Source organism: Gymnodraco acuticeps, unplaced genomic scaffold (genome assembly GCF_902827175.1).
Source record: "Gymnodraco acuticeps unplaced genomic scaffold, fGymAcu1.1, whole genome shotgun sequence".
In the NCBI taxonomy this organism is placed as follows: Eukaryota; Metazoa; Chordata; class Actinopteri; order Perciformes; family Bathydraconidae; genus Gymnodraco; species Gymnodraco acuticeps.
This window is the reverse complement of record NW_022990699.1, coordinates 1,763,192-1,835,280: the sequence shown is the minus strand read 5'-3', so window position 1 is coordinate 1,835,280 and position 72,089 is coordinate 1,763,192. Positions and strand designations below refer to the sequence as shown.

Genomic DNA, 72,089 nt, shown 5'->3' with positions numbered 1-72,089 from the left:
GCAAGGAGACGTATTGTGTGAAAAGAAATGTAAGATGTTGTTTAATGGCTGATATATTTATGATCCACGTCACGTTTTCAGTTCCTCATGTTTGTCTAGAAGTCTTCTCATCAGGGCTCTATAAATACAGAACTACGGCAGATATGTAATATTTAATGCAGCCGAACCGTGTATTACAATGCCGGTATGTGATGACTTTCAAAGAGAAAAGCAAGCACACTCGGAATAAAGTATTATTATTATTTTTTTAAATGTTTTCGGTCTGTTTCCGGTATTTGTTAATGACGATGTGCTGTGAGATGTGAGACTGGAATTGCACAGGGGAAAATAACGTAGGCTATCTTTAGATGCGGATTTTTTTTCGCTGTGGACCAACACTATACATTGACGGGGAAGGGGGTAGCAATAAAGATAACACCATTAAACAGTTACACAACATAACATAAATAATATCGATAGCAGCGTCCCTAGCAACCACCTTGGTAACAATGAAAACGTTATGGACGCAATTTCCTGAAGTAATCTTCGTAATAACTAGCAAACTAAAGATCATGTACATCCACTGCACACATAATCTGAAATAACAACTCATATTTCTCGCATCAAATGACATCAAAACGCATTTTAATGGCCAAACTAACTTTAAAATAGGCATTTTCCATCGAGAATAAAACGAAGTTCGGCCATGTTTTTTTTTTTTTGCAGGGAGAAATTTGAAGATCACGTGACGTCAAACAGAGCACATGGTGTAGTCCAAACGATAGCTGGGGATTCTGGGTAGTGTAGTGTCTTCTGCCATCCTTTACTCCGAAAAAATATTTGTTTCTCCGAATCGAAGGGGAAAAATACAAAAGCATTGCACACAATTTAAACCAATCAATGTTGTGTAATTAACAAGGATAATCTGGTGTTTTTTAGTCGATGAGTAGTGCAGATATCACTGTAAAATCAATCGACAGTAAGGGGAATACTTACTTCCGGGTGTACAATTCTCCGTTATCCAATAAGAATGGACGCTCACATTGCCTTTAAGGGCAGCCGACACAAACGAATGCCGTGCTTCCATGAGCGTCCATAGAAGCATATGGACATCCCGGAAAGCTGAAAATGGACGCTAAGGGCCCCCTCCTTGCGTTGGAAAAAGCCGACAGGGGACTTGACATAACGTCAACATAGGCCGACCTGGGAGTGAGGATGTGTTGCTGAACGCGGTGGACCCGTTCAAATCCAGTTTTGGACAGTCTGCCGTGGTTCCATCCCATTTCAAGTGCTGTTCGAGGCTCGGCGTAACCCTCGGACCCTCCAATCACAGAGCTTGAGGACTATCACGGGGTTTGTCAAACAGAGCACATGGTGTAGTCCAAACGATAGCTGGGGATTCTGGGTAGTGTAGTGTCTTTTGCCATCATTTACTCAGAAAAAATATTTGTTTCTCCGAATCGAAGGGGAAAAATACAAAAGCATTGCACACAATTTAAACCAATCAATGTTGTGTAATTAACAAGGATAATCTGGTGTTTTTTAGTCGATGAGTAGCGCAGATATTACTGTAAAATCAATCGACAGTAAGGGGAATACTTACTTCCGGGTGTACAATTCTCCGTTATCCAATGAGAATGGACGCTCACATTGCCTTTAAGGGCAGCCGACACAAACGAATGCCGTGCTTCCATGAGCGTCAAATCCCGCCGCAGATGGGAATACATTGCAATCAGTTGAAAGCTATTTGCGTCCCTTTATGAAGCTGAAGGAGCCTAGGAGCGTCACAACTGCACGCCACGGACACTGACCAAACGTCGCTCCTGGACGATTATGGAGTGAGAGTGTGTTGTCGCTTCACGTGACGCTCCGGAGAAAAGGACGTCCCATTGCTCTTAAAACTCATTTCCCTGCTTCTCGTGGTTTCCTTGCATCTCTCCATACTTCCCTGGTGGGAGGGACTAGTCGCAGGGAAACGACTCAAGTGAGGGATGCAAGGAATCCATTTAACCGAAGTGAGAAGGGCCCATGGAGGTTTACAGACAACAGACAACAAACAATATGGCGCACCGAGTACAGGTAATTAACGTATTGTGATTTAAGATATAATTACATACTATTTAGTAGTGATGGTGAGATGAAGCCTTATGAAGCTTTCCAGCCAATTGGTTCGCAAAAGGGTTCATCTCATGAGGCTTCATCATGGGCTTCATTTTAACACAAAGTGTGTAAAACAGGCAGATTGGACATCTCAACAGTGTGCTCTATCTCATACCGAGTTCCCAATTAGTAAAGCCTTAGAATAACTCTAAACAACGAACATAAAATCATATTTTCATGTTAACAATATTGTTTTTATTCCAGTTGAATGATTGTGATTGAAAAGCCTAAGGAGGCTGGTAAACATTGCAAAGAGGGATTTGTATTCCTTAATAATATTCGTAAACTTAACCATGTTGTAGCCTGAGAAAGGCTAAACCATATCAAAGAATACATTTATTAACTACATTATCTCATTTAGCTGTAACTTTGATAAACAACAAAAAAGACGTATTGTTCAGTCGTTGAACCAGGGACCCTGCGGTCATGAGTCAACTGCTTTCCAGCTGAGCCACAGCACACACTGAATCTCCCTGACAACACTGGACCATATTTATTCCTGTATTTATTCATTTATTTATTCATGTTTTTATTCCTACATGTATTTATGCGTGTATCTATTTATACTTATGACATGTTCCGACCACTATATAAGTGAGGGTCTGAGCTCTCTTGATTCCATCGTGTCACCGGGCCCGGGTACAGGAGGGGTAATATGGTTTTTATTATACATCCATGGGTAATATGAGCGTTGTTGTTCAACGGTTCAACTGATCTGAATTGCTTCCTGAAGCAGTCACGTGGTATCGACAGGCAGCGAGGCTTCGTTTGTCATCGATGACGTCACTGGCCCAAAACCAGGGTCGGCTCCAGAACAAATCGAATGGGGGGGCAAGCATTTACCAAGGGGGGGCACACACTGCCGTCAACAACCAACACACAAACACCAACGCAACTTCAATTAAAAAAAACATGCTGTAAAGTGTCTTTCACACACATTGCAGGGGTGTAGTGCTATTGTATAGCGCACCTATGACTTGTGCATACATGCACGGTTGTGGCACGACCACCAAAACAGAAACATATAAGGACATAGGCCACCATATAAAAAGTGTACAAATGTATTTAGTATCCTATCTATGTGACCATGTTTTAGGTGGGGGTGGACCTAACCTCCTCTAGGAGGGTCTGGGGGCATGCTCCCCCGGGAAGATTATTTTTAAAATATTGAAGTTAAATGCATCAATCTGGTGCACTTTGAGAGCAACATGAAGAGATCTATGGATAGCCTACATCTCTCAGCATCCATATGAAACAGAACTGTACACAAATGTACTTTTTCTTTATGGATATTTTACTAATCACTCCCCTTTTAAACTGTATTCTTGTGTTACTGTCCTATAGTATTTCATACCCGTTTTTCATGTATTCTCTTATTCTTTAATAACTATAATGATCATATAAAGGTATTCCTCGCAAATACTTGGTTACATAAATGGTGACCAAACCGTTTGAGACCCACTGAGATAACCTACACTAAAGTTAACTATCTAAACACTGAGAGAGTCCTTACCTCACTGAGCTGAGTTTATACGATCCTCTCAGTCTGACAGGAGAGGACTCTCCTCCACCTTGGTGTAGAAACAGCTCTTTATATCTGTTAGCATAGCTAGCTAACCAGATGCTAACAACAACATTCCACGTTACCACTCGCGCACTCACAAAATGCGCTCGTGCCACACACACACAGAGCCGAGCTTGAATGAAACACAGAGACCCAGAAGTAGGCTACTTGTACTGTAGGCCTACTATATCATATTATTTTCGATGGCTTACTGTATAATCAGTGTAACAGATGAACAGATCGCCACTGGGCTTTCATCTAAACACACAGCCACGTAATGATAACAAAACAAAGGTCGGGGGTCATTGGTCAAGCAACACACCAATCAGAGAGCAGCAGTGAGCACACCTCAGGCTGTGTTTTATATTTGTATTCTTTATTTATGATGTATTTCACACAAAAAACCTTTAGTGGAAACGTTTTCACTGATATGATTAAAAAAAAAAAAAAACGGCAAAGTGGCAAGGCTTGCCCACCCTGCTTTGGGGGGGCACAGTGACTCATTTGGGGGGGCATGGCCCACGAATGACCCCCCATGACGCCGACCCTGCCCAAAATGATACAAGCCTCGATACATGCCATTGCTTCACAAAAAGCTTCGGGGATTACTCGACACACGCTCCGAAGCCTCGGCGCAATACGTAACATCACTACTATTTAGGTTCTCGTTTGTTTGTCGATGTGGCTGTTTAGCGCAGTGTAATTGTGTTTATTTTGCTGATTTGTATTTTAAATATTAAATGTAAAGGAATGGAATACATATATATATATATATATATATATATATAAAATATATATCTTAGCTTGACATGCTCGACGTTCAGTTAGCATATATGCTAACTGAACATGCTCGTTCAGTTAAGATATAGATATAAGATATATGTATATCGTTCAGTTAAGATATATGTATATCTTAGCTTGACAGATTACAAATATTAATTGAAGGTATCTTTCACATTTGAATGTTTTTTTATTTAAAACATGTATTAGCTGCTATACTATAGACATGTAAATAATGTATAATTATATTATTATTTTAAGTGTGGTTTAAAGTTAAATGATAGTTATTGGGTAGAGCCAAGTAACCCAGGTGGATGCAATCAGGTAATTAGGACAGAGCCTCTGTTTTTAGATGGGGTTTGAGGCCATGCTGTAGGCCTGACATTTAAACTAGCTGAAGGGCTTTCTGTTCGAACCACAGTGAAATCTAGAGGTTGTTTTGTGCATAACATATCAACCAAAGAGTAGAGCTGGCTGAATCAGATGGAGTTAAACTTTTTTTTTTTTTTTTCAACAAGATATCAAGACACAAAATGTGCTCTACCAAATGGTGGCGCTGGCAGTTAAAGGGTTACCTTCTGAAATTGAGGAAGTATGACCAGCTTTGTCCCATAGGATTATACAGGCCAGTCCATTGCTGCTAAGGAGTTAACTATTTCCAATATTAAAGTCACTTAAATTGTATTCTATTTTATTCACCTATAGACAAACAACACAACACTCCGTGATGGAGCACGCCCAGAGCTCAACAAATTGGACTCGGACACCTTCCAGTGTCCATTTTGTGAAAGGACCGGGTCACACCCTGGTCTGATGGCTCATTTGCAGAGCCACCAGAGGTCATTTGTGAAATATGGAGGTAAGTAAATCTATAATTCTATATGATCATTGTATACTTCATCACATTACATGTTACTTGTTAGATGTGTTTAATGCCTCACTCATTATGGATACATGTTATTTCTGTGCCCCAAGACATCCTTGGTGTAAATTAATTTTGAATTAGAAATTGAACATTACAAATTTGATTTATATTCAGGTTATGAATTGTTAATAATGCTCGAATAGTATCCTTATTTGGGGTAGGCACAATATGAGCATAATCACACATTCAATCTGCAACAATTCAGTTTATAGGCAAAAATATTATTGTTGGTGACATGATTATTTATTGCTCTCGCACAAACACCTTGTTTCAAATAGCATATTTACAAGAAATTCATTTTGGTTTATTTCTAGAATCCTCTAAACCACTTTCTGTCTCTTTTTTAGATTATAATGTTTATAAATGCCATCTCAAATGTGTGGCCGGCAGCCATTATCACTGTGGCTTTTGCCCAACAATCATTGGGAGAAAGAAGATGTTCTTTAGTCACTTTAAAAACTGCTGCACCGAACATCCAACTACGTTGGCGGCGGCCCCAGCAACCACAACGACTCCTCCAGTGATGGCCCTGATGGCCGCTCCAGTGATGGCCCCGACGGCCGCTCCAGTGATGGCCCCGACGGCCGCTCCAGTGATAGCTCAGACGGCTGCTCCAGTGATAGCTCCGGCTGCTGCAGCAACATGGCACAATATTTCCACAGCCCCCAAAATTGATGTCAAAGCGCTAAACCACAACATGTTGTTTTTGTAGCCTACAACTAAAAAGGAAAAACCTACAAAGGCACCACTCATCCAAAACATCGGACATCACAGCAAATCGCCACCTAAAATCACAGTGCATAGATTAAAAAAAGGGGACTTTTTGCAGTTTCCAGGACCTTTTTAAGGGTCCTGTGCCGTGTATTCATGTCCAAAAATCTAACTTGGGTATAACCTGTCAGTTGGAAACGTGCAACAGGGCATATGACTATGCACGGAGAAGTGGGCTAGTCGGGTTTGACTGCGTCCATGTCCAGTCCTTGACGTACAGCCCTCTGGCCACCAATTCACCTATTGTTCACAATGAAGGGATTCTCACAGACATGGTAGTGGGTTACTACTCCTAAAACACATACTACATAAAACTTATGGTACATGCAACATTTGTTTTGTGTGGTACTGTGTCATTCTGAATCGAGCCTGGATCATTTTTGGAGGAGTTAAACCGTGCATGTCAAAATAATGGTTGACTGTCTGATGCCCCTGGACACTGACGAGGACCACTCCTATAACAGGAGGCCTTACAGCTTCCTTCCTAAAGAGTCGGTTAGTGAATGGACACATTAAAGTGTACAACTCCTGATGCATGTGATTTTATAATATTACATATATGACTTCTTTATACCATCTTGTCTTATCAGTGAGATGGAACTTTGTTCTCATGACCTCACCAAGAACATGAGTGAGGAAGCGCACCAAAGGCTGAAGGACTTGTGAAAGATTCCGAGGAGTTTTTAAATAGGCTTTAAACTCCTGCAGGTCAATATTTTTTTAAGTTGACCAGCTCTGATTTTCCACATGATGTTCTGTTCAATAAATGTTCATTGAGGAAAACGGTATCAGTGTCTTATTTTATATACATCACAGTGAATGCTGAACTTGCCGGACCATATACTGTAGTTGAAAGTACACAATGAAACATTGGCTTGCTTGTATCAAATCAATACAATTCCCACATGCCCTACCCCGGAACCTGCGGTCTTCAGACTCTGGCCCCCCGCACCAACCTGCGATCCTTCGGGGACAGAGCCTTCAGTATGGCAGCCCCCACTCTCTGGAACGCTCTCCCTGCGGAGATCTGCAACATCCCCACGCTTGACGCCTTCAAAAGGGTCCTCAAGTCCCATCTATCTGCCAAGGCCTTTGGCCCCAAATCTATTTGTTGTTTTGTCTGACTGCCTTTTGTTATGTTTGTTTCTACTCCTGTTCTTCTTTTCAAAGGGACCTTGGGTCTCATGAAAGGCTCTATATGTATCCAATTATTATTAATACATCCCATACATCATTGGAACGGTAAGAATCTCAGCTACAACACTGACTAAAGCCTTTCCATCTCCAGAATGCCTGACAAGCATTTTTATAATATACAGTAATCTTTGACTTATTGCACGCAATATTGTAACAGTCGTCATCATCATGTCAACCACAACACAGAGAAATACTGATAGAAATGTGTGTGTAGTTGTTGATACATTGCTGACAGAGGGAACTACATTTGAATTTAAGAAATATCAGTTTTTGAGCATGTCATAAGCATGTTTTGTCTTGACTATGTTACAACTATATTATAATAAAAATAATATAGTATTTATATTATTGAATTGATTATGATGATTATTATTAGTAGAAGTAGTTTATTTGCATTAATTATATTTTAATCTTTTTGAGGCTAGTATTTGGCAGGAAATGCAGACGTATTCACCTGTAAACTCATACTGAACGACATACATGCACATTTACCATTTACCTCACTGTATACAAAAGTAATTGTGTTGATAATAAACAGGAATTATATTTGCAAAGTAGCCTACTTTGTTTCCCAAAAAAAATGTGGGGAGGGGGGCCTCATCTCACAAGGGCCCCGGGCTTAATGTACTCCCACTACTGCTGGATAACATTTATTTTCCCACCCCTAATACTTTATTAAAGGCAAAACTGTCACACAGATGCAATGTTATTAGTTGGTCACAAGGTGGCGCCAACAGAATGAACAGCACATGTGGAAGATATTTTCACATGGTGACTTCAATAAGTTTAGCATAAATTCTATATTACTTTAATTGTTTTGCTTTTACATTTATACTGCTTATCAAACTGTAAAGTTGTAAAACAAAGCATCAGAATATTAATCAATTTAGATTTACTAGACTCAATTTCCGGCCCCCTATCAAATTGATTAAATCTAGTTATATGTATCCTAATTTACAACCTTTATTCATTACGACTGTTTCCAAGGGCAGTTGGGATGAAGGGTCATTTTGACCAGGAGGGGTTTTTCAGAAAGGAGAGATGGGAGCAGCGGTGCAGATATAGGCTCTCTGTTCCCCACCCAGCATGTCAGCAGCTCCTCCTGCAGGGTCTTTACATGTTATGGTATGAATATTATGTGGATGGTATGGACAATGGGATCACTGTAGGAGAGCATAACATCATGTAAGTTTACATCCTGCCACGAAAAGACATCAGACAGCTCAAGACTGAAAATAAATCCAAACCTCTCTTCTGTGTGAGCCCATGCACGACTCTTACATCTTATTAAAGGGCTGTTCATGTGGGAGTTCAGAGTGAGCAGAAACGGACCACATCCTGACCACTGGGCTGTGCAGAAACTGTAGCGAAGACCTGCTGCATGAAGTATGCAAAAAGTGTGGGATTTTGTATTGATTTTACTCAGCCAGGTCTTAATGAAACACTTGTAATCAATTGTATTGTAGTCTCACCAGTAGGCCTTTACAACACGCGGGGCTTGGTCACGAACTGCAGCTGAATGGTGTGTTGTCTCTCAGATTGAATGTCTATCGTGAGCAGCTGGATTTATTTCCTCTTCTGAGATCAAATGTTGGAACATGTTTTCGAGGAAGTATCACATATTCCTAAAACCAATGATTGGGTGTGTATTAAGTAATGTTGAGTCCTCTTTTATATTTACATTTTTGTTTACCAAATGTCAACACCCTCTAACAGATGGACAGCTGAAAATCATCAGTTGAACATTAGCCAGTGTCTCAGGCCCCAGGGAACTGGAGTACAGAACATCTTTCTGTGCCTATGCTATTCATGGTTCACACACACATGGTTCCATGCAGGAAACATTACTTTATATTTCACGGATAGACTGAATGTGTCATAGTAGCTTATGTGTACTGGCCAATTTTGAGACAAAAAACATGATAATCACACAGAGTTGGAAAGAGAGTTACTACTTAAAAAATGTCAGGCAAAAATACAGATACAAAGCACTTAGGCAAACAAATCCAAAGAGATATTGGCAGGATAGCCATGGTCCAAACAACAGGCAGGCAGGTTCAGAACAGCTAAAAACAGAACAGTAAATGCTGGAGCATGTAGTGGCAATTTCTTATGTTACCTTATATAGTAAAACCAAAAGCTTCTAAAAGCATTGTCTAACACTACTGTACCATTTCCTGATATATGCTGTTTTCTCTGCATACTCTAATGAGGGTTATTATTCTTAAGGCCCTGACACACCAGGCCGATTTCGGCTGTTTTCGTAAGTCGGGAGACGAAGCGTGTCCTGTCGCCCAAACTCAATTTGGTGTGTCCCGCACCGTCGACCGTGACACGCCTTATTTGGACTGCCTGTCCCGATCATGGATGTATAATAAGAACTGGATACAGCGTGGGAGGCGGGGCCTCATTCATTCCTATGAGAGCTGCTCATTAGCGCATGATGATAAAATGGCCCAACTTTTGAGAGAGTGAAACGTCACAGATTACCCAGCATGCCTGAGAAGTACCCGTATGTGCACTCATAGAGCATGCGTAACTTTAACCAAAATGCTCGTTCACATCAAGCACGTCAATTTGCGTACACGTAACAGCACCGCGCGTTCATGACAGCATGGTAATGGATTGTTGTTATCATGGATTTGATATGAACGAGGCGGCAGTTAGCAGCTAGCGGCTAGCTAGTAATGATGCTAATGTACACATCAATCGTTATGTACTTATATTACGCTGTAACAGGATCTAGTGATATCCAACAGAGCTTCATTTAGCATGAAATAATTATTGCACTGTATATATATATATATTGTAGTGCCGTGAAAAGAGAGTCGGAGGCGGTGTATTAAGAATGGAGTTCCAATCTTTATTATCCATTACTTTCAGAGAGGTTAACACATGCACTGCTCTGCCTGATGAGCTAGCAGGAATGGCAGCTAAAGCTACAGGTGTTCCCCACTAAAGGGTCCGTGTGGCAACACAATAAGCAAGGTGAATTATGTCCAATAACGTGTCACCACACACCCCCCAGAATTCACACATAAACAAAATCAGCATGGCGGGGAGGAACGACACGCCGACCCCCACGACTCCTGAGCACGGGAGTCGGAAAAGTGACTCCCGCCTGTGCGGCCCCCGGAAGGGGAGGGACCGGAACAACAGGTCTTAAATCCGTGACAGGGGACGAGGCCGGGGGGCGGCCCCGTCGCGGAGGTCGAGCCAGCACCACAGGCTGGTCCAAGTCCAGGTGAGCAGCCTTCACCCGGTCCACCGAGACGTGCTCGGCCTTGCCACCCAGGTTGACCACCAGGTGCTTGTCCCCGTGCTCCAAGACCCGGAAAGGCCCATCATAAGGGGGCTGCAGGGGGCCTCTGTGCGCATCGTGCCGGATGAACACGTGCTCCGCAGAGCTCCGCTCTGCGGGAACCTGGGACACCTGAGTACCGTGCTGAGTAGTAGGGATCGGAGCAAAGGCCTCAGCGGCGTCACGCAGGAAAGCCCGCTGGGCCGACGCCGACCAGGGAGCCGATGCATTTGGGAGGAAATCCCCCGGAACTCTCAGCGGCTGACCGTAGACCATCTCCGCTGTAGAACACTGCAGATCTTCCTTAGGTGCGGTCCTCAGGCCCAGCATCACCCAGGGCAGCTTGTCGACCCAGTTACCTTGAGGGCCGCCTTCATGGAGCGATGAAAGCGCTCGCAGAGGCCGTTAGCCTGAGGGTGGTAAGCGGTAGTCCTGTGCAGCTTAACCCCCAAACCGCCTGCCACAGCGTTCCAGAGCTCGGACGTGAACTGAGAGCCCCTGTCTGAGGAAATGTCTGATGGGGTGCCAAAACGACACACCCACGTTGCAATGAAGGCCCGGGCAACGTCTGCGGCTGATGTCGAAACGAGCGGAACCGCCTCCGGCCAACGGACCAACCAGGTCAATGTTGACGTGATCAAACCTCCTCTCAGGCACCAGGAAACGCTCCAACGGGGCCTTCGTGTGGCGGTGCACCTTAGCGCGTTGACAAGCCACGCACTCCCTGGCCCAAGTCCTCACGTCCCTTTTCAGTCCTTGCCAAACGAACTTCGCCACTACCAAACGCACCGAAGGTTTAACGCCGGGGTGTGACAGGCCGTGCACAGCCTCGAACACAGGACGCCTCCAGCTGGTAGGGACGACAGGCCGCGCCAGGCCCGTAGAGACGTCACACAGTAGAGTAATGCCCGCGTCGCCAAACACCACGTCCTCCAAGCGCAGCCCCGCGCTCTCCACCTTCAGGGCCTGGACGCCGGGATCTGTGACCTGGTCTGCCGCCATGCGAGTATAGTCCAGGCCCAACTGGACGGCACCGATGACGACCCTGGAGAGGCAATCAGCAACCAGGTTCGACTTGCCAGCCACGTGCTTAATGTCCGTAGTGAACTCCGATATGTAGGACAGCTGCCGCTGCTGACGTGCCGACCAAGGCTCCGCCACTTTTGACATGGCGAAGGTGAGCGGCTTGTGGTCGACAAACGCCGTAAATTCACGGCCTTCCAGCATGAAACGGAAGTGCCGCACGGCCAAATAAAGTCAGAGGAGCTCCCGGTCAAAGGCGCTGTATTTGCGTTCGCTAGGCGTCAGCTGGCGGCTGAAAAAGGCGAGTGGCTGCCAAGCGCCCTCCACCCACTGCTCGTGCACTGCGCCGACCGCGTAGTCTGACGCGTCCGTGGTGATGGAGATGGGAGCCGTAGATTATGGGTGTGCCAGCAAAGCCGCTTGAGCCAACGCGGTCTTAACCTCAGCAAAAGCGCCATCCGCCTCTGCTGTCCAGTCGATCTCCTGGACGGGGGTCTTGCCTTTCAACGCTTCATACAGCGGCCGCATGATGTGTGCGGCCCGGGCGAAACGGTGGTAGAAAGTCACCATCCCCAGAAACTCACGGAGCGACCGGGCTGTGAGCGGGCGAGGAAACGCCGCAACAGCCTCCACCTTCGCTGGCAGAGGTGTCGCACCGCCCTTGGTGACGCGGTGCCCCAGGAAATCGATGTCCAACACCCCGAACTGGCACTTTGCAGGATTGATGATTAATCCGTGTTCGTTGAGCCGTGTGAAAAGGGCTCGGAGGTGGGACAGGTGCTCCTGCACTGAAGCGCTGGCGACGAGTATGTCGTCGAGGTAAACAAACACAAACGGCAGGTCCCGCAGCACCGAATCCATCAGGCGCTGGAACGTCTGAGCGGCATTCTTGAGTCCAAAAGGCATCCGCAGGAACTCAAAAAGTCCAAAAGGCGTTATCACTGCTGTCTTGGGAATGTCCAGGGGGTGCATGGGCACCTGGTGGTATCCACGCACCAGGTCCACCTTGGAAAACACCCCCGTACCGGCCAGATGCGCCGAAAAGTCCTGAATGTGCGGCACCGGATAGCGGTCAGGCGTAGTGGCGTCGTTGAGTCGGCAGTAATCCCCGCACGGGCGGAACCCGCCGTTTGATTTGGGAACGACGTGCAGGGGGGAAGCCCAAGGACTGTCGGAGCGGCGGACAATGCCCAGGCGCTCCATGGTTGCGAACTCCGCCCTCGCTACAGCCAGCTTAGAAGGGTTCAACCGCCGGGCCCTGGCGTAGACAGGAGGCCCCCCGGTATGCTTAGTGGTAAGCGCAGAGAAGGTGGGTAGCGACAGGTCTGGAAACTCGGCCAACAGTCTGAGAAACGTGTCTGCACCTGACAGCGAGCCTGACAGCCCGTCGTACGCTGCGCTGCCAAGTGTGCACACGAGGGAAGAAAACGTTAAGGCATCAACCAAACGCCTATTCTTAACGTCCACTAAGAGTCCATGAGCACACACAAAATCCGCTCCGAGGAGGGGAAAAGAAATGTCCGCTGTCACAAAATCCCAGCTGAAACGCTGTCCTCCGATGCACAAACACATAGGCCTCACGCCGTACGTGCGAATGGGACTGCCTTTAGCCGTCGTCAATCGCGGTCCGTGCCCCCCACGGGCGACGTCTTCACTCGACGCTGGAACTACGCTCCGCTGAGCGCCCGTGTCACACAGAAACAAGCTCCCCGAAACGCTGACGAAGAGGAGCCTGCACGTGCCGCCGACGCTCAGAGCCCCTACTGAGCACCGGCCCCTCCGTTTCCCGGGGGTTTGTAGCTGCACGGAGCGATGCATCTCTTCGCCATTGTCCCGAAACGTGCGTGGTAAACGCACTCTCCGGCGTCTCCACGCCGGCTAGCCACAGCCGTGTCCGGCCTCCGCCGCGCTTTCTTGACTGCCGGTGGGCCGCTGAGCGTCGCGGCTAACGTCTCTGCCCCGGGCTGTTGCGTAGCCAGGAAAAAACGATCCGCTTCCTCAGCCAAAGCACGGGGCTCCGTGACAGGCGTGTTAGCCAGCGCCGTCTGTACCCGGGGAGGCAAGTGACGCAGGAAAATCTCCGTGAATAAAATCCGGGGATCTTCCCCCCATAGTAGATTTAGCATTTTCTCCATTAGCTGGGATGGCTTGCTGTCTCCTAGGCCTTGAATGTCAAGTATCTGGCGGGCCCTCTCCTTAGCAGATAAGCTAAATGTCTTAAGGAGAAGGGCCTTAATCGCCTCATATTTGCCATGATGTGGGGGGGCTGCGATGAATCCCACCAACCTGGACGACGTGGAGCTCCCCAGCGCTGCTACCACATGGTAGTATTTTAGGTCCCCGTCACGGACCTGTCGGCAGGCGAAATGTGCCTCCACGTGTGCGAACCATGCCTCCGCGGCGTGCTCCCAGAATTCCGGCAGCTTTATGAAAACATCGCGCTCAGCCATGTTCGTTAATTTTCCGGAAACTTTCTCGGAAAAGTCAGGGTCACCAGTGTAGTGCCGTGAAAAGAGAGTCGGAGGCGGTGTATTAAGAATGGAGTTCCAATCTTTATTATCCATTACTTTCAGAGAGGTTAACACATGCACATGCTAGAGTCAACATCCGGTTTCACTATGAGTGGTCGCATTTTCGAGAGCTCCCGCTTTGGCGGTTATTCCTCACGATTTTTTACATATTTCATCCTCCTGACAATATGGATTATGGACTCCTACCTCAACTCATCAATGAGGCAACATCACTTAGAGAAGGAGAGTAATGAAAGCGGGGATAAAATGAACCACAATGACTTTTACCTTCTCAACGGCTGGGAAAGGAAATACCTCGCGTTTGGAAGTGCTAGCATTCATGCATTATTAACTGCAAACCCGACGCGAAAGTACTTACCCCCGTCAGGCAAACTAGACCGAAGAAGTATGATCGTCTTGGTCTTATTGTTAGCGGGAGACATCCATCTGAATCCGGGCTCGGTGCAGACAAGAAGCCAGTCCTGCAGGCTTGAGCAGCTAGCATCACAATTAGCATCAGAACTAGCATCTCTTCCGCTGCAACAACAACTACGCGACGACAACAGAGACCGTGGAGACAGCGGAGACCAAGGAATAAACGGAGACTTCGAGATTCCCCCGGGGACGCCTCGGCAGACAGACACGCATGAAGCAGTGACGAGAGGAAGAGAACCGAGATCCGAGGGAACAAATATCCGCCATGTTGTTAGCCATGTTGTTAGCCACCCTGCTAGCATATCAACGGCTAAAGCTACAAAGGAGCCTCCCTCCCCCCACCACCACGACAAGCCGGTTGCTGTAACGGACAAAGACAAATATCTGCAAGCTGACGACATTGTGCATTTAAGCAACAAAAATGGACTACATATTTTTCATCTGAACACTAACAGCCTGAGACACAAACTGGCTGAACTCAGGCAGCTATTCATGAACGGTAAGGCAAGCATATTATGCTTTTCTGAGACCAAATTAGACAATTCCATTACAGATTCAGAGATTGAAATTGAAGATTATCTTGTAGTGAGAAGGGACAGGAACGTGAATGGAGGTGGTGTCTGCATCTACATACATAAAGACATCAATTTCAAAAACCGAACTGACCTGCATCATGAAAATATTGAATCTGTGTGGGTTGAAATTCTTTTTGACAATGCTAAATCTGTAATAGTCGGGACAATCTATAGACCACCGGAACAGAGTGACTTTTATGATACATTAGATGGGTGTTTGGCTGATGTGGGGGATGTAGAGACACTTATTATTGGAGACTGGAACACGGATATGCAACGTAAAGACACGTCCGTCTTCAAGTCCTTCAGTAGGATTTGTGATCTGCACGGCTTCAGCCAGCTAATCACCCAACCCACCCGGGTATGTGAAACAACACAAACTACCATTGATCTCATTCTGACCTCTGACAAGTCCAGGATCTCCAGTAAAGGGGTTATAGCATGCGGGTTAAGTGATCATTATATGATATTCTGTACCCGCAAAAAGCTAAAACAAAGGGCCGGCTGTCACAAAACAGTCATATCTAGAGACCTCAAAAACTACTCTAGCGAGGCCTTTAACCTTGAACTGGAGAGCCTGGACTGGTCAGATGAGCTCAGTGGTACACAAGTTGAAGAAACATGGCTTGGTTTCAAAAACAAATTCTCTGCAATACTCAATGATTTGGCCCCCCTAAGAACAACCAGGGTAAAAAATCGCGCTGAGCCGTGGATGCACTCCGGCATACTGACTGCCATGAAAACCAGAGACAAAAAATGCTCTGAGTTTCATAAAAGTCAGTCAACGCTTTCCAAAAGCACGAGCAGTGAACTCCAGGCCCACGTGACTGAACTCAAAATTGAAAGAAACAGACTAAGAAATGACGTAAGCTCCATGATCAAAACTGCCAAAAAGAATTTCATCAATATCAAAACTGAGGAAAACAAAAATAAACCCTGTGAGCTTTGGAAATTACTCAATAACCAGCTTGGCTGCAGTAAAAAACTCAAAACGAGATTTTCTAACTTAAACATAAAGACAGATAACAGACTCATCACAGACAAACTGGATGTGGCCAATTACTTGAACATTTTTTTCACAAACATAGCCACAACTCTTGTAAATAAATTACCCTCCCACTCAGGGCTTTTTGGAGTAGATCACATCATGACCTACTACAAAAACCTAGGGGTACGCAAAGATGATTTCAGTCTAGCAAGGGTAACAATAGCAGAGGTACTCATTAAACTGAGCGCCCTCCAACCTAACAAGGCCACTGGCCACGACAATATCCCCTCCAAATTCCTCAGAGACGCAGCAACCGCCATCTCACCAGTCATAGCTCACATAATTAACCTCTCCATAAAACAGGGAAAAGTACCCAAAGACTTCAAAATTGCAAGAGTAACCCCCCTGCACAAAAAGGGCAGCAAATTGGACCCAGGCAACTACCGCCCTGTTTCTATACTTACCTCCATCTCGAAAGTCATGGAAAAAATAGTATATGAACAGGTCGAAAAGTACCTCGCGGAAAAGAAACTAATCTATGAATTTCAATCTGGCTTTAGAACATCCCACTCCACTGACACTCCACCTTCTTTATTTGAGCGACCACATCAAACAAGAGGTGGACGAGGGCAAGTACTGCGGCATGGTGATGCTGGACCTACAAAAGGCTTTCGACACTGTCAATCACCCCATTCTGATTGACAAGCTAAAAGCAATTGGTTTTGATAAACTATCGGTGAGCTGGATGCAATCCTACCTGGAGGGGAGAGAACAGATGGTGGAGGTAAACGGTACTCTGTCCCCCCCCCTCCCAGTGAGCTGTGGTGTTCCACAAGGAAGCATATTAGGTCCGTTACTGTTCCTAATTTATGTAAATGACATGTCATCAGCATGTGACTGCAACTTGTTCCTGTTCGTGGACGACTCAGCCCTGCTGGTCTTTGACAGGAACAGATTGCAGGTTGAAAAAACCCTCAGCTCCGAGCTCGGCAGAATCTGCACCTGGCTCGCCGATAATAAATTATCATTACACCTGGGTAAAACAGAGTCCATTCTCTTCGGTTCGAAACATAATCTCAGCAAATCCGACGACTTCTCAGTCGCAGTGGGCGACATTATTGTCACAAGTAAGAAGGAAATTACATACCTAGGATCTATTCTTGAGGCAAACCTCTCCTGTGACAAAATGGCATCCAATGTAATAAAAAAAGTCAATCAAAGAACTAGATTCCTATACCGGATCTCCTCTCTGGTAAACAAAAACACCCTGAAAACTCTGGCAGGAGCACTCATTCAAGGGTACTATGACTATGCTTGCACGTCATGGTACCATAGCACCTCCAAGGCGCTAAAAATAAAACTTCAAACATCGCAAAATAAACTGGTCAGACTACTGCTTGACCTTTCATCTAGAACCCACCTCACCTCTGCCCACTTTGACAACCTAGGATGGCTTAGAGTAGACGACAGAGTACAGCTACTTGCAATGGGCCTGGTCTACAAGATCCACTACACCTCTATGGTACCCATGTACATGTCAAAATTCTTCCCAAAGGTCAAGGAATACCATGATCATAACACCAGAGGGAGCTCCACAAATCATGTGAACCCCAGATTTGGCACAAAAAAGGGGGAATACACGTTTCGCAATTATGCCACATCAAGGTGGAACGCTCTTCCCACAACTGTAAAGGAAAGTAAAACTATACTTACCTTCAAAACCTCTCTTAAAGAGCACCTTCGGGGGAGAGCATTGCAAAACTGGCCCCGGTAATGGTACAAATCTCAACCTGTCGTTCAATGGACAGCTTCCCCCCTGTTGAGATCTTCATATGAAGTGAATACTTAAAACGAAAGTTAATTGAGATCATGGTATGAAGTGAATACTTAAAAACGAAAGTTAATTATAAATCATACATGATCAATCATATTCTTGTATAAACCCATAATGAGAATGCTTCTTGACGGTTTTTGAATATGTATCTATGCTTACAATTTTTTCTGTTGCTATTTGAGAACTTTGCGTTTTGAAAAGAGGGTGTTGTGAGTTTTCATAGTATGTTTAATACTTAAAAACGAAAGTTAGTTATAATCAAATATAATCAATTATATTCTTGTATAACCCACGATGAAAATGCTTCATATTTTAGGTTTTCTATAGTTACAGTATAAACAAAACAAAGTGGGTTGTTTAGGTTGAGTTTTCTTCCTCTCCTCTGGCAGCAGTCCACAGGGAGGGGGGGGGGGCTTCACACTAAGGGGAGAAAACATTAGAGGCCAAAGAGAGTTCATGTCCTTTTTACCTCATATGAAAGGGTGTCTTATCCCATAACAGCTGTGGAACATGTTGAGGCATGTTCAGCCTTGTACATTATAGGACATGCGCAGTTCTTCACAAATTAGGTATAGAGGAGGAGTTTGTTTTTTTGGGTTTAGGATCCAGTTTTTTTTAGCATAAAGAGACTGGTTTTTTGAGAGAGCGCGAGAGAGAGGGGGGTTGACCCCTGGTAGACTCTCTCCGGGTAGGCTGTGTGCTTCAGAGCTGGGTTAATAGCTCTCGGTAAGGTCCTTCCAGACGGGGTAAATATCTCTCGAATTTATTGGTTGTTGGCTGAGTGGAATGATTTGATGAGAGATGTGTGTATGAACCTTTATAAATACCGCGACCTGTGGGGAAATCTTGTCCCCCCGAATTTTGCGGACAAGTATGGGTTTTTGAGTGTTAATCCGCCATCTGTGTCGGAAAAAGTGTATGCACTTTATAAATACCGCGACCTGTGGGGAAATCTTGTCCCCCGAATTTTGCGGACAGGTATGGGTTTTTGAGTGTTAATCCGCCGTCTGTGTCGGAAAAAACGGTATGAAACTGATGTGAATTAATTGGTGAATGGAAAGTTGAATGCGCTTTTTATTGTCACCCGGTCTTTTTACGAGGAAATACCTCTAAATTCTATCGGGAGAATTTTAAAATGTCACAACTGAAATGGGCAGTTGAAATTAAAACATTTTGGTAATAAATGTAAGACTGTGAATTAAAGTTTCATTTGAACATGATCACAGCACGGTTTTTTTTGTTAGTATGATTATAATGTTGTAAAGAGAGAAGGTAAAAACCCTGTATTAGTTTGGACCTATTTTTCTTCAAATAAACTGAATCCCACCTGTTGGATTGGGATCCTTTAAAAGACACCTGTGCTCTCCTCTCCTGCGTCAAAGGTAAGATTGCACCCTGCCACACACACTTAGGTAGGAGCACACTCCATTTACTGATATCAAAATCCTTCGGGATCGCTTAAACAGATTAAAAAAGAGTTGTCTGAATTGAAACAGCAGTTAATTGAACCTGGTTCTTCGGGGGGGTTAGGAAGAGGTGAGATCTTGCTGACGTTGGTGGATCTGAGCCAAGCAGCAAACTTACATAGACTCAATAACTTCGGAAAGGTCAATTAGGAGGTCAGAGTAATTTACCGGAATAAATTATCAGGACCTCTCATACTCTAAACACCCCCCCCCCCCATCTATGTATATACTCGCATTTTAGACTCTGTTACTAACTGTATATCTGTAGACTTGGTGTGTCTTAAATGTCCGGTTAGGATGTATTAGAACGAAATCTAAAATGAAAATTGTAAATAAGCAATCTGTATGTAAAAAAACCACCTGTATGTAAATTGTAAATCAGCCATCTGTATGTCTTATATGTCTTAAATGACATGATGAATTGGAAATGGGGGACCCTGATGTAAACAAGACGAAAGTCTTTCTCTGGTCTGCATCCCCTTAACAATTGTATGTTTTGAGCTGTACTGTACTGTACCCAATATACAAGCTGTTAATAAACTTTTCAATCAATCAATCAATCAAGCACTGCTCTGCCTGATGAGCTAGCAGGAATGGCAGCTAAAGCTACAGGTGTTCCCCACTAAAGGGTCCGTGTGGCAACACAATAAGCAAGGTGAATTATGTCCAATAACGTGTCACCACAATATATATATATATATTTATATACAGTGCAATAAGCTTCTTAGTGCAATACGAAGCTACAGGGACGTTAATAATGTCGGTAATATTAACTTTATTTAATACAACATTTACGGTACAAGATTTAATCATACAGCCCATGTAGTATGATAATGAATTACAGCAAACATGTGCAATATATCCATTATTACAGCTCCGTGGGGTGGCAGTAAGACGAATAGGGTCCGTTCTTATTGTGCATCCATGGGTAAAGATAAACGCAACTCACATTGGTTTCTCAAACAGCATCTCTGTAAACTACGTGTATTCACTGAATTTCACTCTCTGCCTTTAACGGCTCGTTGTAGCTCCAATAGCTCCAATAGCTCCAGCCCCCACCCTCCCTGTGAGCAGTGTGCTCTGATTGGTCGGGACACGTAACATGAATGTGCCGGGCGGCGCGGTCCCGTGGGTTAGATGCGCGTTCATAATGCAGAGGGAAATAACTCTCAGAATAACGTTATTAGCACATTTTTACAACTTGAGGAACGAATGTTTTTAATAAGGGCTATACAAACGTTCATACTGGGTAGACCACTCTTTCCCCATGTAAGTCAATGGGAAAAAGTGTTTCCGGGCCTGGCAACCAAACGGAAGTGTAGTACCGCCGTTTGGTCAGCACGAATATTTTCATCTGAGTCCGGCGCACTTCCTGGGGGCTTGGTCCCGATGCATGGCCGATTCAACTCGGGTCTGGCAGTCGGACCAAACAATCACTCTGATTGGCTGTTCAGCTAGCGAATCAGTGCATGAGAAGCGAAACGGAAGTGAGGGACGTAAACAAACGATTTAAGAAGGCACACACAGACTGATATTCATTTTCATCTCATAATGGCGATCTGGAATGACGCAAACGAAGACCTGCTCATCACATTGATCCAGGAGAGGCCAGCTCTGTACGACATCACAGAGAAAAGGTACTCGAACCGAGTAGTGAAAACCGGACTCTGGCGAGAGATTGAAACGCTACTTGGTTTCTCGGGTAAGATTATCTTTTTCATCAATTGAGCTCTTTAGCAGATATTGTTGGCTTTTTATTGTTTGTCAGCGTACAGTGACGTTAACGTGAAATGTAATTTGTTATTTCAACCTTGTGTTTTGTTGTTATCTTGTTGCTAGCTGTTGCTAGCTGTGCAGTTTGGCACTGCATATAGATATGAATTGGACATGCTAACTAGCCACAATGCTTACATCGTTTATTTGTGTGCTTCAGAGAAAGAGCTGAGGAAGAAGTGGGATTCTCTGCGAACCCAGTACACCCGGTACAAGAGACTTGCCCCTTCGGGTAGTTGTGGAGCACCAAAGACGGGCAGACAGCAGTGGATCATAACCAGGCTGCAGTTTGCACACGCTATTTGTTGTTGTTTATATCACGCAGTCTGTTCTTCTTCTCTGTCTTCCGGTTGTTGCCTATTTTTAATGACGAATACACACTACCGCCGCCTGCTGGTAAGGAGAATTATTGCCACTCACGCACTGAAGTCTTTGCGGTGTGTTCCCGTGCGACACATGGCCAAGACGCAGGAGAACACCGCGACGCAACAGCCGACGTCGGCGTTGGCGAGTCCTCTGGTGACTGCTTGGTGTGTCAGGGCCTTTAAGCGCTTCAAGGCCACAGAGCTGATTTGGCAGTCTATGTTGAAACTATTCCTCTTCACACAAAGTTTGAACGTCCATATTCTGATAACCGTTATACTTTCTACAGCTCAAGGACACAGGTGTCTAATAACAATATGAGACATCCGGGTGAAAGCAGATTTCTGAGGCATTCCGCCTTGCTACACAAACACTCTGTCTGCCCGCCCTATCTTGTATATAAGCTTTGCTATTCTGTGACTATTGCGCACACTCCTGCAGACTATCCTGTACTCTGTGAGACTTGTGCCTTCGAGGCGCCTCAAATAAAGAACCAGAAAGACAACTCTGTTTGTTTCACCAGTTTATTGATTGATCATTCTAATTGTATATATCCACAGTATTGACTAGGTCTAAGATTTCCATAACAAGCACTTGGCAAAAACATAAGAAAAACTAGCATGGACCCAGCGATACATTACATTACATTACATTACATTACATTACATTGCGTTTAGCTGACGCTTTTATCCAAAGCGACTTACAATAAGTACATTCGACCAGGAAGACACAACCTTGAAGAAAACAGAATCATATAAGTACATCAGGTTTCATAGAGCCAAACATTTCAAGTGCTACTCAACTGGCTTTAGATAAGCCAGTCCTTTATTAGTATATAAGCAGGGGTGCACATAACTTTTTTGCCCTGGTTCTCAAAGGAGCACCTGGAGATGCTTGGTGCTCATCCTTAAAATTAAATAAACCGTAACTTTTGAGGGGGTCTTTATTTGCCAGACACACGGCACTGAACACACATGCAGAGGTGAACACAGAACACACATGCAGAGGTGAACACAGAACACACATGCAGAGGTGAACACAAGACAACATTAGCACGACCAGTAATCCTACAAGCTGTCATCACTACCCTCCTGACTGTTCTCCTCACTGTCTTCTTCTCTGTCAGACATGGTAGCTGATTATGTAGGCCTACTACTTCCTCTCTGGTTGAGTCTGTGATTAGCTGCTTGCATCCACAAGTCAACAGCTGGGTTTGGGTCGAAAGTCTCTGTTGTCATCTTAGACAAGTGGATGTAATCAAATAAGTATGTGAACATAACCAATAACCTACCATAGCCAATAACAAATGAATGTAACTTATTTTATTTGTGTTGTTCATTCATATCTTATTTTACCTTAACATTTATTTATTTATGCATTTTTTTGTATCTCCAGTTTTAAAGGATATTTTTGGTTACTGTCCTATACATTGGAATGATTTAAAACCTGTTTATCCCAATAATTATAAAGCAGTGCCTTGGAAATATTTGTTTACATAAATTGTGACCAAACCGTTTGAACTTAGACTAAAGTGAACTATCTAAACACTCGGAGTCCTTTACCTCACTGAGCTGTATTTATCAGTCTGACTGGAAAGGACTCTCCCTCCACATTATTGTAGAAATATCTTCTTCTTATATCCGTTAGAGCAGCTAGCACGGCACCAGATTCTAATAACAACAGCGCTGGTACCGGTGCACCCTCCCTCTCTCCCTCGCTCACTTGCTTTGGCTGTGAGCTGCGGGCGCCAGATAAGCCAACATCCCCCATTTTCATCACTTACAGCGCCCATCGTACAGGGCAAATGAAACGTGTAATCGGGGTGAAGAGGGTGTTACATTTACTTAATTATGAATATTGTTACATCAAGGCCGAAAATTAGGATGAGCACCAACGGTCAAAATGTTTTTTTCCCTCCCAGGACTGCCAGCGCAGCACCTCCCTAAATCTGGCGCCCTAGGCGAACATCTAGCCAGTGCTACGGGCCGGCCCTGAGTTCATATCATGGTTCATATGCAACTCGCAAATATCTTTCTCTCTCTCTCTCTCTCTTCTCTCTCTCATCTCTCCTCTCTCCTCTATTTTCTCTTTTCTCTTTTCTCTTCTCCCTTCTCTCTCTCCCTCTCTCAATGTTGGTACGCAAATGTGCTTTGTTTCAAATGACCCGGTGCTCTTTTTTTGGCGGAGGTGCGCATGCGCACCTGCGCACCAGTTATGTGCAGCCCTGTATATAAGTGCTTTGTTAATAAATCTATCGCTCGAAGTGGAGTCGAAAGAGATGAGTTTTCAGTTTGCGCCGGAAGATGTGCAAGCTATCTGCCGTCCTGATGTCAATGGGGAGCTCATTCCACCATCTTGGAGCCAGGATAGCAAACCCACGTGTTTTTGCTGATGGGAACTTGGGTCCCCCTCGCAGCGAGGGTGCAGCGAGTCGTTTGGCTGATGCAGAGCGTAGTGCACGCGCTGGGGTGTACGGTTTAACCATGTCCTGGATGTTTGTGTACCTTGATGACATTTTGATTTTCTCACCAGACTCTAAGTCCCATGTTCACCATGTCCGTCAGGTTCTGCAGAAACTACTCGAAAATCAATTATATGTCAAGGCAGAGAAGTGTGAGTTTCACGTAGAAAAGGTGGCCTTTCTAGGATATATATATATATAATCTCACCAAACCAGATGCAGATGGAACCTGCTAAAGTCAGTGCAGTTTCCAAGTGGCCAACACCAGACTCCAGGAAGAAGGTTCAGCAGTTCTTAGGGTTTGCAAAATTCTACAGAAAGTTTATAAGAAACTTCAGTTCTGTAGCTGCTCCTCTGCATGTTCTGACTTCTTCCAAAGTTCCCTTCAAGTGGACTCCCCAGGCTGACTGCGCTTTCCAGCTCCTCAGGGAGAGGTTCACCACAGCTCCGATTCTCACCATTCCGGATCCCCAGCGCCAGTTTGTGGTCGAGGTCGATGCTTCCAATGAGGGAATTGGAGGCATTTTGTCCCAAAAATCCTTGAAGGACAACAGGATACACCCATGTGCCTTCCTGTCGCGGAAGCTGACGATGGCAGAGAAGAACTACGATGTGGGAAATAAGGAACTGTTAGCTGTAAAAGCTGCTCTTGAGAAATGGAGACACTGGTTGGAGGGGGCAGAACAGCCGTTCTTAGTTTGGACAGACCATAAGAACCTGGAGTATATCAGAAAGTCTAAACGCCTCAACTCTCGGCAGGCCAGGTGGACTCTATTTTTCAGTAGGTTCAACTTCACTCTCTCTTTCCGCCCCGGATCTCAGAATCAGAAGCCTGATGCCTTGTCTCGCCTTTTCGAACCAGAACCCTTTTCTGTAGAGCCCAAGACCATCCTTCCATTAAACCGTATGGTCGGAGCTTTTTCCTGGCAACTAGAGTTGGACGTTAAACAGGCTAACACATTAAACCCAGTACCTAGCAAGTGTCCAAACCACCTGCTCTTTGTTCCTGTGTCTCTCCACTCCAAGGTCATCCACTGGGCCCACACGTCGGTGATCTCGTGCCACCCTAGAGTTAAGAGGACTATGTACAGGATTAAGCAGCGTTTCTGGTGGCCAGCCATGAAAAAGGATGTGCAGGAGTACGTAGCGGCTTGTCCGGTGTGTACCTGCAATAAAACCTCGTCCCAGGTCAAGATGGGTTTCTCCAACCACTGCCGATTCCTCAACGTCCCTGGTCACATATATCTATGGACTTTGTGACAGGTCTCCCCTTGTCCAGAGGCAAAACTACGGTTCTGACAGTGGTGGACCGGTTCTCCAAGATGGTTCATTTCATTCCGCTAACCAAGATCCCCTCTGCTAAGAGTACCGCAGAGGTCATGATGAACCAGATATTCAGGATCCACGGATTTCCAAATGACATTGTTTCCGACAGGGGTCCACAATTCATTTCAGCCTTCTGGAAGGAGTTTTGCAGACTCATAGGCGCTACTGTCAGCTTGTCTTCAGGTTACCACCCTCAATCAAATGGACAGTCGGAGCGCCTGAATCAGGAACTGGAGACTACACTACGCAGTCTCGTTTTCCAGAACCAGACCAACTGGAGCGACCACCTCACTTGGGTGGAGTTTGCCCACAATACTCTTCCCACGGCGGCCACAGGTCTCTCGCCTTTCCATTGTGCCAATGGTTATCAACCGCCGCTGTTCTCAACCGAAGAAGGGGAAGTTACGGTACCATCAGCTCACGCCTTGATTAGACGCTGTCGCCGAGTTTGGGCTGGAGCTCGCCAATCTCTGCTTCGAAGTTCGACTCGGATGAAGGCTGTAGCAGACCTCCACCGCAGGGCCGCTCCCATCTACAAACCGGGTCAAAAGGTGTGGCTTTCCACCAAGGACCTACCACTTCAGGTGGCTTCCAAGAAGTTGACTCCAAGGTTTGTGGGGCCTTTTCCGGTGTCAAGAGTCATCAATCCGGTGTCTGTGCGCCTAAGATTTCCCAGACCCATGGGGGTACATCCTACATTCCACGTCAGCAAGATAAAGCCAGTTAATGAGAGCACGCTTATTCCCGCCTCCAAGCCCCCTCCACCACCCCAGTTCTTCGAAGGTGGCCTAACGTACAAGGTCCGCAAGTTGCTGGAGGTCCGCAATAGGGGTCGAGGAAAACAATTCCTGGTGGATTGGGTGGGTTATGGTCTCGAGGCAAGATGATGGGTCCCTGCGAGGTTTATTGTGGATAAAACCCTGATTCAGGATTTTTATGATGGGCCGTTAGGAGTCTGCCCTAGAGGGGGGGGGTACTGTTGTGCACCGTCAAAAGTGCTAGTCAATCATGTTTCATGTTTATTTTGTATTGTTTTTCACTTCCTGTTTTGTTTTTGTCACGTCTCATTTCAGGTCCCTTGACTCCCTTTCCTCATGTGTTCTCCCACCCTCATCAGTATCAGCCCCGCCCCTGATTGTGTTCACCTGTGTCTTGTTGTTGAGTGTTTAAATTCCCCAGTCTCCCAGCGTTCAGTGTCAGTTCGTCTTGTCCTGTCCTCATGACAGAGCTATGCTCTTCAGCTCGTTTTGATTCAAAGCCTATGTTGGCTCCTGAAACTTATTATAAGTTTAGTTCCTCAAGTTGTGAGTGATTTTCTGTTTTGCCTTGCTCAAACCTTTTTTGTCATCTCTTAAATATCAAATGCAAAGCTTCCAAATATGCTACATTTTTATAGAAATTTTGTTTTTAAGACTGCCTGTATTTTTTATTTTATTTAAATCGAGATAATACACCCAAAAAAAAGCTTTTTATTGATCCAAAACTCGACCCAAAGCCGTCTGAATTTCTGACATGTAATTCCCATCAGCCTCCGCGCGTGACGTAATAGTGGCCAAACAGTCTCTGGACCAAATATCCCGTCTCGGCAGTCTCGGTCACATGTTTTTCGAAAAGAAAACTGAATTAACATGGGTTATTGTTGTGCTTTTTGTTGTACGAACGGTGCGGGATCTGGGAGAGTTTTACATGCATTTCCCAAAGACCAAATCATCCGCAAAAAATGGATTTTTTTTTTTTTAGTGAATCGTGTTGGATGGCAACCGACAAAATGGAGCAAGTTGTGTTCTGACCACTTCGCGTGTGATGCATACGACGTTGATCCTGCTATCATGAAGTCTGTTGGTGGAGAAGCATTAATAGCACGTCGGAGGCTGAAACCCGGAGCCGTCCCCTCCATATTTCAGCACAAGAAACTACTGAAAGAATGAAAGAGCCGGGCGATGCAGAAACGCCAAAGAATTGAGGTAAACAACTTTTGATTAGATTTCAAAGCGCACGGAGCGCAGCAGATAACGCAGATAACGGAATTGCAGTTTTATTGCTTATAGAGGTGGGCACCGTTAGATTCTGTGTCTTTACGATCATAAACAATGTGTTGGATGTGGAGCTAGGATAAGTAATAAGGGCGCTAGGAGTGATTTTGGTGCAGTAATAGGTTAGCATTTTCGCTCGGGGCTAATTCACTGTTAGCATTGTAGTTTATCTGCAGCTCATTCATCGCTCCTCCACTCATAACGGAAAAGTGTGAACAATATGCATTATGATAGGGATTAAATCCACTATTATTCCTCCTGGCCCAATTTAAAAATGCCCCCGCGCAATTAAAACTGACTGTGAGCACTTAGAAAACCCAACATTCTTCTAACCACTTCATTAAGGCCCTGTCACACTGTCCCGAAATTGACACCCGATGGACACACGAACATGGGATTGTGAATTTCGCACGAAGATGGCCCCGAACCACACACGAAGGCAACATTTACATTACATTTAAGACATACAACTGCAATGAAAGTACCAAAAACAATTATGTTACAGTACTATGATACTGTACTGTAATTTCTTGCATTTAAATAACTGTTTTGATGTGTTCCAGTCAGGCTTTCGTCCAAACCACAGCACTGAGACTGCTCTTGTAAAGGTCTTTAATGACATCCACTTAAACACAGACAGTGGCAGAACTTCAGTGTTAGTATTATTAGATCTCAGTGCTGCGTTTGACACTGTTGACCACAACATATTACTAGACCGACTGGAAAACTGGGTGGGACTTTCGGAAACAGTTCTGAATTGGTTTGAATCCTACTTAAAGGACAGAAACAACTTTGTTTCTATAGGTAAATACACATCTGAGTTGACAAATATGACATGTGGGGTTCCTCAAGGCTCCATCTTGGGGCCTCTTCTCTTTAACATCTACATGCTACCACTGGCTCAGATAATGAAGAACAACAAAATAAGTTACCATAGCTATGCAGATGACACACAAATGTACGTAACAATTTCACCAGGAGACTATGCTCCAATTCAAACACTGAGTAAGTGCATTGAACAAATCAATGACTGGATGTGTCAGAACTTTCTCCAATTAAACAAAGATAAAACTGAGGTAATGGTCTTTGGAGCCAAGGCAGAACGTATAAAAGTTTGCGCTGAGCTTCAGCCTGCAATGTTCAAAACAACAGATAAAGCCAGAAATCTAGGTGTAGTCATGGACTCTGACCTGAGTTTCAACAGTCACATTAAAACTGTTACTAAATCAGCCTACTATCACCTAAAGAATATATCTAGGATTAAAAGACTAATGTCACAGCAGGATTTGGAAAAACTTGTCCATGCTTTTATCTTCAGTAGACTCGACTACTGCAATGGTGTCTTCACAGGTCTCACTAAAAAATCTATTAGAAAGCTGCAGCTAATTCAGAATGCTGCTGCTCGAGTCCTCACTAACACTAAGAAAGTGGATCACATCACTCCAGTTCTGAAGTCTTTACACTGGCTTCCTGTGTGTCAAAGAATAGATTTCAAAATACTGCTGCTGGTTTATAAAGCACTGAATGGTTTAGGCCCAAAATACATTTGTGACCTCCTGCTAAATTATGAACCATCCAGATCTCTCAGGTCTTCAGGGACTGGTCAGCTTTCTGTCCCCAGAGTCAGAACTATACATGGTAAAGCAGCGTTCAGTTATTATGCTCCAAATATCTGGAACAAACTCCCAGAAACCTGCAGGTCCGCTACAACTCTGACTACTTTTAAATCCAGGCTGAAGACTTTTCTTTTTGTCGCTGCTTTTAATTGAACTATTCATATCTTAGACTGCACTGTAACTTTTATCCATGTACTTTTTTTTTTTCTTTTAATGTTTAATTGACTGCACTGTAACTTTTATCCATGTATTTTTTCTTTTAATGTTTATTTTATTAGCTTTTCTTTTTAATGACTGATTTTAAATGCCATTTTCTTAATCTCTTTCATTTTTTGTAAAGCACTTTGAATTGCCTTGTGTTGAAAAGTGCTATATAAATAAACTTGCCTTGCCTTGCCTTACTGATATCTTCAGACTTTGTTCTTTACTTTATCCGTCGTTATATGTAGAAAATATTACGTTTTCTCCGTAATGTTGTTTCCATAACAACAACAACTTCCTGTCAACTGTCCTTCAAAATAATATATTATATCCTTTTTAGTTTCACAGAACACAAATTGGGTTATTTACATAATATATTTACATGATTTTGTTGTGCAATAAAACAACCCGATGGACACACGATAAAGGAAATGTTCAAATTCGGCTGTGATCGTAGCAACATCGGGCCATTCGTGAGGGCATCTTAAGCCATCGTATGACCGCCGGTGGAGTTTCTCAGGCTCCGGCAGCAACTTCGTGAGCGGTGGCAAAATCTTTGGCATGCCAAAAAATTGCCGAAGGACCTTGCGAAGGTTCATTTTCGTGTTGAATTTGTGTGTCAATTGTGCCCTTCGTAAGGCCATCGTGAGGGCATCTTGTTATCATCGGTGCCATCGGGCATTCGCCCCTATCAGAGTGAGGGTGAATGCACCAATGATAACACGAAGATAACACGATTTGACAAGATGCCCTCACGAGTGCCTTACGAAGTTGCCGCTCACGAAGTTGCTGCCGGAGCCTGAGAAACTCCACCGGCGGTCATACGATGGCTTAGATGCCCTCACGAATGGCCCGATGTTGCTACGATCACAGCCGAATTTGAACATTTCCTTTATCGTGTGTCCATCGGGTGTCAATTTCGGGACAGTGTGACAGGGCCTTTAGGCCTATGCATCAAAAAAGCCCTCCGCCATGCTTTCATTTCTTTCAGCCGAGTGGGTGCTTATAGAGGTGGGCACCGTTAGATTCTGTGTCTTTACGATCATAAACAATGTGTTGGATGTGGAGCTAGGATAAGTAATAAGGGAGCTAGGAGTGATTTCGGTGCAGTAATAGGTTAGCATTTTTCGCTCGGGGCTAATTCAGAGTCTCACTGTTAGCATTGTGTTTGGTTGTGATGGTTCCCAAATTACCCAGTGGTGAGTCCACCTGGACTTTATTTTTCTAAACCTCTCTAAAAAGGTCAAACGTCACTTGTTTTTGCATCAATCTTGATACAGGGTACTTATTATATGTTATAGTTTGGATTCCTAAAGCTTTTAGTCTATAGTCTACTCAGAATCAGAAATGATAACGAAACTAAGTTGTACTATCGGCGGAAGCAGCTGTGAGCGATAAGCCAAGGTTTGTTTGTTTGGCCACTGTGACGTCACGCGACGCCATCTTGCGGAGGAGCGGCTGAGAAAATAAATCGTCGGACTTGGTGTTGGGGGTTGAACAAAATAAATATTGCGCATTGCCAGACGCATATTATCTCCGATTTTAATACTGCAATATCTTAGATAGTGTTGTAGCTATATGATTTCGATTTTACTGGCAATTATAAAAAAAACCTTTGCATTTGATCTTTAAGAGTGATCTTCTTTTGTTACCTTTTTTGTGCAAATAAAGTATCTTAATTGTACTTTACCTTTGGCTCCCGGGTCATGCATTTGAGTCCTTATCCTTGTGTAACCAAGTTCATAACACTCACAAGCTAAAGGTGAGGTGAATGGAAGGGGGACACGAGGTGAGGTAAAAGTGTAAGGAACTAACAACAGGAGAGTTTGTGATAAAGCAAAACCAAAGGAAAACAATTGTGGATTTTGTGACTCGTCATCCATGTGATTGAGTGAACTTTCCTGAGGGACCCCTGACTCTCGCTTAAACTCAGCTGGGATCAGCTTTACATCTGACAACTTTTACAGGATAGCCTACGTGTTGTAATGGATTGACCGATGGATGGATGGATTTAATCTATGAAATGTTAAGTATTGCGTCATTTAAGTCACATGGACCTTCATCTTATTTATTGCACCACCAATGTTATTTTTACAAAGAAGAAGTACTAATGGAAATGGAGAACGAAAGTCTCGTGGTTTCTGCATTATTTTAATAAATTATATAAGAGCTGATGACATTGACCATTAGCTGTCCTTGAAGTTGCTTATTGATGCAGTTCCCGGTTTGACTTCTGGTAACACAAACACACGAGTGCATGCATACATACATACATACATACATACACAGAGATGCACCCTGTATTACTTTTATACTACTTAAGGGACTTATAATTCAATGATGCATTCTCTAGCCCCCATCTGTGAACATTACAGCTACGTGGCTAACCTGGACTTTACAATTTTTTCCTGAAATATATAACATACTATCCTACCTATATCTTGACAGAAAAATGTGGTTATATCATCTAACAATATTTAACCACCAACAAGTTCACTGTGAAGCAATTGGTGCATTACAATATGATCAAGTTTAGTTGTACTAAACTAAAATATTAACTGACATTATAAGGGGTACAGCTTTAGTGTCTGTGCATTCTTGTGTTAAGATCTTGCTGACAAATAAGAAAGCCTTATAGGTGTTGACAGGTGGATAAGTAATCTTTGGACGTTGCCAGTTTTCCAGTGTTTATGCTAAGCAAAGTTAACCCTCAGTAGACAACCAACTACGTATTTCAGGTACATGAGAGTGGTATCCATCTTGTCACATAACTCTGCATCACAATAAATATATGTTTTCCCAAAAATGTCTCACTGTTCCTTATAAGCAGGGCTGCACATAACTGGTGCGCACCTCCGTCAAAAAATGAGCACCGGGTCATTTGAAAAAAGGCGCATTTGCGTACAGAGAGAGAGAGAGAGAGAGGAGAGAGAGAGAGAGAGAGAGAGAGAGAGAGAGAGAGAGAGAGGACGAGAGAGAGAGAGAGAGAGAGAGAGAGAGAGAGGAGATAGATGAGGAGAGAGATGCGATCTAGGAGCGATGATGAGAGAAGAGGAAAATAGAACTAAGATAGAGATCTTCTCCAGTCAGACTGAGGCTACAGCTCAGTGAGGTAAAGGACTGTGGAGTGTTTAGATAGTTCACTTTAGTCTAAGTTATCTCAGTGGGTCTCAAACGTTTTGATCACAATTTATGTAAACACATATTTTCAAGGCACTCCTTTATAATTATTGGGATAAACAGGTTTGAAATCATTCCAATGTATACTATAGTACAGTAACCAAAAATATCCTTTAAAACTGGAAAGATAAAAAAAATATATATAAATGTTAAGGTAAAATAAGATATGAACAACAACAATAAAATAAGTTACATTAATTTGTTATTGGCTATGGTAGGTTATTGGTAATGTTCACATACTTATTTGATTACATCCACTTGTCTAAGATGACAACAGAGACTTTCGACCCAAAACCAGCTGTTGACTTGTGGATGCAAGCAGCTAATCGCAGACTCAACCAGAGAGGAAGTAGTAGGCCTACATCATCAGCTACCATGTCTGACAGAGAGGAAGACAGTCAGGAGGGTAGTGATGACAGCTTGTAGGATTACTGGTCGTGCTAATGTTGTCTTGTGTTCACCTCTGCATGTGTGTTCTGTGTTCACCTCTGCATGTGTGTTCTAGTGCCGTGTGTCTGGCAAATAAAGTCAAGACCCCCTCAAAAGTTACGGTTTATTTCCTTTTAAGGATGAGCACCAAGCAACATCTCCAGGTGCTCCTTTGAGAACCAGGGCAAAAAAGTGATGTGCACCCCTGCTTATAAGCCTATATTGTTCTTTAATATTGAATATTGTCAAGCATTTGGACTCATCATTTTCCTGATAGGAATGTTGAGTTAGAGGCACGGCAGCTCATAAAACATCAGTCAAACTGCCCTTGTTGCAGAGTGTTTTTAAAATAGCAAGTTTAAACAAGTAAGCAAAGAGGATTAAACAGGAAGCTAAAAGTAATGAATAGTTGACACAGATAGCTCTAATAAATGACTGAACAGTTCAAATGGTTGGCGAAAATGAATGGAAAAATGGTTACGCATAAATGGGGTTAGGGAAAGTTGTAATTGTAGTAGGAATATTAGGAGTAGTAAGAGCAGCATTACAATTGCTCGCCAAATCAAACTAAATATTGCCATTTTAATTGCATGGAAAATAAATTCAATCCACCTTCCACATACTGTTCAGAAGAGGTGGAGAAAAACATTGGGAATAGATGACATGTATTGTGAGTTGATCTGACTGTTCCTCTCAGTAAAGAGGTCGGGAGCCACAGCCTGTGAGTCTGCATTGTGATGAGATATAAGTCATGTGGCTCAAGACCTTTGCTGACCTACTAGAGAGTACGATTATTCAGGCTCTATCTACAATAGCACACATATAAATATGTAGGGCGGGTGATGTTTGTTAACACTGGGCCAGTGGTTTTAAGGAAGTGCCTACAGGCGTGTATGCGTGTCACACTCTTTGCAAATATCCGTGTCTTGTGATCAGGATACTGGTAAAAGAGGATACATTCAGTGGTCTCATGAATGGTGTTATACATAGTTTAAGACTTCCAGCTGTGTTTTACATCTCTGCCCTTAGCTATCAGCAACCACTGCCTCAAGAACAGCATCATCAAAGGGAATTTGCCTTAAACATTGTGCAAAGTATCGGGCCATAATGATGATCATGTAACAGTAGCTCTGGTTGCTCATGTGCCTCAGCAACAGTGACATTGTATAATCCCACTAAATGCAAAATATCTCTCAGAATGTATTAATGACCCATTTCTGTAGTATCGTCACTTTGCGTAAATGATATCAAAGGAGAGAAAATCAAGGCAATCATAAAATTCCCCTGACAGAATAATTATCAATAACAGTCTTAGTGGAGGTGGTTGTTCATGATGTCTCAGGTACTGACAGACCTGAGTTACTCATTAGATCGCACTGTAGCTGATAACATAGCCTAGTTGAAATGCTAATGCTGATTGATATTGTGTCTATAATTAAGTGCTCTGTTGATGCTGGTACTCTGAAATCACTGTCATGTTGTTTATCTGTTTATTAACAAAAGTGTAACATTTGACTAAAGACACTTAAAGATAATGTGTAGAGAATGATTGAATTTAGATACTGATTAGATCCCAGGATATATTTCCTGGCTTCATAAAATGATTCAGGTTGTCCTTCATTTATTTACATACATTTAAAATATTGCAGTATTTCAGAATAGTTGTGCTCTGTCTTAAAAGATAATTGGAAACTGTAATCTCTTACCAAATTGTAACCTTTTAACACTCCAAATTATATTTAAAATGGTAATAACATAACTTAGTTCTCAATTGATCCAAAGTAGATTGGGTTGCTGAAAGTGACGGATTTAAAAAATGATCCTTGAAACTCAGCAACCCCGTTTTAGACCCCATCATTAGTACTACATTTCCCATACTGCGATTTGTCTTTTGTGACTGCCAATAACAATATATTTTAAACTCAATGTTCAATTTTCTTATCTAGAATTTTCAACATAATGGTTAACTACTAGGGGACTGCAGCACCCTTCCTCACAGCCTGTTAAGCAGTGATCACGCCAAGGATGCTTTGCACATATTTACCCAGTAACGATGTTAGTGACGCTGCAATGCTTTTAGACTTTGCAAATAAGAAGGTAGGGGGGCAATGGATCCAATAAAGTCAATGCCACAGAGAGCAAGTTTCCACACGGCACTCCCAACATTTTTCCTGTCACATGACCTTTCTGCTAAACCAGTGTAGCCAGCGTTAATAGCATCCACATCTGGAGTGTATCTCACAGCTTCAGCGGCTGCTTCATCGCTGTTTTCCTTTGCAGGGAATGTTTATTTTCTGCAGCTACTAGCACTGCAACAAGAGGGATTTTCCCTCTTGTTGCAGCAGACAGATTGATTGAGAAAGATACAAATATGGGGGAGGGAGGAGAGGGAGGGAACTGGAATGAAAGAGGAAGGAAGAGCTGGCCTATATAAAGAAAGAGAGTGTAGCAAGAGCAGAGAGGTGTGGTTTGTAGGACCATTTGGGGAGCGCTACAGAGACTGAACTGTGAGTACTACAGACTTTTAGACTGGATAATAATGCAGCCTTACAACTGCACATTTGTTGTGTTTACTTTGATAAAAGTCCACCATTGACCATTCTAATTTCATCTTTTTGTTGTTGAAATTGGAGTGTATGACCTACCATTATCTCAACAACAGTAATTTGCTTCTGTTATCCAAAGACACATTTAATGCAGAAGTCCATCTGACCTAACTGCCTGGACCAATCAGCACATTCTGTGCCCAGATGTTTCAAGCTCATGTCTTCCTTGTGCAACCTTAAAATACTTTAGTCATGCATGTCCGGTTCTTTTGATATACAATTCCAAGGCTTGTGTCGACACGTAGTCATCTCTAAATTAATCAGAATAACATTTCTTTGTATTCCCTTTGTTTGGCAGGTGCAGTAACAGAAATCACTTGTGTGTTTGTGCATGTGTGTCCATGTGGCTGAAAGTATAGTATTTGGGAAGTGTCTGTTTGAGGAACCATGTCAGGTCTCGGGAATGGTTTGACAGTGAAGCGCTGCCTCACCTTCGCTACGGGTCTGGTGGAGTGTCTGTGTTTTGCTGGAGCTGTGTTTGGATGGGCTTCTCTTGTCTTTGTCTTGAAGACGGAGGGCTACTTCAGCTCTCTGTGCGTCAACACCACAGGAGTCAATGCAACGCAGGTCTTAGGTCAGTTCCTCACCTTCACTAATTTGAATTCACCTGGAACCATTTACATCTCTCTTCTTAATAACCACCTGTTAACCGTATATTGAATATTGTATGTTGTATGTTTTGTGTACAGATTGCAGCGGGCAGGATGAACAGTTCTCTCTTGTTTTCACCATCGCCTCCTTTATGAACAATTTCCTGACGCTGCCTAATGGTTTCCTCTTTGACCGGTTTGGTACTACAGTGACTCGACTCCTTGGAACGTGAGTTGAACAATATATTATTATCTTGAGAGTATAAAAGACAGAAATAATACAAATTGATCAGTAATCAACAAACAGAGCTGTTCATTAGTCTGATTATTGAGGAACAAGTGCAAGTTGCAGTAATGAGTCTCTCCTAGTTGGTTGTAGGTGTATTGATTGTAGGTGTGATGGTTTCATCTAACAACAGTTTGTTTAGATTTCCTTTTGGAAAATATTCAATATATTATATTTAAAAAATAACTAGCTCATAGATAGTGTGTGTTTTAAAGCTGTTCAGGCGGAAGCAAGACATGTATGTTCCAATCAAAAACATCACTTAAAGAGGCCCTCATATGCTTTTTGGGGGTTTTCTCTCTCTTGTAGTGTGAAATTAGATCACTATGTAACAAGGGATTTTATTGGCTAACGCTCCAACACATTGCACTTGATAGGCTTAGTAGCGGGACATCTCTAAACAGTTGATCACAACAAAGCCTAACCAATAACTAACCAATCAGAGCAGACTGGGCTCTGGTTTCAGACAGAGGGAGAAAAGAGATGCTGCAGTGTGAGAAAAATAAAGAGCTTTTCGAACATTAAAGCATGTAAATATGCAACAGGTTGCCACAAAGCTAAACATTAAAAGCAATAAAGTGTGTAGGCTATTGCAATGAAAGTTTTCATTTCAAAAACAAAAACAATTAAAAACATGAAATTATTTTTCTTGTTTTCACACAAGTCGTTTTGCCCTTTGTTGGTGCAACAATAAATGAAAACAAAACACATTTTAATTAAAGCCAGATGGGACCCTCTCCTCTGATCCCTCCCGCCTCTGCCTGTAGTGGCTAATACTGCAATGCAATGATGGCGATCTGCTGTAAAGTCTGCCTCTGGTATTTTGACCTCTGATGGATTCTTCACATTACATTACATTACATTACATTGCATTTAGCTGACGCTTTTATCCAAAGCGACTTACAATAAGTGCGTTCGACCAACAAAATACAAACTTGAAGAAAACAGAATCATATAAGTACATCAGGCTCCATAGAGCAAAAACATTTCAAGTGCTACTCAACTGGCTTTAGATAAGCCAGCCCTTTATTAGTATATAAGTGCTTTGTTAATAGTTCTATCGCTCGAAGTGGAGTCGAAAGAGATGAGTTTTCAGTCTGGAAGGTGTGTAAGCTATCTGCTGTCCTGATGTCAATGGGGAGCTCATTCCACCATTTAGGAGCCAGGATAGCAAACCCACGTGTTTTTGCTGATGGGAACTTGGGTCCCCTTCGCAGCGAGGGTGCAGCGAGCCGTTTGGTTGATGCAGAGCGGAGTGCACGTGCTGGGGTGTACGGTTTAACCATGTCCTGGATGTAGGAAGGGCCAGATCCATTCGCAGCATGGTACGCAAGTACCATTGTCTTGAAGTGGATTCTAGCAGTTACCGGAAGCCAGTGAAGGCAGCGGAGGAGCGGCGTGGTGTGGGAGAATTTAGGAAGGTTGAAGACCAGACGAGCCGCTGCATTCTGGATGAGCTGCAGAGGTCGGATGGCACATGCAGGTAGACCAGCCAGGAGGGAGTTGCAGTAGTCTAGGCGTGAGATGACGAGAGCCTGGACCAGAACCTGCGTCGCTTTCTGTGTCAGCTGGGGACGTATCCTCCTGATGTTGTAAAGCGTGTATCTGCAGCAGCGGGTTGTAGCAGCGATGTTTGCAGTGAAGGACAGGTTGTTATCTAGGGTCACACCCAGATTCCTTGCAGTCTGAGTCGGGGAAACAACAGAGGTGCTAATGTTGATTGTTAGGTCAAGAGTGGGACAATCTTTTCCCGGAAGGAAGAGCAGTTCAGTCTTGTCAAGGTTGAGCTTGAGGTGATGAGCAGACATCCACTGAGAGATATCAGCTAGACAAGCAGAGATGCGTGCGACGACCTGATGTATTTGCTGCTAAATTAAGTCTATGCTCATGTAAGGTCAAACCCGTACACATAGAAAAGCAAGAAGAGCAGGAAAGCAAGCATATATTAAACTATCTCCCTCAAAGTATGTTATGTAAATTAGCTGCAGTCTCCAGGCAGCAACAGACACAAGAATGAAGATGCAGTCTACATACCAGAGCCTTGGCAATGAAGTATATAATGAAAACGTTTTATGAGAAAAGGGAGGAGTTAAGCAGCAAAGGGCAACAGAACTGGAATAAGTTTAGAGAATAATAACAATAAAGGAAAAGGTCAAGACCTTTAATGACAAGAGGTTAGTGGAATTTCAGAAAGAAAGATTTCTTTTGGAGCAGATATTTAAATCTTGTGGCATGAAGTTCTCCTTACTGCTGCAGAGTTCATACACATCCTATATCATAACACCACACACACACATTCCTGCCTAGTTTGTTGCCTCAGATATATCTAAATCCACTATAACAAACGAGCACTAAGGACATCCATATGTTTCCACTAAAAGAGGGTGGAAGGAAAATAAAAAGCCAAGGAATGCAAATAGTTGGACAAGATGTGTCATGTTGAGAGCAGGGAAGATCTTCGTTTAGGATGTACCTAACATCTCTTCAGACAGCAGCAGAAAAAGAACCTGCGTTTGAAAGCTTGTTTAATGTTGTTCTCTGAAAGTGTTTTGATTTCTATTCCAGAACAATTTCCTATCTCAAATATTTATTTTTAATTTTGTTGACACAGAGGCCCTATTATGCTTTTTTGTGTCTACAAATTCCTGTAGTGTGTTATATAGGTTTTAGTGTGGTTTGCATAGGCTAAAATCACACAGTTCTCTTTAGAGGGAAAATGAACTGCCTGAAACAACTCCATTGGATTCCTTTGTTAACTTCAGTGACATCACTATGTAACACTTGTGCTTCTATTGGCTGGCGCTCCAACACAAATATGAACCTGAAAATGAGTATAACAGGGCTTGAAAACATTTACATGACCATTATATCTAGCCATGTTTCTGTTAAGACCCCATTAAGCCAACATGACTCAATAACACTGACATTTCTTCTCCCTCCAGCTGTCTTTATACCCTGGGTTCCTTGATGTTGGCTTTGTCCACTGCAGGTAAAAACATTCCTGTGTGTCACCGTATTATTCTAATAGTTAGGTGTTACATCTGTGGACACTAATATTTATTAATCTTTTTTTTTCTTCTATCAGCTTTTTCCAACCTCCTCTTTCCAGCTATTTCACTCCTGGCAGTAGGAGGCATCTTGTTTTTAATGACCAACATGCAGGTACTGAAGCACTCACACAGAATATAAACATTAAAAAGATAACTGTTGCTTTAATTCATTTTTATGTTCTTCATTTAATGTCGGAAAATTGTAAAAACTGCCCTTCACAATTCCTCAGGGCGAGTTGACGTATTAAAATAGCTTTTTTATTCAGCAAAGAGTCTGAAACCCTCTTATAATATTATGTATTTTACAATTATATATAACAGAGAACAGCAGCAACTCCTTAAGTTTGCCCTGAGAATCAATCCATATGATCAGCGAAAACAGCAGCTCTTAATCGAACTATAGGACTATGTTTTTGAGTAAAGCTGAGACTGACAAAACTGGTTGTGAGAGCTTTTTTAGGAAGCACAAAGGTTTGTTTTTCAAGTGTTTCCCACATCTAAAAAACCAGGCTCTGGTTCTCAGACTAAGCTCATGATCTTGTGGGGAAATAAATAGCAAGCTCTTCCAGGGAAACAGTGATAAAACCACATCCTCATGATCACACAGGCAATAACTAGTTTTAACATTGAATGAAAGAAAAGGGAAAAAAGCAGAGACTTAAACACGACACACCTCTGTTTTAATTAATTCAAACTTCTCTCTTAAAGGTTGGAAACCTGTTTGGCGCCCGTCGCTCGACCATCATTACTCTCTATAACGGGGCGTTCGACTCTTCATCAGCAATTTTCCTTGTCATCAAGGTGAGAAAAGGAACACTATGGTCTCATTAATGAAAATGTTTTATACCATCTCATATTGTGTCAATGATCTCGTTGTCTCTTTCAGCTGTTGCACGAGGCGGGCGTCTCTCTGCGAGCCTCCTTCCTCTTCCTGTGCGCCTGCAGCGTCCTTCACCTGCTCAGGACTTTCTTCCTGCTGCCCAGAAAACACATTCCCTACCCACTGCCGGATGAATACACATACGGGTACAGATACCAATACAAACAAACATGTGTTCTTCATAAGTGCATCAAGTGAAACCAAGAATAGAAATCCATGAATGTATCTTTTTGTTTCAAATATGTAAAAAAAAGTTTGAATATTGACTTGCTTTGGCTCTTTGCTATAACTCTACTATACAGTTAAGCAAGAAAAAGCTGTATTGGGTGTGACAGGAAATTAGGTCTGAGTAAAAAACAATTCAAACTATTTTACAGATATGTGCATATTTTTCAGAAAATCTATAAAAAACATTAAAGCATTTAACTTTCCTTTTCCAAAGAAAATGGTTAATGATGAATAAACCCAGTTTATATTTCAAGTCAAACAATAAATTGAGGTAATCACATTTCTTTCAGTAACAACATATGCTTTGAATCTTACTGGCACAGTTCATTTTCACATCATTATCCAACATTCCTAAGTAATATCCTTCATATCCTGTTTTGTGATTATTGCGGGTTATAACTTAATATTGTCATTTGCAAAGTAAATATTTATCATAAAACCTTCAAAATGGCCACAGTCTGTGTCTGACTCAATGTGACCTTTGACCTTTCTCAGGATAACCTGTGGAAAATCAAACACTCCGAGCTTAAAGCAGACAAAAGATAATGGTAACGCTCAGAAGACGAGGGGGAAAATGCTCCTGAACACAGACGACCCGGTGAATCAAGGTTTGTTCCTTTTAATGTTGCCCTAATTCATATATTGTCAAAGATACCAGAAAAACACATTCAAATAATCTATTTCACTTTGTCTTTTTTCTTTACTCTCCACTCTCTTGTGGTCTCCCTCAGAGAAGAGTTTCCGGGAGTGTTTGATGTCCAGGCTCTTTGTCCTCCACCTGCTGTGGCTGTCAGTGATGCAGCTCAGACATTACCTCTTCATCGGCACCCTCAACCCCATGCTGCAGAGACTGACAGAGGGAGAGCCTTCATTGGGTAAACACACACAAAAACCACAACATGTCTGACTGTCCTAGCAAAGATCCATTTATACAAACTTTCTTTATTAGGTCCATTAAGTTAAATGAGCACTAACTGTTATCGCAGATTTGTTGAACTGTATGTTAAAGTATTTAGTCTCTAACCATGTTGTCTGGCTTGTGTATCTCGCAGTGAGCCGGTACATCAATGCCTTTGCTATAACACAGCTGTGTGGCGTGCTGTGTGCTCCATGGAACGGCCTCATCTTTGACAGACACAAGGGCAAACCTCGTGCTGCAGGTAACACACTAATGCTTTTAACAACTATTAATGAACCAAACAGTCCTCAGTCATTGCAGACATAATCAGAGTGTCCCAAGTGTGCTCTCAGGGCGATCATTACTAGTCCCATTATTAACCGTAGTGGATAAACAGCAGTTAAAATGCACTGAATCCCAACCTCATGTTCCTTCTTTGTTAGCTATACAAATGACTGTGCAAGCAAATACAACTGTTTTCTTTTGGGCGTGTGTCTGTTTGTAGGAGAAAGTGAACAGGATGCGGACCTGCATGCCTCCATACTTTCTCTCTTCCTTACGGCGCTGCAGTGTGTGTTGTTCTCGGTTTGTGCCGCCACCCCATACCTGCCGCTTCAGTACCTCACCTTCATCCTTCAGGTGCTCAACCGCTCCTTCCTCTATGGCGGCAACGCAGCTTTCCTCAGTGTGGCGTGAGTATCAAACATACACAAATATACAAAGGTGCTCATACCTCTTTGTGGACTACATTACACTAAAGCAGTGGTTCCCAACCTGGGGGGCGCGCCCAAAGGGGGCGCGAAAGGTCGCAGGGGGGGCGCCAGGCCTCAGATGATTTGAGGCCAAATATCATATTTAGACTTGTATAGTTCTTTTTTTAATAGAAATGTTTCTTCTGCGCGTAAAGTGTCCAAACCAGACTTTTCTGGATAAGCGCATTTTTAAAACATAGTCATTGTCCATGCCGGTTTCAGTTGGATTATTTGTCACAGTTGCTCCGATCAGATCGGTCTCTTCCATTTTGTAGATTACTTTTGAATCCACATAAACACATCGGCAAAATCCGGCTTACTTTGAGCATGTGTTTTAAACAGTTTAATCCCTTTGCGAATTGTTTCCACTTGCGCCGTCCTTTAATTTCTTCATACAGCGGGAATCCAAATGACCAATAACCATCAAAGTCACTCCAATACTGCTCCTTAATTACGCTTTCATCCTCCTTTAACAAAATACTCCACATTCATCCAGTTTGTGACAGTAGTTGTAGCATTTTTGAGACTTTTAAACTTTAATTACCGCTGTTGCGCCCCCCCCCCTTGTGTGTGGGGGGGGCGCAACTTCCAACAGGAATCATTTGGGGGGGCTCTTGGGAAAAAAGGTTGGGAACCACTGCACTAAAGCATTCTTATTTCTTCTTATAATAACATTATAATCTTTACTTACTGTATGTTTATACTTAGTTGGTGAACATAAAGTGGTTGTTTTTACGAATAAATGTCCCTTTTTCTATGTCTTTTTCACTACTTACTTTTTCTTTCCATGGCATCACGATGTGTGTGTGTAGTTTCCCATCCTGCCACTTTGGGAAACTGTATGGTCTGGTAATGGCTCTGTCTGCAGTGTTTTCTGTGCTGCAATATCCATTCTTTGCCTTGGTGAATGGACCTCTGGGTGGAGATCCTTTATATGTGAGTAAACAATAAATAACTGATACTGTAAACTTTTCTCTGATCCTTCTCGTTTTATAACCATCTTAATCTATGATTGTTTCTCTCGCTCCACCTCCTCTCTCCCCCCATGTGTCTGCAGGTGAACGTCGGTCTGGCGCTGCTCAGCCTGCTCGCCTTCATCCATCCTCTCTCTGTGTTCCTGCACTGTAGAAGTCTCGCCTCCCAGCGAGCCATCAGTGCCTCCTCTTAAAGTCTGTCAAATGAGACTCTAAAATGCAATTATAACCATTCAGTTTGTTTAATGGTTAATACCGGTAATATTTGTATCTTTAAATGCTTGTAAATGCATTTCAAATTGCAGCAATATGCATTCAAAGCCATTCACCACATTCTCCTGGATACATGTGTATTATTTTCCCTGTTGCATAATTAGTTTTACTTGAATGTCAGCTGATGGTGCAGATGTGCTCTCAGGTAACTAAGCTTAAGCATCTGTTAGCACTGTCTCTTATGGTTAAATGTCCATTTGCTCTCTGCTTACCATGATCTTGATATGTTTTATGATTGATACTTTATGACATTTTGTGAATTTCAATGTGAACCGATCAAAAACCAGCAAAGCTGTGCCTCTCAGTTTTATTAACCTACTGATATCAATATTGTGCCAAGTAAAGATCTCCTTTATTTGTTGGTTGTATCAAAGATATGATGTCTAATGTTTCCAGTGTTTTTTTATATTTCAATAGAAGAATTGAGAGTAATGAAGGATTCCGTTTTTTTATGAAAAAAGGGAAATGTGTTTTTTTGTATCAGTAAGTTTATGTTTTAGGTTGACTGTGTATTTTGAGGGTCAAGACTGAATAGGTAGTAATGTTGTTGAAATGTCACTTTAAATATGTATATTATTCATTGTGATGCACCAAATTAAATGAATCTTTGTAAATAAGTATAGCAAACAGAATGATTATTTTTGTATCCTTACTCTTCCTCATATAAAACTATTATGACAAACAATATGCACGTACAAGCAACTACCTTTTTTTTTTTAAACAGAGGGTACGGAAAATGCAATTTAATAAGAGGTTTTTGTTTTTTTTTAGACCAGAACTACATCCTTCTAGTGTTGTAATACAATGCTGCATTGATTTGGAGTCACATGACAAAAGCTAGAGAAAAAAAAATCAAGACTTTTAAATAAAAAGCTGCTGAATATTCATTCAAATATTCAAATAAAATAGAAGAACTACAATCACATAAAAAGAGGTGTGTTTTATTTTTTAAGTCAATAATATCTGTTATGAACTGGGAGTAAATTAGTCACATGACATGGAAGAAACTGAAATGATCTTCAATTGAATTTTTTTGTCAAATCAATTCATGACACATTAGTAAAAGTAATAAGGTCACATGACATTGAAGCTCTTCAACAAAGAGTGCTATATTTTCATTAAAATATTCCTAAAAAATAGAACCTGGACTTAAATACGACTGACACTTAAAATGTATTTGATAAAACATATATTAATAATTGTATGTGCCAAATGTAGTTCATCCATTATAATTAGGAGCTTTTGGTGTCCAGCCTGCTACAGTTAACACGTTGCAGATACCCCCTTTCCAGGAAACATCATTTGTTTTCATTGATGAATTGATCAAATTCTTCTTTAATTTTTGTGTAATTTGTTGCTGATTTTATGCTGGACTTAAAAGTAAAAAGCTAAACACATTTCAGATAATGCCATTATTAGTGTGGGCCTCTTATCATTATCTCAATCAACAGTGTAGCAATAGCACCCATAAAGCTAAATGAGTGGTAGGAAAAGCTGAATGTAGTATCCGTGTAATTGAGGATCGGAATCACAAATGTGAGTGAGAGTTTTACATGTATTTATTTTAGATATATCCAAGTCTCATATTTGTGGCGTGTACTTTTTGTCATGAAGGTTAATATGTTTTAGTAAATGTATGTCTTTGGTTTTATTTTTTGTTTAACTCTAGCTTTATTTAAGAAAATCCTACTTAGTCTGACTTGTTGGATTCACAGCCGTCTCAGAGGACAGTCTCCCATCTCCAGTCATACGCATTCTGGGTAGGAGTTGCCATGTTGTTGCTGATAGTGGTTGAGAGGTTTCACACGGGGCAGGTTTGGGCTCTGGCAGGGTTTACACCTCATAACAGGGACACAACAACCCCCTCAACAGCTGACACAGTGAGCCCAGAAAAACTATAGGCAACTGCATGATGTTAATTAGAGAATGTGTTACAGTCAGTCACGTGTGGGGACTCGCTCCCTTATAGGGACAAATTGGAGGTCCCCATGAGGGGAATCATTAATTTTAGTGTGAAGACTTGGTTAGGTTTAGGATTAGGGTTAGGGTAAGGATAAGGGTTAGGCATGTTTTGGTTATGGTTAAGGTTAGGATAAGTCTCCAGGAAATGCATGTAAGTCAATGTAATGTCCCCTGAAGTGATGTATACATGGTATGTGTGTGTGTATGTGTGTGTGTGTGTGTGTGTGTGTGTGTGTGTGTGTGTGTGTGTGTGTGGGCAACATAATGACAGGTGCCTTCCTTGCATCTGAGTCATCGATGATCAAAACGTCAGAAAAAAAAAGTCAGAAATAGGAGTGAAGGCGGAAGGATATAAATAATAATCCAGTCTCATAATTAATGAGGTGATATGTGATGAGTTGTTTTGGCTTTTTTAATCTGAATGAAACTGTCGCAAGGCCTGAGGATGTCTTTATGACACATAGAGTGACAGGCTTTCTCAAATTGTGCCAACTTTCTCATGTCTGTATGCTTTGATTAGAGCAACAGGAGAAAAGACTGTAACTGCCTCCGTTTATCATCCGTAATGTGTTGTTTTCCATCTGCTGTGGAGAGCTGGTGAGAAAACAAATTATCTCTGACACTGAATGACTTAACAGGATACAAGATGGGGATCTCGAAATAATGTAGTGGAAAGTAACATACTAGTAACATAATCAAGGACTGCACTTTGTTCTGAACAGTGAGATATTTGCTCTATATTTGCTGTAGTTGTGTTGGTACTTTTGCTTCACTAGACTTCACAGGGAAATATCATACTTGTTTCTCTGCAACATTTAATAGACAGAAAGTGACTTTGTTTTCAAATCGTGAATTCACATACAAAATAAAAGGTTGTAGAAAATATTCTTCATATTCTTCCAAACCGTAGTTAGATTAATAACACCTGTAATAACTGCAACAGTATCCGCTATTTAAACATAAAAAATCTCTCATAATTATCCTGTAAAATAACTTTTAATAATCGGACACTAGATGACACTTTTCTTCAAGCTTATCTTTGTAGTTGTTATTGGATAAAAGGATTATAACTAAAATGTGGTTGTAATGGCATATTTGTTAGAATGTATATTGGGTACTTGCGTTAAATTAAGGTAATGCTGCAGCATTTCATGTTATTTTGAAGCAAAAGGCCTTTTTATCAAAATACATTTTGACATTTCTCATTAGAAGGTTCATATGCTAAATGTATAAAAATATGAATAACAATGAGTCTTGGTAGTTTGCATGCTGGCTCACTCTCACACTATCATGACAGTGACTCTTGAACACTACAGCATCATTGTTAATGTAATTAGAAAGAGCATTACATATTTTCCAAGGCCCATAACTTTGACACAGTTTATCAGTTCATACTGTCCTGACTGAGCACACGCACCTGCAACCTTGGCTGCTGTGCTCTCAGTGTTTTGTCTCCCTGTTCCTGCCTGTTGGCGTCAGCTGATGGAGGTGTTATGTGTTAGGTGCTATCTTGTTATGCACAATGTTGATTATTCTCTCTGAACTAGCTAAATACATGGGTCTGCGGTAGAGTTCTTCAGAATTGATTGTGGCAACTCCCGTCTTGTGAATTCTCCGGCCGAAGCTCAGAATAAACCGTCAGTGTTTGCCATCAAAGCTCCAGCTCTCCTCGTGTCTCTTTGAGTCCTGACTCCAATTGCTTCAGAAGTTTCCCCCAACAGTGATATGTTAACAAAGGTGGAACGTTTTGCCTGCAACATTCTAAGGATGTTTTTTGGACGTTGTTGAGGTAACAGATTAAAGATATTCTTTTATAAAACATTCCCTCAATGTTACATGATAAGAAAAGAAGAACATTTTCTAAGCAACATTCGGATAATGTTTTCAGGAGGTTATTATTTTTTTATAAAACGTTCCTGTGATGGCAAATATTAACACGGTCATGATCAACATCAGATTTATTTCTAGAGCGCTTTAAAAAAACAAACTTGTTGCATTTGTTTGAAAATTATGTTTTAAAAAATCTGATGTCACCATATTTTCCTTTTGAAAAAAACCAACAAGCAGTAATTCATGATAAACTGGAAGCAGATATTGCATGTTTGCGATGGCATGTGTGAGTTTGTTACAAAAATGTTGATGGAAAAAACTAGGGATTCAATAAACTGGCTAGAGTTACAAAAAAATGGTCCTTAGGTGCTTTTATTAACGTGAGTCAACTGCTTTCCAGCTGAGCCACAGCACACTCACTGATTCCGACTGAAAACGCTGGACCATATTTATTCCTGTATTTATTCATTTATTTATTCATGTTTTTGTTCCTACTTTTATTTATGCTTTTATTCATTTATACTCTATATAAGTGAGGGTCTGAGCTCTCTTAACTCCATCGTGTCACCGGGCCCGGGTACAGGAGGGGTAATATCGTTCTTATTATACAGCCATGGGTAAATCAGCGTTGTGGTTCAACCAGGGTTCAACCGATCTGAATCGCTTTCTGAAGCAGTCACGTGGTATCGACAGGCAGCGAGGCTTCGTTTGTCATCGATGACGTGACTGGACCAAAACGATACAAGCCTCGATACATGCTTCACAAAAAGCTTCGGGGATTACTCGTCACACGCTCCGAAGCCTCGGCGCAATACGTAACATCACTAGTTATTAATGTGTTTCCCTCAGTGTGCCTTTTACCATGCCCCTATGCCAATTGTGATGAAGGCTTCTTCTTCACAGAGTTCCCAGCTAGACATTTTTGGTTCTAAAAACATTCTGAGAATGTTACCATTCATTGTTCTAGCTAGAAATGTTTTCAGCGGGACGTTTTATTTTGGTTCCCAGAATGTTCTTCTGAAAGGTAGGATAACGTTCTTTAAAAACATTCTTGAAATGTTTGGTGATAACCTTCTAGAAATGTATGAGCGCATTGAGACAATGAATAGGACATATAAAAACAAATGTGCATGCCAATATTCACTCACATGCACTTATAATCACACTAAGGTATGTAGGCCCACAGTATTCATAATATCATATGTGTAAAATATCAGAAAATAATCACACTTTTTTTCTGACTATAAAGGTTGTGTCTCGTAGGTTCTAACTGTTAGATAAGCTATCTGGCCGTGTGTGGGTTGTGAGGGCTGCGTATAAACAGTGTCCGCTGTTTATGCATAGTGGATACAAATCGTTATTGCACCCTTTAGATTTGAGACTGACAGACATAGAGAAGGCTTCTCAATTCTCTCCGTCCACACAGCGGCGTGCGTTGACGCTTGCCGGCGGGCGTGTCTGACACTCGACCAACAACCAATCACATGAATCTCAAGGTTGAAAATGAAACAAACTTGGACAAAACAGAACTCTCACCCCGTGAACAACATCCAACTACAACAAGGAACTAACAAAGACTAACAGAAAACACAGAACCTAAATGCACACATGACTAATCAAACAAACAAGAGACAGGTGAGGAGGGAGGAGAAAGCACAGGGGCACCAGGTGAACACAATCGGGTAATCAGGGAGGGACAACAGACAGAAACCAACAGGCAAAACAGGAGGTGAACACTTTTCAAAATAAAACAGGAAACCAAAGACAGAAAAAGACAAGACAAAACACAACACAGACAGATCGTGACAGTACCCTCCCTCAAGGGACGAATCCCAGACGTCCCAAAAAAAAAAGTCCAGCAGGGTGGGTGGAGGGGGACCGGAGGAGGGACACAAAACTAGGGCCAACAGGGTGGGTGGAGGGGGTCTGGAGGACGGGTTTGGAATGACAGCCCAGGGGCACAGCGGAGGACCCGGAAGGGGTCTTGGGCGGACGGCCCGGGGGCAAGGCAGAGTTCAAAAAGGGGGACTCGGGCGGACGGCCCGGGGGCAAGGCAGAGTTCAAGGATGGAGACTCGGGCGGACGGCCCGAGGGCAAGGCAGAGTTCAAAAAGGGGGACTCGGGCGGACGGCCCAGGGGTAAGGCAGAGTCCAAGGTGGGGGACTCGGGCGGACGGCCCGGGGGCAAGGCAGAATCCAAGGAAGAGTCAGTGGGCCGGGCCCGAGGGCGAAGACCGCGGCTCTCAGGGGGCCGGGCTCGAGGGCGAAGACCGCGGCACTCAGGGGGCCGGGCTCGAGGGCGAAGACCAGACAGCTCCGGAGGCCGGGCAGGACCCGGTGTCGGCAGAACAGGAACCGGAGCCGGTGGAACAGGCTTCGGCAGGAACCCCCACGGAAGAGGACCAGGAGTTGGCAGGACCCCCGGCGAGACAGGTGACCTCCAACGGAACAAGACATGGAATTGGCAGGACCCCCGGCAGAAGAGTCGTCGGCGGGACCCCCAACGGGACAGGACACAGGGTTGGCAGGATCCCCGGCAGGAGAGTAGTCGGCGGGACCTCCAACGGCACAGGACATAGGGTTGGCAGGACCCCCGGCAGGAGAGTAGTCGGCGGGACCCCCAACGGGACAGGACATAGAGTTGGCAGGACCCCCAGCGGAACCTCCAACGGCACAGGACATAGGGTTGGCAAGACCCCCGGCAGAAGAGTCGTCGGCGGGACCCCCAACGGGACAGGACACAGGGTTGGCAGGACCCCCGGCAGGAGAGTAGTCGATGGGACCCCCAATGGGACAGGACATGGAGCTGGCAGGAACCCCAGCGGAACCTCCAACGGCACAGAACATAGGGTTGGCAGGACCCCAGGCAGAAGAGTTGGCGGCGGGACCCGCAACGGGACAGGACACAGGGTTGGCAGGATCCCCGGCAGGAGAGTAGTCGTCGGGGCCTCCAACTGCACAGGACATAGGGTTGGCAGTACCCCCGGCAGGAGAGTAGTCGGCGGGACCCCCGATGGGACAGGACATAGAGTTGGCAGGACCCCCAGCGGAACCTCCAACGGCACAGGACATAGGGTTGGCAGGAACTCCAGCGGAACCTCCAACGGCACGGACATAGGATTGGCAGGACCCCCGGCAGAGGAGTAGTCGGCGGGGCCTCCAACGGCACAGGACATAGGGTTGGCAAGACCCCCGGCAGAGGATTAGTCGGCGGGGGCCTCCAACGAGACAGGACATGGAGTTGGCAGGACCCCCAGCGGAACCTCCAACGGACCAGGACATTGGGTAGGGACTTGAGACGTGACTCGAGAGGGGACTTGAGAGCAGACTCGAGAGGAGACTCGAGAGGGGAAACGAGGAGGGACTAGAGGAGGGACTAGAGGAGGGACTAGAGGAGGGACTAGACAAGGGACTCGAGAGGGGGGACTCGAGAGGGAACTGGAGAGGGAACTGGAGAAGGAACTGGAGAGGGAACTGGAGAGGGAACTGGAGAGGGGACTAGATAATTGACTAGAGGAGGGACTTGAGAAGGGAATTGAGTAGAAGGGAATTGAGTAGGGACTAGAGAAGGGACTAGAGAAGGGACTAGAGAGTAGTGATGGGAATTCCGATTCCCTTCGGGGACACAAATCTTTTGATTCAGTTCACTTGAAAGATTCGTTCACTGATTCGTTCACCAGTTCGCGAACGACTTCTGGTGATTTGCACGTTCGTGAACGATTCGTCTTTGGACTTAATTCGTTCAGTGAGTCTTCACTACTGCCGAAGTCCGTACAAGAAGTTTGCTGGCGTAACATTTATGATATTAAAACACATTTTACACCTCACCTTGTTGCCCCATGAATTATGCTCTGGGAATAGGCTACATATTATTTAAGAAATATAATTGGCCATTGTTAAATCTCTCATAAATTTGTGCCTGACTATACGATGTATTACAGCAGGCTAGCACGTTATACTTTCAAACCCATGCACGTACTATGTGGCCTAACTTAAATCCCAAAGCATTAAACTCCATTTGGCCGAGTTCAAAGTGAATAAAAAAAGATATCCTCTACATCGGTGACGATTTATTCATATTCTATAGTATGTACCCATCTATGTTTACCTTTAGCTAGCGGCTAAGCTAGTGGGACGCTACGGAGCCCAGCTATCCGCCCTCTGAAGCTTTTAGGGCCGACAGGGAGAGGAGAATGTCCCGCTAACACTGTGTGTGTGTTTCACATTAGCGGGACGCTATGGAGCTCAGGTATCCGCCATCTGAAGCTTTTAGGGCCGACAGGGGGAGGAGAATACAACGCTGTGTGTATTTATCGCTAAGCTAGCGGCTAAGCTAGCTGGATGCTACGGAGCCCAGCTATCTGCCCTCTGAATCTTTTAGGGCCGACAGGGAGAGGAGAATGAGATGGGGTCGTTACTAAAAAAAAGTAATATATTACATATTACATATTACTTTTAAAAAAAGTAATATATTACACTACTTCGTTACTCTCTACATAAAGTAACTCGTTACTTTACTCGTTACTTTACTCGTTACTTTACTCGCAGGGCCGGCCCACCCCTCCCTACAGGCAGATCACGCAGACTGCGGCGCACCTACAGTGTAAGCGCGCCACAGTTTTGCCTCTGCGAGACTCCACTTGCACCCCCAATTACTATTGCATTAAGGAAGACATAACACAAGTATTTCTTTTTATATGCTCTAAAATAGGCTACCAGCCTACCACAACAAGCTAACAGTCTGTGAAACGTAAAGACACTAATTAATGAAACCAGTTCAAGACGCATTATTCTTATCATTCTTTATGAGCGCAGTAACGGTAAGGTATCTAATTACTTATTTATTTAGTATTCCATAACTTAGTAACAGAGATGGTCAAACTAAAGTGATAGAGATACGGCAGAATTCCTACAATGAAGCGGGACATTGAACTGTTCACCCGTGAGAGGGCGATCAACAAAAGAGAGCGAGCGGCCCCGTTGAGGGAGTTTACAGATGAAAAGACTCAGCCATGTTTATGCAGCACTGCACGTGGAGATGTGGTCTCGCAAATCGCGCAGATTACATAAGCCTACATGTATATAAACCGATATAAACCTGCGGCGGAAACCCCTCTTGTCTGTCAGTGAGTGTGATTATTTTATCAAAGTAACGAAGTAACGCGTGTCGGGGCAATGTTAGTAACTGTAGTGTGATTACTGAATTATAAAAGTAACGCGTTACACTACTCCGTTACCGACAGAAGTAATATTATTACAGTAACGCGTTACTTTGTAACGCGTTACACCCAACTCTGAGGTGACTAGAGGAGGGACTTGAGAAGGGACTAGAGAAGTGACTCGAGAGGAGACTTGAGAGGGAACTCGAGAGGTAACTCGAGAGGTGACTTGAAAGGAGGCTTGAGAGGGGACTCGAGAGGTGACTTGAGAGTGGACTCGAGAGGTTACTTGAGAGTGGACTCGAGAGGGAACTCGAGAGGTGACTTGAAAGGAGGCTTGAGAGGGGACTCGAGGGGGGACTTGAGAGGGGACTCGAGGGGGGGCTTGAGAGGGGACTCGAGAGGGAGCTGGAGATGTGGCTTGAGAGGGGACTTGAGAAGGAACTTGAGAGGAGACTTGAGACGGTCGGTTCGCTAACAGAACACGGGGGGCTGGAGTCGGCCTGAATACCGACAGGGCACGGGGAGCTGGCGTCGGCCGGTACGCCGACAGGACACGGGGAGCTGGCGTCGGCCGGAGACGAGGGGCTGGAGTCTAAACCATGGCTGCTGAGGCCAGGACTGAGGCTGGAACCATGGCTGCTGGGGCCAGAACTGGGGCTGGAACCATGGCTGCTGGGGCCAGAACTGGGGCCGAAACCATGGCTGCTGGGGCCTGTACTGGGGCTGGGACCATGGCTGCTGGGGCCAGAACTGGGGCTGAAACCATGGCTGCTGGGGCCTGTACTGGGGCCGGAACCATGGCTGCTGGGGCCTGTACTGGAGCCGGAACCATGGCTGCTGGGGCCTGTACTGGAGCCGGAACCATGGCTGCTGGGGCCAGAACTGGGACTGGAACCATGGCTGCTGGGGTCGAAGCAAGGGTTGACTCCAGACGGAACACACCGATGCGTGTGGTGTCATAATGGGAATTGGGAGGCAGGGAGCCAGCATGGCTGGGGCTAGCAGGCAGGGGATAACACACCGAGAGGAAATCCAAAATCCAGCCAGGTAAGAATTTCACTAAACCTGGCTTCTCCGTAGCCATCTGGCGCGCCTCTGCCTCTCGCTGCCTCTCGCTGCTGAACCCCGGACGCTCCCCTCCATCGATCAGAGCAGTTAGCCAAAAATTCCTGCTCAAAAGGATCTGCTGGGCCCATATTTGGTTAGTTCCTTCTGTCAAGGATTGAGAGAGACAAGCAGGACCCAAATGCAGATTAACAGAAAATACCTTTATTTCAAGGTTGAAAATGAAACAAACTTGGACAAAACAGAACTCTCTCCCCGTGAACAACGTCCAACTACAACAAGGAACTAACAAAGACACAGAACCTAAATGCACACATGACTAATCAAACAAACAAGAGACAGGTGAGGAGGGAGGAGAAAGCACAGGGGCACCAGGTGAACACAATTGGGTAATCAGGGAGGGAAAACAGACAGAAACCAACAGGCAAAACAGGAGGTGAACACTTTTCAAAATAAAACAGGAAACCAAAGACAGAAAAAGACAAGACAAAACACAACACAGACAGATCGTGACAGTATTAAAAGTAAGCATAGGACACCAAACCGACTGAGACCTGTCTGTCCGCCGCATCTACGCACTTTTATTATGTGAAGCACTAAATGGTTTTAGAAAAATATCGACTCTTTGTCTGTAGATATCTACTAAACCAAAGCATACAAATAAAGAGAGTAATGTAGGCCTGTTATACTGAGTGATATATATTATACACACTGCTCTGCTTTCTGCACGGACCTCACAGCTGTTCTCACTGGAAATGTTTTTAGAAAACGTTATCCTACCTTTCAGAAGAACATTCTGGGAACCAAAATAAAACTTCCCGCTGAAAACATTCCTAGAACAGTGAATGGTAACATTCTCAAAACATTTCTAGCTGGGTAGTGTATCTTTATACACTATGATGTCCAACTTTGCCAGATGGAATTTAAATAGGATTGCATGTATGTGATTTAAACAGTCTTTGGATGGAAAGGCAATGGCTCCTTTTTTTTACTGAAGAAGAATCCTGAATTATTGGCTTGCACAAAATAAAGCATGACATTCTGACACCCACATCACAATTAACTAGTTGTGAGCCCTTTAAGAACCTCACCAGGCATATATTTAAATTGATTACAATGATGAACTTTACAAAGAGAAGATTCTCTTCTGACACTGCAGCTAAATATCAAATGATTCATTGTCTCATTAACAAAGTCTGGTCAGACCTTTACTGTCCCAAATGACACCCACATTTTTGACTGATTCATGCACTTCTACTACACATATCTGCCTCACGCTGCATATATTAGCTTGGATTTGAAGAATGTGAAAAAGGTACAGGCATTTAATGGATGTTGAGATTTAACATCTCTACGATTGTTTTACCATGTAGTCAAATTTCAGGTACAATCAAAGTGTTCAGTATAACTTGATAATATCTCAGTTGGGGGTAAAATAACAAAATCTCCAGCGGGGTTTTTCACCCCTTGGGCGCAGCACTTTTAGGCAGCAATTTGATGTAAAGATATTGACGTTTTTTCTTTTACTATGGAGTATGATTTTCATCTTCTGTGAAACTGCCAGATGGAGTGCAAAACAAATTTCCCCTAATGGACAATACAGTATTTGTATTGTATGTAGAATATAAAGCAACCTTATTGTAAGACTAATGCATTTCTGCTTGTGGCCTGGTCAATGACATCCAAAGACTGCCACAAGCCTTGCAACAAACAAATGCGCTATATACCAAGAATGTTGCCGGGAATTTTAAATCGTTGAACTTCTTTCCATCTCTGTGCACATTGGTAGTAGGTAAAGTTGTGCCAGAAACCCCCACTGTGCTTCTAAGGATTTCTAATATGGACCATGATGTAAGTGTTGTTTTACAATGTGAGGGCCTGTAGTTCCCTCTCTGCTTAAATACAGTTTATGTTACTGTATATGCCAATAGGTCCCCGGTTTCCCACAACACTTACAATGTGAGCGGAGCCCCCTATATTCTCAAAGTGTGGGATGACCCCTTTGGTACAAACATGGATTAAGCACACAATTCTGCCTAATTACATGCTCTGACTTGGCTTGGAAAGGCCTCAGGAGGATGATGACTTTTCGCTTCCCAAGGCCGTGAACTAATTGGCCCTCTCTCCCAGGGGCCTCCCGGTGCCATACTGGGTCAAACTTTCAGGGTCTGCAGCGACGTCGGCAACCCAACCGACCACCTTGAAATACTAACCCATCTCGTATTGTATTGAGCTTTTAAATTACATTTTCATGTTCCCCAGGGCCGCAGGACCATGATCCATAGAGTGTGTGTGTGTGTGTGTGTGTGTGTGTGTGTGTGTGTGTGTGTGTGTGTGTGTGGGCCAAGTAAAGTGTGAATACATTGCACCCACCCACATCGTGCAACCTTCAGTGTCCCACAGACTCCCGAAGAGGCTACTAAAGTCTGACTGGTGAGCTGTCTGCCTCCACTAATCAGTACTCTCCCGCCAAGAAACAGTGTGACTCCAGACGCGCAACTTATGCCCTGCACTGCTCACAGCTTGAGTTGCAGATGACCTTTCGTGAAGCAGGTTTTGGTGAGTGTGTGTTCTCTTGGGAACAGATGATGTGCATCATGGTGGACTGGTCTGACCCATATCATAAAGGGAGGACTGTATTGTGAGTAAACCTAGCCCACCCCTGACCTGGTTTAATTAAGAGCAAGTTAAAGGGGACCTATCATGCAAAATGCACTTTTTGATGTCTTTTATACATACATTTGTGTCCCCGGTGTGTCAGGGAACTCACGCAGTGTCAGAAAAATAAAACCCTCTCTTTTCCTCTACTCAAATCTCTAAAAACGGGGATACAACGGAGCTGATCCAGATTTGCGGCCGATATGACGTAATAGCGGGGGCGGACCCACAGCACTATCAGGAACGTTGCTATCAGAAACAATGCCCGACTGTTTTGGACGTAATATGGTCGGTGTTTACATTAGCATCGCTAACACTCAGAGCTAACCTGTACTGGAGAGCATGTGTGGGAAGAAGCAGGATATAAAACACCTTCTGGTATAACCGGCAAGAGAGCAAGCCTTTGAGCTCCATACTGTTTCAGAAATAATCCTTGATCTAATAATCCTTGATCTAATAATCCTTGCGTTTCATCACCGCAGCATTTTAGACAGTATCTGCCCCTCTTATTTTATTTAGTTTCAGTTTTTTGTTTTGAAAAGAAGCTTTTTTTTTATTTTAGCCTTTATTTATACAGGTGAAAATATCATTGAGACACAGGGTCTCATTCTCAAGAGAGCACTTTATACCCAGAATCAGCACTGTTGTAACAGGAAGTGAAATAGAGGAATTCATGGCTAGAATGGGTGATCTGTTTTGTTGTTGTTGACCAAAACACTTCATAGACATGTTTTTTATATTTTTTATATATCTGAGACCTATGCTATTGCCTAAAAATAGCATGATATGTGACCTTTAATGCATGCCACTTTAACCTATTACAACAGCTATTTACATTGTGTGTGTTATGGTGCTTTAACAATTCCTTGGAGAGAAGTGTCAGTGTGTGTTGTCCCACTGAAATTATAATTTGTGTGTCACCTCTCCTCCTCACACATTGTGATCAGCCCATATGCTGCGTTGGATAATTTCGCTCTGCCGCTGGGCTTTGCTTACATGTTCATCTGTTGTGCTGAAATGTAGGAGGCTCTCGGCTTCTTTCCAAAATGTGCCTACACTGAATGAGACAGATGATTCTTTGGTTTAATGCCAAATAAGTTCACCTTCTGTCCTCCTCCAACCCCCTTGTGAGCCACGGTGGATCCACACAAAGACTAGCCTTTAGCTATGCAGTAAATATTCATACTTTATCTCAGAGATATTTTTGTTTTTTTGTCACAAAAACTGCACCCCACCTCTTTATAGTCAGTTGGCTTCCTCCATATTGGCAATGTCCTTAAAGATGAAGACAGGAGTTACCTAATCAAACTGATGAAATTAATTTGCATGTCTTTAAAAATTGCAAGATTAAGCATTGTTTACTTACATTTATAAAGAAATGGTTGTTCTCATCTTATAGAGTGTTTAATTATTGTACTGATATAATAACCCTTGGTACTAGTGAGTGATGGTTTACTGTTTTAGGTAAGCCTCATGAAGACAGAAAGAAAGCCCGCCCCATCACTGCCTTTCTTGTCTCTTCCTCCGGTGACTCTCGTCCCTCCTCCCGGCTGACGTCGAGAAGATCCTCCGCTGCCCACGACTGTGGGCGAAGCCCCGGCCGCGGGTATAAACAGCCTCCCGGTACTCCAGCACGTCACTGCCTTCAACTGCAGCAACTCCTCGCCAGTTCTGAACCTCAGCAGAGATAGCAGTAGCAGGCACTTCCACGCCTCGCAGGCTAACTCGCTTTCGGCTTTGGTTCGAGATGGAGACTCTCTGCACCGTGAGGCGCTCCAGAGCGCACAACTTTAATGGTGAGTTACTCTCAGGTGCACCTGCTGTGTAAAAGGACTGAGAGACTTTGACTTTGCGAACGTATTTCCGTGATTTAATTGACATAGGCAGCTTAACAAACTTGTGTGCACGTTTTACGATTTAAGAAGTGATTCAAGTAACAATCAATATTTCAGTAGGCTGTCACAGAAATATGTCAATGTCATTGTAAGCTGCATTTAAATACTTGCTTTTGCACGGTGATTCTCCATGTATTTTAAATGTTCTACCAAGATTTACAATGTGTTCAAGACTTATTTTAAGTTTAAATCATTATTGTTAAACGTGGGTGAATTTCATTTGCATGTAGCATGATGGGAAAGGACTAAATACTAAGAGGATAAAAGATTTCACAGTAAAATCTAAATTATAAAGTCTAATTTAACCGTGAATTGATGTGATATCATGATCTATACAAAAAACTATTTAAAACAAGTAATTCAAGTAATTATTTTGGTTTGAACTACCCTTTACAGCTTGCCAAAACAGCCTAATCTAATCCCCTAATGAGCTAGCTCACCTTTACTCGAAATGCATTTTATTATGACATAATGTATGTTCATATTACTTTGTTCTTCATCTCATGTTGCCTTAAGACACATGAAACCTTCTCGAACAGTATTCAGTGCAGCTAATAGTAGAGCGTGTAAAGAGGTCAGGAGGTGAGCTCCTGGAAAATCTTGCGTACAACAGATGAATGGGAACTTCATCATTATTTAATGCATGCACTTTTCCCGCAGCGCACCCTTTGTGTACCGTTATCCGAGCTGTGCCAAGATGCTGCTGTAATATTGATAAGAACCGAAACTGATCCGGGTCTGGTTGCAGGTTTTACGCGCACCCTCTGCGTGGCAAACGGAAACATCCTAAATTGCCTGAGAACTAGGAAACCAGGTTAATGTAATGCAGTGATGCTCTTGGAGTTCACGTTTCTTGTCTTTTAAAGATCTTTATAGTAGATTTATGTTGATTTACTCATCTAGCCAAAAATCAAGATTTGTGTAACTGTGTCACAAAAGCCCTAGAGACCTTTGTAAAGTGATCTGGAGTTATGGGTCAATGATTTCTGTAATTTTATCTTGTGAATTATATATGAATCCCAAAGTTCTGGAAACCTTCAACAAGTAAGGGGTGAGAGCACAGCAGTGTTCAAAAGAATCACTGACGACAGCAACAGGTTTGACAGACAGACAGTAAAGGAAGGCTGGAATCAATCTGTCTTTCTTTTGTGTGCATCTCGGGGACTAACCACTCAACAATGATCCTTAGCTTATACCCTGAGCTTCAATCGTTTTTCTTTTTCTCCTCGAGAATTAACCTCCTCCATCTTCCTGCAGGTGGACTCACTCTGTGGCTGATTCTGTGGCTGGTGGTGGTGAAGCCGGGCGGGGTGTCGGCATGCCCTCGACTGTGTGTGTGTTACCCTACGCCCATGACGGTCAGCTGCCAGTCTCAGAACCTCACCATAGTGCCGGCCGGTGTGCCATATGACTCACAACGTGTTTTCCTGCAGAACAACCGCATCACAGAGCTGCGTGCAGACTCTTTCGGCTTTGAGACACAGGTAAAGATGGTGCAGTGTGTGTGTTTTTGCAGCTGTTAAATGTACTGGCAATATTTGTAGACGTTTTTATGTCTTTCGTCTTTCTCACCATGTTATTTGTTTTTCACTCTGTGCAGGTGCTTTGGCTTTATGGCAACAACATCACATGGATTGAAGCCGGGGCCTTCAGTAACCTCAGGGTGCTGGAGGAGCTGGATCTGGGCGATAATCCGCTACAGCGTCTGGAAGGTGGAGCCTTCAGGGGCTTGGAGAAGCTGCAGAGCCTGCACATGCATCGCTGCAAGCTGGCCACTCTCCCCCATGACCTCTTCCACAAGCTGTACAGCCTGCAGTTCCTCTACCTGCAGGTAAACCAGCATGCACACTCACACGCGTATAAACACACACATGCAAAGATGCATATTTAATAGCTATGCATGAGTATAGACACATGATTGTACATAAACCTGTTGTATAAAACACACTTTACTTGCAGAATTGATTTATGGACAAATGTATTAGTTGCCAACATGCAGGCTGAACACCCACACACACAGAGATATTTGTACTGTTTCAACAGTGGAAAATTAAATAAAACATTTCTGTTACCATTTTACTATTTATTAAGCACAACAGAATACTTTCAGATTATTTGTAGGGAATTAATGACAGAGAATGATAGCAAAGGTAGGGGCTGCCAAATACTCAATACACATACAAACAAACAGTATACATCTACATTACCCAAAAGGTATTGTATGCCCACACATTTCCTCTTACCAGCAGTTCTAGCTCCAAGTCAAATAAAACAAAACAATCCAACATAAATCAGAAACAGGGCTAAATAAAAGAAGACCAAGACAAAATCAACTCTTCAAAGAACAGTTAAATAACTGAAAATTAGTAAACCCACTCACAATGCAGCATTTCAGCCACACACCAGCTACAATACAGAGGGAAAACATCCCTTAATTTGCCTCAGAAGAACTTTTTTTCCCATGTGCATTTCCCCAGCACTGAATCTTGTTGTATTTTGACTTTGCTCCAGGAGAATCAGCTCCACTTTCTGCAGGATGACCTGTTCTCAGATCTGGTCAACCTATCCCATCTGTTCCTGCATGGAAACCGCATCCGTGCTCTCTCTGAGAACGTCTTCAGAGGCCTAGTCAACCTAGACCGCCTTCTTCTCCACGACAACCGCGTCAGGCAAGTCAACCGCCGGGCTTTCCGTGACCTGGGCCGCCTGACCATCCTTTACCTGTTCAACAACTCCCTGGCCGAGCTGCCAGGCCAGGCCATGAGAGACACCCAGGGCATCCAGTTCCTCCGCCTCAACGGTAACCCCTGGTCCTGCGGCTGTGAGGCTCGCCCCCTCTGGGAGTGGTTCCGCAAGGCCCGCATCTCCTCCTCTGAGCTCATGTGCACCTCCCCATCCCAACGTCGTGGCCAGGACCTCAGATTCCTCCGGGAGATGGACTTCGCCCTCTGCCCAGTTCCTGACCCCGGCTCAATGGCAGGAAGCACCACTACCACCTTCAGCACCAAGACCCGCTGGTGGTTCTCCAAGAACAAGCCCGCATCTACATCCAAGGCCTCGTTCCAAAAGAGCAAAGAAGGGGGGAAGGCTGGAAAGCCTCAGTACCTTCCCAAGAACCCCACAGAAACCCTCTCCACTAAGTATGAACTTTCAGACGATGAGGTGGCTCTCCCCAAGCTGGACCAAGAAGAATACTGGGCCAACTATGGCAATGAAGACGCCTCCATCGACTGCTTCGAGCTGGAGTGCCCCCCAGGCTTTGATGACCCAGCCTTCCCCTCGTCCTCCTCCTTTCCCAACATCCCATCCCTCCTCCACCTTCTCTCCCTCTCCATTGTAACATTCTCTCTACATTTTGTTTTTGGCTGAAATCTTCCCTTCACCATTCCTTTTTCCTTTCCGATTTCTCCCCTTGCTCTTTCCACCTATGACAAAAACCTGGATCCTGATTCCTTTCAGTAACCTCCTTCACTCGCAGGAGGCGCTACACTGACGCAGGGGACAGGCGAGACAGCACGGAGCAGCTCCGAAGAGCAAAGGTCTGTCGAGTTGATGTAGAGCAGGACAGGATTTCACTTTTGAAGTAGCTGCTGCTTATTAGTACTGGTTTGAAAAGCAGGGATCAGATCATAGAAACTGACTCTGACACTGACGGTACAAAGGCAGAAACCTACAACAACATAATGAAATTATAGAGACAGAACATGTAGACAGCTGGTGGAGTCATCAGATGTTTTTTGATATCACAGCTGTTAGCAACGCAGGCGTTGTGACTCCTCAACAGCTATTTTCTATATCCGCAAGTGCTCACATCTCACTCACTGCTAACATTGTCCCTCACTATTTCATGCATTGTATCATGAATACAACTGGTAATATATTATGCCAGAAGTAGGTATGTGGATTCATACAGGGAATGACAATCAAAAGAATCAATTAAATGGCGAATGAAAGCAAATCGATACTAAGTGAGCTTAAGTTATTATTCTTAAGGCAGAACAAGATGACAGGATCGTAAGAACTGCATCCAAGAGCAGCTCTCCTCTCTCCTTCAGATTCAAAACCTTTTTTGATCCCAGAGAGGCCGGCAAACTACCACTGCCCACACTTGTAAATACCACTCATAACTGTAAATACATGCATCAAAAACGGCTCTGTATTTTATACTAGCTGTGTTTTTACTTTTCATTGAGCATCATTCTGTGAATGGCAGCTTGTGGCAATAGAAGAGAAACTTTGATTGAATGTAAATGAAATAAATGAACTGTTGGAATGACTTTTTTGGCCCCCATGTTTTTCAGTCTTGTCTTCTTTTCTCACAGACAACCTAATCATGTTGTTTTGCAGATGTGGGTTTTTGGTGCGTGATCTAGTTTTTGTTGACTGAGAAGAACAGTTTGACTCTCTTCTCCCTTCTTAAAATGAGTGCCTGTGTGTATGTACAAAAATATGGCCTTTTTCTGTCTGTCTAGTTGTCCAACATGACACAGAGAACGGTAAAAACAACCCCAGGGCTAATCACTACACAACCCTTTGTGTTGTTTGAAGCCTCAGGTCTCTGTCCTCTTGTTGGCTCCTGTTACATTACACATTGACCTGCAATTGGTCTCTGTCAGTGTGACTGTTTGCCTTATGTATGAGGATGAGCTTGGATTTAAATGTGAAAAAGTCCTTTATGGACATGTCTCACTTAATAAAAAATGTTTTGTTTCCAAAATACATGGGAATCTATGCCTGTTTTGTCTAACCCCTTCCATAAATCTAAGGATTTAATATGATTGCAGTGGGATATATGTGTTGTAAGACCATAAAGAGACATTGATGACAATCAAACTGTCATGCATAAATTAATCTCACATATTAAAGCTGTTTTTGGATACTGAGATCAGTTCAACACAGTACCAATCCAACCTGGAAGTGATCAGCATTATTTCTTGATTTCTTGTCAGCTCTTAATGTTAGTGAGTCCATACCATTCAACCTGGAAAATGACTGAGTTTCTGCAAAGAACATGAAGGAATACTTTGATGCTTTAAGATGTATTTTTCGATGGGAACATTTATTATTAAAGTGTTTTGCTTAAAACAAAAATAACAATCAAAGAGAAGTGTGTGTGTTTTTTTTGTACTGTTGATTCACTGTTGTCTTTGTTCGCTAGGGACACCACAAAGGAAAACGAAAAATGGCAAAAGCTAGTGAGCAGGCACAAAAACAAAGGTTACAGATATTCATATTTGTATGATGCTTTGTGATGATAGTCAAGATTGCAACACTTAGCCTACTGAACATTACTTTAACACAAGCAGTATTATTATTATTTACTTTGGCACTATGAGCACAGTAAGATGAGAGAATCATGAGCGTAAATAGCAGATAAAGTTAGTCTAGACTTTACTCATAGTGCTTCTGTCAAACCTTAAAGGAGGTGGTGTGTGTGTGTGTGTGTGTGTGTGTGTGTGTGTGTGTGTGTGTGTGTGTGTGTGTGTGTGTGTGTGTGTGTGGCCTAGCACTACTATCCTTGTGGGGACCTACATCTGTTTACATAGTCACGTGTGGGGACTCGCCTCCCTTATGGGGACATAATGGAGGTCCCCATGAGGGCAATCATTCATTTTAGGGTGAAGACTTGGTTAGGGTTATGGTTAGGGTAAGGGGTTAGGATAAGTCTCCAGGAAATGCATGTAAGTCAATGTAATGTCCCCTGAAGTGATGTATACATGGTGTGTGTGTGTGTGTGTGTGTGTGTGTGTGTGTGTGTGTGTGTGTGTGTGTGTGTGTGTGGGTGTGTGTGTGTGTGTGTGTGTGTGTGTGTGTGTGTGTGTGTGTGTGTATGCATGCAACGGTGTGAAGTGTAATCCAATGTGTCAGTGTGTTTGGTAAAGGTCAACAATCTCAATTTCTCTCCTCGCCCAATGAATTTAGTCACCGTGCAGGAGGCAGCTATATTGGGTCATGTGATACGTGTGTGTGTGTGTGTGTGTGTGTGTGTGTGTGTGTGTGTGTGTGTGTGTGTGTGTGTGTGTGTGTGTGTGTGTGTGTGTGTGTGTGTGTGTGTGTGTGTGTGTGTGTGTGTGTGTGTGTGTGTGTGTGTGTGTGTGTGTGAAGATGATTCCTTATGATTCAGGGAAGGGGATGAATGGGGAAAACGCCAGAATGAAAATGTGACGATGTGTCCCAGAATCAGCCCCCTCAACAGATTAGCTTTCACCCTGATAATGAGGGTGATGGATACACTCATGTGTTGCACATACACTTAACTTACATAAGCAAATAGGGAGAAATAGCACACACACAAAAGTTATAAAGTTCAAAAGTTCAAGTTTGGTTGAGGGCCCCAGCTCAATTTCACACCTCAATTTCACTTTCTGCGACAAAAGCCTTTAGTCCAGTGACGTGCGGTGAGGTTCATGGCTGGTGAGGCACTGACTCTTTCAGAGTCAGATTTACAAATATTATATTTTGACCTTAATCGAAATGTTCGGTTATTTTCAAAAGCTTTTTTAGTCTGATGCTTCGATTCATTTTAAACAGACCGTTCAACAAAAGGATACCCAAAATCTAAATATTGGATTGTTCTTTCTTAGTAAGATCCCATGTTCATTACAATTGTGGTCTTACCTTGACTTGAAGATGAAGTCCATGCTATCCTTCTGGACAACAATCTCCATTACATTTTTGTAAAAGTCCTCCTTATCTTCCTCTAGTTTCAAAAGTCTAGCTTGTTGTTTGCGTCTGCGTAGAATAACAGTAGCAACAAGAACCTGTGGGCTCACGTGCGCCCCCTTCAATGCGGCAGAGGTTATGGCTGCCTCCCCTGGTGCTTTTTTCATTGCCGTTGTATGATGAGTCCAGCGGGCCTAAATATCATATATACGTGAAATAAGTTATTTAGAGACTATGGATGGTGAGGATAAATGTAATAAAAGGATCTACAAACATTACATTGGTGACATACAGTGAGATGGTGCAGGCATGCGCTTAGGGCCCGCTTTCCAGACAGTTTCTGTGGGGTGATGCATTCTGAGGTGAGGCAGATCTCATCTGTGCCTCACCTCACCCCACAGTAACTGGCTTGAGCGCGCTCACAAAATAAGTGCCCGCGCTACATTAGTGCCCGCGCTCCAGCCAGTTACTGTGGGCTTACGAGAGGCAGAGCTCGTCCCTGCCTCACTCCTCATCGCTCCCATGTAGTTGAAGCGGAGCTCGGCCAATTTGCTGATTTTGACTATAAAAAGCGATTGGAATCATACAGAAATCACACTTACAACACAGATCAGTGGAGACATTTTATTATTATTTAGTTTTTCTTTAGTTGTTTTTCCGTTACATTGGAGTATGACATGAGGCTCTGCCTCCCCTGACTGCACGTCGCTGCTTTAGTCATAGTTCAAAGCAGAACAAATCCTCAAACCCACGTGCATTATTGTCCTTAACAGCATCTTACTTTCAGAACTTTTAATTTCCTCAAAGTTAAAAAGCAGATTTTCATTTCATTTTTTATTTTTCATTTTTTTGCCAGGTCACTCTTCAAAAAGAGATTTTAATCTCAATGAGACTTTTATCTGGTTAAACAAAGGATATGTATATTAACTCCACTAAAACTTCTGAGTATTTGTATTAAAATAGTTCATACAAATCAATCAATCAATCAATCAATCAATCAATCAATCAATCAATCAATCAATCAATCAATCAATCAATCAATCAATGTTTATTTATATAGCCCAATATCACAAATGTTACATTTGTCTCAGTGGTCTTCACAGTGTGTACAGAATATCAGTATGGCAATACGACACCCTCTGTCCTTAGACCAGTGGTGCCAGCAGGGGGGGCCAGGGGGGGCCATGGCCACCCTGATATATTTGGCCCACTGGCCCCCCCACCACGCACACCGCCTCGCCAGTCACGTATGCGTAGTAGTTTATCTGATATTTAACAACAAATACACAGCCAGTGAGTCGCTTGATTTGAGCTTCCAACACTCATACTGCAGCCCCTCCCTCTCCCACTGCTACCATGGTAACACTCTGATACTCGGCGCACCACTCTGAGATTCGCACAGACAGCAGCAGGTTGCAGCAAAACGTTTCTTTCTACTGACTTTTCTACTGACTTGACAAAAATACACCAGACTTCTAGAAGGTAAGTTGTATACGTTCGTTGCCTGTTAAGCCCCACAACACTTTAGGTTTTAGTGTGTTAGCTTTAGGTAGCAAAAAACGGAGATATGCTTACCTTTAGCTGTTATTCTGACCAAAATGTGTGTTCAATGGCATTAAAACGAGAAAAACGCTGGAAGACCTGGAAAACAGGCTCGGGGCTCAGTAAAGGCTGGCTTGACTTCAGGTATAATTCGTCTGTAAACACACTTTGGCGGCTATCCTAGTTAGCGTTAGTTTAGCTTGCTAAGCTAACGTTAGCTGATGTCGGTATGCTGGGCTGGTGTAATGCGTAGGCTACTATTAATCACTGCTGTGTGTAATGTCAATTTGCAGAAAATGAAGAGAAAGTCAACAGACATCTCTTCTTATTTTAAGAAGAAGATGAGTAAAGGAGAGACAGAGCTGGCAGGAGAGCAGCAGCATAGGGCTAGTGAGGAGATGGCCATTGATCCAAACTGTTGAAAAAGCTCTTCAAGATTTGAGTGACCTTGAGGACACAGGAGCTATAAAAAATCCACTAGTAACCAAATCCATTGAGAGTAAACTCCCAGATACCCTCAAGAAAGAATGGCTTGTCATACCACTGAGAGAAAACGTTCTGGTCCGACACAGAATCGCTTTGACAGTCTCCTGACTTTCCTTAAAGAGCAAGAGAGCATATATGAGCAGCTCGAGCAACTGAGGGAAGAGGAACCATGCAGAATGGAGGCCAAGGCTGATCCAAGGCATGCCAGGAACAAGTCTACCAAAATGACCGACGACCAGGCAGGGTGTGTAATCTGTGGAGACGAGAAACACAGGAGAAAGCTACTTCTGCAGAAAGTTTAGAGCGCTGGAGCTAACAGAGAAGAAGAGTGCAGTGAGGAAGCTGGGAGCATGCAGGAGATGTCTTGAGGTCCATGATGGAAGCTCATACTGCAAACCTGGCTTTCTGTGTAAGAATCAAGACTGCAGGAATGAGCATGTTCCCGACCATCACTTCTACCTATGTCCCAACACCAAGGCCAGGAGAAGCCAAGAAAGTCAGAATAAGAGCGGACCTGGTTCAGGGGGAAATAAAGACAGCAGGAGATGTACAGAGTACCAAGAAGACTTCCTCAACAAGCTACCTCGGCGAAACAGGAATTGGCGAAACAGTGTCAGGATGTGTTCTCAAATGCTGCGTCAAGAACCCTCAGCAATAGAAAAGACCAGTTAGGACTTCTAGAGGAGAGTGGATTAAAGGAACCACCGGTGCTGATGGTGCTTCTTGAAGTCACAGCCAATGCTGGACAAAAAGTTGGGACATTAATTGATTTGGCCTCCGACACGAACTATATAACCCACAAGGCTGCAAAGAAACTGAACCTAAGGAGTGAAGAAATCACGCTTGTCATACATGGAATTGGAGGGATGAAGGTTTTCGTGGAGACCCGAAGATACCTTCTAAAGATCAGAATGAATACTCCCAAGGGCACCCTCAAATCACATCAATTGGTTTGTTATGGTCTGGACAGCATAGCAGATGTTCAGGGAAGTGTAACTCCAGAGCAACTGCAAAAACTGTTTCCAGACATACCACTCTGTGAACTGAAGAGACCCAGGGAAATAAGTCTTCTGATAAGCCACAGAGAAGGTCAACTGGCACTTCAAAGAATCAGAGCTGTTGGAGACCTAGTCCTATGGGACGGACCTCTGGGGAAGACTGTTGGAGGAACTCACCCTGAACTCTTTGAGGATGTTACTGGGTCGGCTCACATGTCCAAGACACATTTTGCCCGGTCAATGAGGGCAGCTGCTGTCCAAGACAAAGAGGTCATTGGAAGGCAGTCTCCACCAAGCGAACAGGTTGTCGGCAGGTTTTGGAGGGACTCCGAAGATCAAGAGCTGGAGGACTATGCAGTCACCAGGGTAAACATCGGAGATAAACCTGCAGGGTGCATCACACAGCTAGCCATGCGGGAGACAGCTAACCTGCCTCCTTTCACCCACCTTGAAAAGGAGCGGCAGGTACTTAATCAGGACAGCTACGTCGATGACATACTCACTTCACACAACAATCGTGAGCAGCTGTATACCATCACAGAAAATGTGAAGCAGATCCTAAAGGCTGGAGGGTTTGAGCTCAAGCCATGGGCGTTCTCTGGTCAAAGTGGGAGGAAGAAATGCGACAACGAGTTGGAATTGGATCAGAGGAAGACCATGGTTCTACCAAACCAAATGTGTGAGGAGAACAATAAGGCACTTGGTTTGGGCCACATGGTGGAAGAGGACAAACTCCATGTCATGGTTGGAGAAAAAAAATTCCAGGAGAAAGAAAAAGATGCGACTTGGTCAAAACCTTCTAAAGGAGGAAATCCGAGCCCAGACACCAAACCCTCTGACAAGAAGAGAACTGCTGAGCCAAGTGTCAGGACTATATATATGACCCAGTTGGACTGGTATCTCCTGCTAAACAGAAAGGAGCCATTCTGGTGCGGCGGGCTTTCCAGGAGGCAAGAGGCAAAAGTTGTGCAGTAAAGAACACATGGGACATGGCACTTTCAGATGGGTTCAGGGAAGATGCAATCAAGCTTTTCGAGGAGTATGCTCAACTTTGCAAAGTCAAGTTCAGCAGGGCACTAACCCCCCCAGGCTTTACAGAGCAACCCTGTGGAATCACACTCTCTGATGGAAGCGAGCATGCTTACGGAGCAGTACTGTATCTGAGATGGAACATGGACGAAGGCCCGATTGTCAGGCTGGTGGAATCCAAAGCCAAACTGACTCCTTTGGACCACAGAGGTGATGCAGTCAAAGCAGAGATGTGTGGAGCCGTGTTTTCCACTCGCCTGAAAAAGTACTTTGAGTTACACAGTAGTATCAAAGTGAAAAGGTGGTATCATCTAGTTCAGTCAGACAACTCACGTGTTCCTTTAACATGTTTATTAGAAGCAGCATATAGTTAAGTTTGGCGACTAGGCTCGGGCATCATCACTCCATAGATATACATAGCACGATGAGTGATGATCAAATAACTAACCCCCGAGCCTACAGGTGGAAGCTGGGGTGGAAGCTGGGGTGGTGGTGGGGCAGCAAGCAGCAGCGACGTAGACTGCAGCAATAGCAGCAGCAAGCAATGCATGGAGAGAGATCTGGCAGGTTAAATAGAGAGGCGTATTAAGGAGACTCTGTTTGGTTGGTTGTAGAGTGGCAAGGGGGCGTTATGTATGAATGCAGCATAAGTGCTCGAGTTGACTGCCTGAACTAGCTCGCAGGCTTCGCCTCATTTGATAGCCAAACAGTCCTTGGTGCTATACAAAGGGAAAGCTATGGTTACCAGACTTGCTTTGCAAATCGGATCGGCGAAATCCAGAACAACTCAAACATACTTGACTGGTGGTGGATTCCTGGTCCATACAACATCGCTGACATAATCACCAGAGGAGCAAGCCCTCAAGACCTGGACGAGAACTCAGGGTGGCAAAATGGGCCAAAGTTTCTGAACTTGCCAGCGAAAGAGTGGCCAATCAAATCTGCAAGGGACCTCGCTGACACTGCCATAGAAGGCATCAACAAGCTGCAAAGGAAGGCTTTTGTTGCTGCACTAACGAGGGCGAAGGCAGAGAAACAGGAACCACCGCAAAAGCAGAACCCGATCCAAACAGAGAGGAGACCACCTGCAGGGTCAGTTATCCAGAACCTGGTGAATGTCAAGCAGTTCAATGTGCTGAGCCGATTGGTTAAGACAGTTACATGGATCTGGAGGGCAGCAAAACAGTTCATCAAACCCAGTAAATCTGTGGAAAGGTCAAAGTGGGAGGCAGTATCCTCTTCGGGAGTCATCTCTGTAAAGGAGCGAGAAGATGCCCTGCGAGACATTTTACTGTCAGCCCAAGCAGGTGTATCATTCTCTAACACCACCACAGACAGACTCGTAGTCTACAGGGACAAGATCTCTGGGCTTTTGCTTTGTGGGGGCAGATTCCAAGGTTTCAATGAAGACAACATTTTACCTGGGTATCAATGTTGCTGACTCGAGAGGCGCACAATGCTGGACATGATGGTGTGGCTGGAACCTTGCTTAAAGTGAGAAAGAAGGCATGGATCATACGAGGAAGAAAACTTGCTCAAAAGATTGTTGATGACTGCATAAACTGCAGAAAAGCCAAGGCAAAGATATGTCAACAAATTATGGGAGACCTGCCAACAGAAAGAACAGAGACTGCCTGTCCATTTCAGTTTACAACAGTAGACCTCTTTGGACCCTATCATGTGAAAGATGACGTCAAGAAAAGAACAACACTGAAGGTCTGGGGAGTTGTCTTCTGTTGCATGGCCAGCAGAGCAATCCACACAGAGCTAGTAAGCACAGTGTCGACTGAAGGGTTCCTCAGGGCATATCAAAGATTTACTGCAATCAGAGGGCACCCAAAGAAAATCTGGTCAGACCCAGGAATCAACTTCATTGGAGCAAAGCCGATCTTAGAAGAGTTGTATAGGTTCCTTGACAGCCAGAACAAAGTTGCCCTGGAAGAAACGGCTGCAGGAAATGGAACGGAATGGATGTGGAAAATCCATCCGGCTGACTCGCCACACAGGAATGGTGCCGCAGAAGCTGCTGTAAAGACTGTGAAGAGGGCACTCCAGAGTCTTGGAGGGGGAGCTGGGCTCAGCTATATTGAGTTTCAAACAACCCTTAGCATAGCGGCTAACTTGGCGAATGAGCGCCCGATCGACGCCAGAATACAGAGCAGAGAAGACTTTATCCGCTATGTCACCCCAAATACTCTCCTCCTGGGCCGAGGATCTCAAAGCGGGGACTTCAGGACCTTCGACTTCTCAAGCTATCCCTACAAGAGACTCCGAGCAATGCAAGAAGAGGTAGCCAAATTCTGGCGGAGCTGGAGCCAGCTAGCTGGTCCAAACCTCTTTATCAGGAACAAATGGCACACTTCACAGAGAAATGTCACTGTTGGGGACATAGTCTGGCTGTGTGACCAGAACGCACTAAGAGGACAGTTTAAGCTTACCAACCCAGATAGCAAAGGAATAGTGAGAGATGTCAACATCAGGATTTTCCCAAGCTATCCTGTCCCTGTGACAAGAGCCCAGCAGAAGACACTAAATCCAACCTCTAAGAGAAGTGAAAAGATCCCTGCCACCATTCTGCACAGAGACGTCCGGCGGCTGGTCGTCTTGTTACCTGCTGAAGAACAGAAAGTGTGACTGGGGTTTATTGTTTGCCTCAAAGAAAGCGATCTCCCAGTGTTCCAAAAGAGACAGGAAGATCGAGTGGGAGGTGTAAAGTCAAACAGAGCCTAGGGCTTTAATAAATATAAAATAAAAAACAGATTAGAAGTAGTCGAATATTAATAGATATGGATACATAGAATAACAAAATATCTTAACTTTATTCAAAATTGAAATCATAAACGCTACAAATATGTTTCATTTAAAGACAAACCACCAATTAATAGGATAGACAACAGGTGTAATGATCTCAGGCAGTCCTGCCTCCTCTGGCAAGCTGGGTGTAATCACCCTAATTACAGAGCCCAGTGCTGCATCCTCAAGGAGGGTTTAAATAGTAGCTGTGTGCGATCCTAGTAGACGGAAGCGGGTAAATGGGAGGCACCTCTACTGAGTCAGGACAGGCAGCCGGTAAGAACATCCATCATGCTGTGAGAGCTCCGCAGAGCCGCTGGCGAATGTTCTGTTGAATTGTTTGCGTGTATGCACGTGTCTTGTTGACGCGAGCGGCGCTGCGCAGCATTGTTTGTGTGGTTTAAATGTGCTGCGTTAATGGTGCGGCACAGAGAGAGTTTAGACGCACTGTTTATTTAGCTTAGAAGGAAGCTTTCTTGTTTAGAAGTAGTAAATGTCTTATAAAGAATCCATTTGATTTAGAAGCGTAAATAGTAAAGTCTTATTTTATTCATTGAATACCTCTGTGAAAGAAGGGGAA

General features: G+C 43.7%; 2 protein-coding genes across 3 annotated transcripts; both read left to right on the top strand.

Annotated features, from left to right (window-relative positions):
* The first annotated feature begins 35,293 nt into the window (after window positions 1-35,293).
* slc43a3b (solute carrier family 43 member 3b) lies at window positions 35,294-44,054 on the top strand. 2 transcript variants are annotated; one of them, XM_034230722.1, is made up of 13 exons: window positions 35,294-35,397; window positions 35,795-36,070; window positions 36,186-36,315; window positions 39,315-39,361; window positions 39,458-39,534; window positions 40,131-40,223; window positions 40,309-40,448; window positions 41,026-41,138; window positions 41,262-41,405; window positions 41,583-41,690; window positions 42,068-42,120; window positions 42,993-43,116; window positions 43,238-44,054. In XM_034230722.1, the coding sequence occupies exons 2-13, from the start codon at window positions 35,884-35,886 to the stop codon at window positions 43,306-43,308; spliced, it is 1,287 nt and encodes a 428-aa protein (XP_034086613.1). In that variant the 5' UTR covers window positions 35,294-35,397; window positions 35,795-35,883; the 3' UTR covers window positions 43,309-44,054. The 2 variants fall into 2 exon arrangements, with proteins under 2 accessions (XP_034086613.1, XP_034086612.1); XM_034230721.1 differs by having other exon boundaries at window positions 41,934-42,120.
* Window positions 44,055-57,757: 13,703 nt separating this feature from the next.
* Window positions 57,758-62,271, top strand: rtn4rl2b (reticulon 4 receptor-like 2b). Its single transcript, XM_034230762.1, has 4 exons — window positions 57,758-57,899; window positions 59,256-59,482; window positions 59,599-59,829; window positions 60,510-62,271. The coding sequence occupies exons 1-4, from the start codon at window positions 57,851-57,853 to the stop codon at window positions 61,365-61,367; spliced, it is 1,365 nt and encodes a 454-aa protein (XP_034086653.1). The 5' UTR covers window positions 57,758-57,850; the 3' UTR covers window positions 61,368-62,271.
* Window positions 62,272-72,089: the final 9,818 nt, after the last annotated feature.

Bases quoted from the DNA above. Each gene is read 5' to 3' on its own strand.
- slc43a3b (XM_034230721.1), top strand. From the start codon at position 35,884: ATGTCAGGTCTCGGGAATGGTTTGACAGTGAAGCGCTGCCTCACCTTC. The intron at 39,535-40,130 runs GTACTGAAGCAC...TCTCTCTTAAAG, and splicing joins TTTTAATGACCAACATGCAG to GTTGGAAACCTGTTTGGCGC. The intron at 41,139-41,261 runs GTTTGTTCCTTT...GGTCTCCCTCAG, and splicing joins AGACGACCCGGTGAATCAAG to AGAAGAGTTTCCGGGAGTGT.
- rtn4rl2b (XM_034230762.1), top strand. From the start codon at position 57,851: ATGGAGACTCTCTGCACCGTGAGGCGCTCCAGAGCGCACAACTTTAAT. The intron at 59,483-59,598 runs GTAAAGATGGTG...CACTCTGTGCAG, and splicing joins CTTTCGGCTTTGAGACACAG to GTGCTTTGGCTTTATGGCAA. The intron at 59,830-60,509 runs GTAAACCAGCAT...ACTTTGCTCCAG, and splicing joins TGCAGTTCCTCTACCTGCAG to GAGAATCAGCTCCACTTTCT.